Consider the following 60,948-nt stretch of genomic DNA (forward strand, 5'->3'; position numbering starts at 1 on the left):
CCCTATGTGCACACTGCGTCAATCATTCATCCTACTAAAATGATCACTTCACACTTAAATAAATAATCTTTTATTGTCACAAGTAGGCTTACAGTAACACTGCGAAAGTTACTGTGAAAAGCCCCTAGTCACCACATTGCAGCACCTGTTCGGGTACACAGAGGGAGAATTCAGAATTCTCAGCTGGTACAGGAATTGAACCCGCGTTGCTGGCCTTGTTCTGCATCACAAACCAGCTGACTAGCCCACTGAGCTAAAGCAGCACCTCTAAATGTTCCTGAAATTGAGAATAGAATCATTGAATGGTTACAGCACAGAGAAGGCCATTTGGCCTCTCGTGGTCAATTTCTTTCTTAATTTAGAGTAAATTATTTGTAGAATAAACTGGAATCTGGTTGAGAAAGGTATAACTGTTCCTGAATCAGAAAATACTGAATAATCGCAGCAGGTCTGACAGCATCTGTGGAGAGAGAAGGGAGCCAACGTTTCAAGTCTGGATGACTTTTTGTCAAAGCTGGAGTGAACTGGAAATAGGATTAGATTTATACTGTTGTGTGTGTGCGTGCGTGTGTGTGTGGTGGAGGGGTGGGCGTGGGGCGGTGAGGCTGGATTGGGGGCCGACGATAGGTGGAGATTGACAAAGTTGTCGTGAACAGAAGGACAAAAGCAATATAAATGGGGGTGGTTAAGGCTAAGATGGACACTGATAGTGGCACACAAAGAGATATTGTAGAAGGGTATCCCCTTCAACGTTTCTCCAGTTGTTGTGGAGTTGGATACTGTAAAGTGATATCCAATATAATAAATCTATAGGAAGGATGCAGGAAGGATTACACTCGCAAGGGTGCAGAGGAGATTCACCATTTCCCATCGGGGCGGAGAATTGGGGGAAGGCCTTCAGGTGACGTGCCAACGCGTTGGAACGGTGTGCGGAGCACGTGCGATGTTGCCATTTCGGAGGGGGCGTAGGATAAAAAATGGGCATCAAACGGGTACTGCCCCCAATTTGGGTATCGGAAGGGATTCTCCGCCTGATCGCCGATTACGATATTGCCGTCGGGTAATGGTGAATCCCACCCTAAAGCTTCTCTACCTTACAAGGTCCCAGTTGCTAAGCAAGCACTGCTGGTTTATTTGTTCTTCACTCTGTAGCCCTCTCTAAACCCAATAGACACACAGTTGGAACTTAACCAACCCATTGCATACAAATACCTTTTTCTAGCATTATCTAGATATAGGCTTTATCCTTCCAGGTATAGACACATTAAATTAAATACACTTAACACTGTACCTTATTGCTGCTGTTTACCAAGACAGATATAAATCCCATAAAACTACCATTGTTTTCCCAAGACGTGTTAAACAGGTCTGTCATAAACTTGTAAATAAGTTGACAAAGTATAAAGGGCAGGATTCGCCGTTCAACATGATTTGGCGGAGGATCGCACGTGAGCTGAAAATGGTGGACAGTGTCGGGCGGCCAATGGAATGCCCTGCTCCGGTGCCTCGACAGTGGTGTCACTGCATTCTGCTCCGCACGTACAGTAAACACCGTGGGCATATCATTAATGGGTCCGACCCGGTATTCTCCGGGGCTCCCGCAATGCTCTGCCTCCACCAGGAGGAATTGCCAATGGCAGCTTTCACTTGTTTTAAAGATTGGGAAACAGGTGCGGTGTCTGCTGAGGGAGAGAGGAGGTAGGACATGTTCCCAGTGACGTGACCTGTAGCTACCGGTCCTGTCGCTGTCATGGCTGGCTGGGGAGGGGGGGGGGGGGGGTCGGGGAATGACATGGGGATAGGCCATGGCGTCAGGGTGACTCCCAGGACCAGGTGGTGGAGGACACCACGTCCTGGCACGGACCGTCATTGCTGCAGTCTACAAGGCAGCCAACTTGCTGCGCACCTCACTGACCACCCACCGTGGCCCACGCTTGAGCAGAGTGACTGTTGGGACGCATCCACTCCACCCCCATCCCATCCCTCCACCATGCCTCCACCACACCAACAACCTCCACCCACCCACAACCAGACACCATCCACTGGTGGGGCACCACGCAGCCCACCCAAGGGGAACGTCCATGTTAGCCCTACAGAAGGGCTCCAGACAGGGGCTGCTGAGCGTACCACTGCATAGGTAGTGCCAGCCACTGGTACCACTGCCAGCAGGGACAGGTGCTGGGGCCAGAGTGCGAGGGGGAACGGCTGCGGGTGGAAAGGGGAGAGGATGGGGGGAGAAGAGAAATATACAGGGGCAGGGGCTGCGGTGCAGGCCGGGACCACCGTGTAGCCTGGTGGACCTGGTTGGGCACGGGGTTATGCAACATGCTAAAATGTCTGCCTTTCACTCCCTGCAGACAATGCACTTTAGAATTCAACCAGGAACGGTGGTCTTCACCCTAGCCGCCACAGCCCTGGGGGATGCACCGAGGTTGTACGAGCTGGAGCTGTTCTGGGAGGTCCCTGCAGCAGCAGAATCTGCCCCAGAGGCTAAGGAAGAGGTGGGAAGGAGGTGCCGCATTCAGCCTTGTGTGTACCGCCAGCGCCTGTTATTCGAGGACCTGCCGAACCAAGTGTCAAAGACTCCGGCTGAGTATATCTACCGGATCATGGCGCACCTGGAGCTGCGGGGGTATGGGGGAGGAGACATGCTCCCGGTGGGCGTCAAGGTGATATTTTCCCTGAACCTTTACGCCACAAGGTCCTTCCAGGGAGAGGGGGACTCAAGAACGGCCTGCCTCATTGCCAAGTGATCCTGCAAAATACAAGACAGGACACACGATTGGATTGTGGGTTTGGATGGTGTGGTGTGGGGGTGGTAGGGTGGTGTGGCGGGGGTAGTGGGGTGGTGGGCTGGGCTATCAGAAAGTGCGAAGTGTTAGGCACATGCGACACAGGGCGTGGACAGCAGGTGGCATTTGTGGTCAGGGCACCCAGCAATGGCGGGTGGTATGGGTGCTGTGGTGTAGGATGGGGTGCAGGGAGACTGCTGGCAGTTTAGGTTTGGTCGCCCTCTGGGGGGGGGGGGGGGGGGGGGGGATACGGCTGTGTGGGGCAGTGGTTGGTGCCAGTGGCTGAGTGCTGGCTACTCACCCTGGCCGCCTTGAAGAGATTGTGCATCTTTTTTAGGCACTGCTGGCTGGTCCTGGCAGTGGGGCCCACAGCGCTCATGACCTCTGCCACCTGTGCCCAGGTCCGGTGCAGAGCAACGGGTGGCAGCCTCCTTCACACCCCAGGGAACAGGATGACCCGCCTCTCCTCCACGGTGTCCAGCAGGTTTTCCAGCTCCCTATCTGTGAATCGGGGTGATGCTCTCCCTGCTGTCATCTTGTTGGCTGGGATGTGAGTGTGTGTGTGGGGAATGGAGTGCTAATATACAGCTGCAGCTTGTCAGCCTCTCGCGTGGCAATCCTGACCACTGAAAATTGGACACCGTTTGTCATTGGAATCACGAGAGTTCCACATGGCGCCAATGCTAGCCCCTTAACGGATCATGAATTGCTCCGGGATCGGGGCCACTTTAGTGGCCATAGAAGTCCACCGATTCAGTCCTGGCATCAATACTTAAGGCTGGATTCTCCGATTTTGAGGCTATGTCCGGAGCATGTGTTTAGTCTTATGACCAAAATGTTGGTGCCGTCCCCACTGATGCTCCACGCCGTGGGGGCTATGAGCCACGCAATGTAAAGCCCCCTGCTTTACCTGCAGATACGGATGGAGAATTGCCGGGTCCATGGCCACGCATGTGCACAGCGGCGACCTGCAGTGGTCGTGCCATATGTGGCGCTGGCTGCACGCCGACCCAGCCTGCCAGATAGTACCCCCCTGTAACCCCCCTCGCCATCCCCTGGCCAGACCCTCCCAGTCCCCACAACCCCCGCCGAAGCCCACCCATGCCAGCATAATGGACCACCCCCGACTGTGGCAGCGCTGGACACAGTCCGCAGCTGCTATGCGAGGTCCCTGAAAACTGTGAGCACACGCACCCCACGCCGTCGGGAAGTCGGCCCATCAGGGGCGGAGCATCGGGGGGGGGGGGGGGGGCCTCAGGTAACATCCTGAACCCGGCCCAAAGGCGTGTGGCGTACTCAGCAATGATGACATTTGAGGGGGCGGAGCATTTGAATAATGGCACCGCCCCCGATTTCGGCGTCAAAACGGATTCTCCGGCCAATCGCCGAAGGTGGCCAGGGTGAATAGGCAGCACTGTGCCTCTGGCACTAACCCATGTCCCATATATCCATAACCCATCCCCACTCCTAACCCCCCACCAGGAGGGTGGCTGAACCCCACCCTGCAACACATGCCAGCACCTATACCAGCCGCCATGACTGGGTGCCTTGCCACTAAAGCCACCAGCTACCCACCCCCTGGGTTGCATGCGTTGGACTCTCTAACTGTGCGTTTTCTGTTTCTGCGCCCCTCAGGAAAAGTCTGCCCATAACCGCCGGGAGCAGGTGAAGACTTGAGGGGGACCGCCGGACCTGTGAACTTTCATCTCGGCAAAGCAGCGGGTCCTGGACGTGGGCGACGGGCCCGAGGAAAGGGCAATCGCCAGGGTGGAGCTCGGCCTCGGAAGTGAGACCCCGCTGAGTTGCAGTTTCCCGTGACACGTCTGTCACCCTACCCCCATCCAACACCACCCTCACCCCTACACCACCCTCACTTCCGCGCCACCCTCACCTCCACCACCCTCACTCCACCCGCCTCCCGGCTTAGTCATACGTCTTGTCTTGCAGTGGCAGTGAGTGGCAAGGACACTGACACGGACGGGAGCCATTGTTATGGGCCAGGGTTTAGAGAACCCCACAGTGTATCATGGAGTTCACCTGACGCACAACTTTTAATAGATTGTAGTATGGGGAGCACAAGGCCCACTCTACAGGTATGGTAGAGCAGAAATGGAAAAGTATTTTTTAAAGCAAAACAATGTTTATTCTATAATCTCAAGTTAACCTTTTTAAAACATAGTGAACATTTTAGCAACCATTAATTCAAATACAACCCCCAAAGAAGACACCACTAAAGTAATCCTTCAAGCTTTCCTTTAACATCCATAAGACTTAAAACACCTTTTACCAGAAGCACACAAAGTTAAAGTCACTACTGTTATTAGTTTTAAATCACTAGGATCGATTTAGTCTTTAGATTACAGAGAGAGACTCTAACACACCTTCTGGCTGTGACTGCAGCCAACCAGCTCTGAAAACAAAACTAAAACACACCTGGCAGCAAACAGCCTAAAACGAAAGTAAAAAGCTGACAGACAGCCAAGCTCCACCCACTCTCTGACATCACTGCAGTAATAAACACCAGTTCTTAAAGGTACTCTCACATGACATCATGAACTCAAGACTCAGGAGCTCGAGTCCGGGGATGACACAGATTTCCCGTCACAGCGGTCTCCAACACCCTCCACCATCCCAGAGACACTCACCTTGGTTGGGCACTTCAGTGAAAAGGTTCCTGGGACACTATCTGATGCTCACCCACAAATGCACTGGTACATCAGGTGAAGGTAGGAACGCCAAGGGCGTGGACGGCCAGAGGGCGGGGCAACCCCATGGACTAGCTGCTATCCAGACAGGTTTCAGACCTTTAGAATGGCCAGTGCCATCAATCGTGGAGATGGAATCAGAGCGAAAGGGGACCCAGGTCGCAGGGCGGGAATCACAGCAAGCCGTCCCCACTCCTGATGTACCGTCTGGGGATCCACCAGATGCAGCATTAGGGCCCATCAGGCCAGAAAAGTACACACCAGTTAAGTTGGCCCGGGTGCAGAGCACAGTTTAGTGATAGGGGCTTGGGCACGTATCTGTGTTTTACCTCACCATCGGGAATTTTCCCCAGTGGAGGCGGAGAATCGTGGAGGCCCCGGAGAATACAGGTTCAGGCCCGCTAATGATATGCCAACAGCGTTTACCGTGCATGGGAGTGGAACACATTAACGGCACTGTCGAGGTGATGGAGAATTACGATTTGGCGTGAAACCAGTGCCCACCACAATTTTGGCATCAAAACCGATTCTCTGCCCAATCGTGCTTCCTGTTTCCAGCGTCGGCCGATGGAGGATCCTGACAAATCTCTTAACAGTCTGTTTTCTTGGCTCACTTTCTCAGACCCCAAATAAATGTGTTGAAGTTGCTGCCTTGATCTCAGGGGGTGATTACTGAGGGAGGGCTCCCAATCTAAGGTAATCTATATTTGGGGCCAGAGATATAATCCACTTTAATCCCTGGAACTATTCTTCAACATAATTTTTGCATCCTCTCTAATGTCTTCACATCCTTCCTAAAATGTGCTGCCTCAGAATTAGACGTAATACTTGAGGCTGAACCAGTGTTTTATAAAAGTTTGCCATAACATCCTTGCTGTTTGAATTCTACATCTCTATTTATAAAGCCACGGATCTCATATGCCTTATTAGCGTTCTCAATATGCCAATCAATGATTTATGCATATGTACCACCACGTTCCTCTGCTCCTGCACCACCTTTAGAAATTGTGTTTTTTATTTTACATTGCCTCTCCCCATTCTTTACCCTAAAATGTACCACTGCATACTTCTCAGAATTAAATTTCAATTGCCAGGTATATGCCAAATTGATCAGCCTGTATCCTCTTGAAGTTTATCTCCATCCTCCTTACAGTTCACAATACCGCCAAGCTCTGTAAAATCAGCAAATTTTAAAAATTGTGCCCTGCACACCAAGTGTAGGTCATTAATATAGATCAAGAAAAGCAACAGTCCTGCTGTGCACCCCAGTAGGCACCCTGCGACCGTCTGAAAAACCATTCACCAGCACTCTCCATGCTGCCACTGTCCCTTTGATTCCATGGGCTCTAACCTTGATGACAATGTTGTGCCTGTGGCACTTTATCAAAACACCTTTTGGAAGTCCATGTACACCACCCCCTTTTGCCTGGAACTGACATTTCTATTGTCCTCCACAGAGGCAGATGGGGTTCACATGCATTGATCTTTGAAGGTGGCAGGACATATTGAGATAATGGAGTCAGATTTATATTGTTGTGGGGGGCATGGAGCAGGGAGGCTGGATAGGGGGCCAGCAATAGGTGGCGATTGACAAAGATGTTGAGGACAGAAAGACAAAAGGAATGTAAATGGGGGTGATCAAGGCTAAGAAGGGTGCTGATAGTGGCACAATGATTTTTGTTCCGATGATGCCACTTTCTAAAACGGTGCCGAAACGTCATTTTTCCTTAATCGTAGTTTCCCTCCCACTGTTGTCAACAGGGCTCTCAACCGTGTGTGACCCATCTCCTCTCTCCCATAACCAGAGGAGGGTCCCCCTGTCCTCAATTTTCACCCCACCAGCCTTCGCATTCAAAGAATCATCCTGCACCAGTTCCTCCAAATCCGGCATGATTCCACTGCCACCATTCCACCTTCTGCACTGTACATTCTATGATTCTATGAAACATATCTTCCCCTCACTCCCCGTTAGCATTTCACAGGGGCCGTTCTCTCCGGGATACCCTGGTCCACTCCTCGATTACCCCAACACCCCACCCTCTTCCCATAGCACCTTCCCATGCAATCACAGAAGGTGTAACGCCTGCCCCTTTACCTCCTCTCTGCTTACCATCTCAGGCCCTAAACACTCTTCAAGTGAGGCAGCGCCTCATGTGCACCTCCTACAATCTGGTCTATTGCATTTGCTGCTCCCAATGCGGTCTACTCTACATTGAAGAGACTAAATGCAGACTGGGTGACCGCTTTGCAGAGCACTTCCGGTCCGTCTGTAAGCAGAACCCAGATCTTGCCTTTCACTTGCCATTTCAAATCACCGTCCTGCTCTCATGCCCACATGTCCGTCCTTTGCCTGCTGCAATGTCCCAGTGAAGCCCAGTGCAAACTCAAGGAACAGCACCTCATCTTCTGCTTAGGCACATACAACCTTCCGGACTTAACATAGAGTCCAACATCTGAGTTCAGGCTGTGAACTCTCTCCTCCACCTTCACCCAATTTTTATTTCAATAATTGTTTCAATTTCTTCCATTGATCTGTTTTTCCCTCCCCCACCCCACTTGGGCCACTGTTCCTAGTTGTCCGTTAACATACTGCTCACCTTTGTTCTGCCATTCACACATTCTAATCTCTTTGTGTGCCTCTATCAAGCATCCTTCTTAGCCTTAATCACCGCCATTTACATTCCTTGTTTCTGTCCTCAACATGTTTGTCAATCTTCAACTATCACTGGCCCCCGATCCAGACACACCGTTCCATGTCCCCAAACACTCTAAATCTGACCCTGTTTCCAGCTTTGACAGTCATCCAGAGTCAAAACCTTAGCTTCTTTCTCTCTCCACAGATGCTGTCAGACCTGCTGAGAGAGTGTCCAGTATTTTCTGTTTTTGTTTCAGATTCCAGCATCCGCCGTAATTTGCTTGTATTTTATTATATTGAGATAATAATTAGCAAAGCATATGGGGCAGTGAGCATTATAAATAGACTGAGTAGAAGAGATTATCCTGAACCTTTCTAAAGCTCTGGTTAGGCCACAACTAGTGCTGCATTCAGTTCTGGGCACCACATATTAGAAAGGACATGCGGCTCCTTGGGAGGCTACAAGTATCTTTGAGATGATGCATAGATTTGGGAGAACGGATCTAGGTTTGAAGGATATTTGCAACAAGGTTAGGTTGGTGAAGTTGGGATTGTTCTCCTTGAAGAGAAAAAAGATTGAAATAAGATTTATTAGATGTGTACAATATTATGACAGGTTTAAATAAGTAGCAAACAAAATCTGTTCCCATTAGCTGGTCTACAAGGATTTGGATACAGATTTAGTTTTTGGACAAGAGATGCAAAGATGTGAGGAAGAACATTGCTACATATAGAGTGGTAGTGACCTGGAACTGTGTCTATGAAGGTGATGGAAACAAAGTCTTTGTCATTTCCGAAGGAAATTGGGTGAGCATTTAAAAATGAACTTCCCATGCTACTGGGATAGAGTAAGAGAATGTAACTTCTTGGATTGTTCTTTAGAGAACCTGTATGATATCATTCTGCACTGTAGTCACTCTTGAATCTTATCAATCCATTTTGTTCTTTCCTTCACCACTCACTGCATGTACTTCCTTCACTGCCTACGAATTGTGAAGTTTCTATCTTCTTCCAGTCTGATGAAAGGTGGTTGATTGACCAGAAAGGTAATTACAGTACCTTTCTGTTCTCCAAGATGCTGCCTGATCTGCTGGTGCTTCCATTATTTTCTGCTTTTCAGATTTTCCCCAACATTTTGCCTTTCTAAATATGTAATAGTGGATGTGTTATTCTCCAGGACATGGGCTATTTCAAACAAATAGAATACAAGTTACTTGTGCACCCAGCTTACTTGAATTATAATTAAAGTAAAAACTGAATTATGACATTGGCAAACAGGCTACACAAACAATTTACTTATTACTTGCTTAATTTCTAGTTAATTCAGAATCTAAATCAATTTTGCAAATTGTCTGAGGCAATAAATAATTTTAATTTATTCAGCACCTTTTGAAAATATTGGATGCCTCAAGACACTTACCAATGATGTCACTATGATATCGGAAAAGGAGCAAATTTGCACAAACAGCAAATGCGATAAATGACCAGAACATCTATTTTGCTGATGTTGGTTGAAGGATAGCGGCTGACACCTGGGAGATAATGCACTTCAAAATAATGCCATGGGTTTTTCTACATCCACCCAAGGGCATTTGGGTCATCATATCCAAAAGACAGCACCTCCAACATCACAGCACTGCCTCAGCAAGGTGCAGGAGTTTCATTTGTGCTCAAGACCAGGAGTGGGATTTGAAAAGTGCACTGGTCACTATTGCTAGAAAGTCAAGTAAGTGCTCAAGGATGCAAGAATGTTACACATTATTCCTCTCTCCCCCCCCCCCCCCAATCTAACTTTCTTCTGGTCCTTGTAACATCACGTTGGCCTCCCTTACAAGCTTCTTGCTTCAAATTTAAAACCAATGGCATATCCTCACTCCTTTTTGCGGCTGCCAAAAATTTAATCCAGAAATTAAAGAGGCTGCTGGCAAATCATTTTTATTGGCATATTGAGTCCACACCAGCTTCCCATAAAGCAACCTGGTTAGTCCCATTCCCCTGCTCAACTTCCTAGTCCTGCAAGTTTATTTATTTCAAGTATCTATCCAGTCTCCTTTTGAAATCATCAATTAAAAGTCACATGGTAGCCCAGACCTTGAATATTGAAGAGAGATGCTCTCAAAGCCTCCCATCCCCCTCATTAGGGCAAACACAAGATTGCCAAACTCTAAAGGAAAAATAATTCACAATACATGAGAAATGGCGTGCCAATTAGCAGGCAAGTCAATGTACAACAATAGATGTGTGCATGATTGCAAAAATCTTAGCTGCTATTTGTAGTCAAATAATCTAAGCTATCTTGTTTTAGACCTTAGATGTAGGGGTAGAACATGAAAAGGAAGCAATGTTTATTTCTGAGATGTGGCAAGATTCACCCATTGAATAACTGCAACATCACAAAATACCAGACTCTTTATTTACCTAGAAATAAAAATTGGACCTGTTGCTTTATAATAATGCTCTCTGTATAGACTACCTATTTCAGATTCAGTCCTTCCAAATTTTAGCAAGGCGCAATATGATTAATTCCTGTGCATTTGCCTAGTATTGTAACAATGGGGGTGGGGTGGGAGAAGAGAAGACTTGTAGGTTCAAGATTTGTCTGAGAACAGGTACTCCCACCCTGCAACGGAAATCTGGGACTGGTTTAGCACAGGGCTAATCGCTGGCTTTGAAAGCAGACCAAGCAAGGCAGACCAGCAGCGCAGGTTCAATTCCCGTACCAGCCTCCCTGAACAGGTGCCGGAATGTGGTGACTAGGGGCTTTTCACAGTAACTTCATTTGAAGCCTACTTGTGACAATAAGCGGTTTTCATTTCAAGTCATCTGAAAGGAATATTTTACGCTGCAAAATTGGATTCTTATCTGTGTTGCATTGTATTAGTGCTGTACATAATGTTTTTTCACACTCTACTTGCTAAAGGGCCAATGTTAACTGAAGATCTTCAAAATGAAGTCTTTATCTAGTAACTTTGAATTGTGAAATTTGAAAACACAATACTTTGAATCTTCCAAGATTTCCCAATTGGATCTTTATCCTTTGAATAAAGGGATCCTTTGCACACAGAACAGCCAGAGTGCTGATTCACTTTCAGATTTTCACCTCTTCATTTTACCAACATCAATTCTACATCAAAACTGCTTAGTGTAGTGAAATAGCAAGAAGTCTTACAACACCAGGTTAAAGTCCAACAGGTTTGTTTAGAGTCACTAGCTTGCGGAGCACAGCTCCTTCATCAGGTGAGTGAAGAGGGTTCAACAAACTTAGACAAAGTGAATGATGCAAGATCATACACTGAATGAGAGTCGCATTCAAAGTAACAGGTCCAGACAGTGCGACTGGAGAGAGGGATAATCACGGGTTAAAGAGGTGTGAATTGTCGAGCCAGGACAGTTGATAGGATTTCACAAGCCGAGGCCAGATGGTGGGGGGTGAATGTAATGAGACATGAATCCAAGTTCCCTCTTGAGGCCGTACTCATGATTGCAGAACTTAGCCATCAGTTTCTGCTCGGCAATTCTGCGTTGTCACGCGTCCTGAAGGCCACCTTGGAGAACCCATACCCGAAGATTAGAGGCTAAATGCCCTTGACTGCTGACGTGTTCCCCAACTGGAAGGGAACACTCGCATTCAAAGTACGATCTTGCATCATTGATTTTATCAGTCCGACTTTGTGGAACCCTCCTTTTCACTCACCTGATGAGGGAGCTGCGCTCTGAAAACTAGCGACTCCAAGCAAACCTATTGGACTTTAACCTGGTTGTAAGACTTCTGACTGTGCCCACCCCAGTCCAACACCGCATCGCCACATCATGTAGAGAAATACTAACTGCAACCAGAGACAAAATGCAACAGAACTAAATTCAAGTATTTGCATACCCTCTTTCCAATCCTCTGCCAAGCCAAATGGAAAAGTCTCCAATGTTATAAATTAAAAAAGAAGCCCCACAAAACCATGCTCTCCGTCACAGAAATACATAGAAAATAAGAGGCGGCAGCCATTTGGCCCTTTGAGTCTGTTCCACCATTCATTATCATGGTTGATCAAGTTCAATACTTTGATCCTAATCCCCCCCACACATCAAATATCCCACGATTCCTTTAGCCACAAGAACTCTAATTCCTTCTAGAAATTACAATGTTCTCGCCTCAACTACTTTGTGGTAGAATTCCACAGATTCACAACTCTCTGGGTGAAGAAATTTCTCCTCACCTCAGTCATGAAAGGTTTAACCCTTATCCTCAAACTATGACCTCCCCCCACCATTTGGACCATTCCTTCTGAATCTACACCCACTAATCCTGTTAGAATTTTATAAGTTTCTACAAGATCCCCCCCCCTTCATTCTTCTAAACTCCAATGAATACAAGTGTAACCGACTGTCTCTCCTCATCTGACAGTGCCGACATTCCAGGAATCAGGCTGGTAAACCTTCAGTGCACTCCCTCCATAGCAAGAACATCTTTCCTCATAAGGACACCAAAACAGCACAATATTCCAGGTGTGGCCTCGCCAAGCCCCGACAATTGCAGTAAAACATCCCTATTCCTATCTCAAATTCCCTCGCTATTAACGCCAACATACCTTTTGCCTTCTTTACTGCCTGCTGTACTTGCGTGCTTACTTTCAGCGACTGATGCACGAGGACACCAAGGTCTCGCTGTGTATCCACCCCTCTCAATTTACACCTATTCAAATAATAATCTGCCTTCCTATTTTTTGCTCTTAAAGTGGATAACTTCACATTGATCCAGGTTGTACTGCATCGGCCATTTACACCTTCCGTTGCCTTGGGAAATCGGGCAGCATAATCAAAAGACCCCTGCCACCTGGCTTACTCACTCTTCCAACTTCTTCCATCGGGCAGGAGGTACAGAAGTCCGAGAACAAGCACAAACAGATTCAAAAACCACTTCTTCCCCGCTGTTACCAGACTTCTAAATGACTATGGACTGATCTGATTAATTCGACACTCCTGTATGCTTTACCCGATGCCAGTGTCTATGTATTTACATTTTTACCATGTGTTGCCCTATTATGTATTTTCTTTTCTCTTCATGCACTAAATGATCTGTTTGAGCTGCACGTAGAAAAATACCTCTGTACACGTGACAATAACCAAATCCAATCCAATCATATGTCCACTGAGCCCGTCCAAACCCCGCTGAAGCAGCTCTGCATCCTCAGTTCACCCTATCTACAATACCTTTCAAACGGAGGAAGGAGCTGCGCACCGAAAGCTAGTGATTCAAAACAAACCTGTTGTACTTTAACCTGGTATTGTAAGACTTCTTACCTTTCAAACTAGTCATCAACAAGTAAGAGGAGCTGGGGCAACAATTTTAGCTATCACATTATATATTAATGACTAATCATTTGAGACTAATCTCACCTGATGGAACTTGATTAATTACTTTCATGCAGTAATTCTCTTACAGAACTACAAAATAATATAGTGAAATGAAAATTTTTTCCTAGGACTTCAAAATGTGCAGTGTGTTCTGAGCTTAAATGCAGAAACTGGGAGAGCATTTAAAACATATCTAAAATTTGAGAATCAAGGCAAAAAGGGGCTGGTTTAGCTCACCGAGTTAAATCGCTGGCTTTGAAAGCAGACCAAGCAGGCCAGCAGCACGGTTCGATTCCCATACCAGCCTCCCCGGACAGGCGCCGGAATGTGGCGACTAGGGGCTTTTCACAGTAACTTCATTGAAGCCTACTTGTGACAATAAGCGATTTTCATTTTCAAATTCAAAACTTCAGTCATACTGCACGCTGAAGAGCAAATGCAAGAGAAAGGATGAACCCTACAAAAGGATCACATAATATACGTCTTTCCAGCTTAAAGCACATGAATTTGCTTCAAATCAAATTTCAAAGCATTACACTACACTAAACAATTGACAAGTTCAAACAAATGCATTACAAAGAAAAAGGGAAACCTTTATTAAGTTCAAACACCTACTTATTCTTCAGTTGTTACAGAAGACATCCCTTTACTTTAAAATACTAGCACATTGTAACACACTGAGAACTAAGGTTTCTGAAGTGATTGTGGGTTTTCTCCCTCCTCCTGCAAAATAATTAGAAACTTCATTTAACAAAGGTGTATATCAATACATTAAAGAAATTAATTACTTTAATTGGGATATACTGAACATATCGTCTCTCATCAAATCAACGCAGCACTTGTTACAATGCTCAGTACAAAAAAAAGCAGTCAAGTGAACAGGTGTAGAAATCTGGCCAAGATAATGCTGTATGATGATATTTACTCAATTTACTTCAGTTGATATATTGTTTTTGCAACCCAAGGTCCGCATGTAAGAGTAGTTTGAGTCTCCATTAAAAAGTATCACCATACAGTAAGATCTTTTAAAAAAAGTTCTCAAAACAGAATGGAGAAATTTTTAACAAGCATCTAACAAATGAAACAACCACCGCGAAAGATACATTTATCAAAGGTTTTTCCAACCCTTTCAAAACCATTCATGGCGACATTTAAAAGTTACAAAAAAATGGTCCTTATACATGACATTGGGCATACACCTTCAAAAGGAACTTGAACTTACAATGGGATCTTTCTAAAATACTACAGTTTAAAATTCAGTCTGAGACTATTCAAGGTGTTTGTGGTATTCATTCAGTGTGGTGTGGTGCTCTTCAAACAATGTTGTGGTGGATATACAAACTTCTCTCCAAAGCAGTGTGAATTCTGATATTTCAGGTGGTCGCTCCTTACTGCAGCTGGAGTCTAGCACCTAGTTTTAATGGATGACCTACAACAGAAAAAATATAATATTTACTTACTATGCAAGAATCTCCACAGTCACAAGTTCAGGCTGCATCATTTCACAATGCATTTTCAAGAGCAACGGCCTGAAGCACAGGGCAAGTTCATTCACAAAAATGAGAAGCAGGAGTAGACCATTACGGCAACACAGTGGTTAGCACAGTTGCTTCACAGCGCCAGGTTCGATTCCTGGCTTGGGTCACTGTGCGGAGTCTGCACGTTCTCCCCGTGCCTGCGTGGGTTTCCTCCCACAGTCCAAAGATGTGCAGGTTAGGTGGATTAGTCATGCTAAATTGCCCTTAGTGTCCAATAAGGTTAAGAGGGGTTATCCAAATCCCATTACACAACCATCAGCTTTATTTTCTATTCTTCCCACTGCGGGATTAATTTCATATTTTCCTATATTGTACTGCCATGTCACTCTAATCTGCCCCAGTCTATCCTTTGCAGCCGCAATGTTATACTCAAATGGACTTTTCCACCCAACTTTGTATAAACAGCAAACCTGGAGAGATCAGTCCCCTCAGCTAAGTCATCAATGCTGACTATAAATAGCTGAGACCAAAGCACTGATCCTTGCCACACCTCACGTACAGTCTACCAACTCAAATATAACCAGTTTAATTTTACTGCTTTCATAATTGGCAACTCATACAGAAAATATCAAAAGCGTTAACAAAAAGTTTTTTTGCCTCTGCAGCTTTGTTTAAGGCTATCTCGTTTTATGGATTACGTCTTTCTGTACATTTCCATACACATCCAAGAGAACGGTCTTCTCCTTCCACGCTCATATTTACCTCTATTTCATTTTAGTTTGTTTTTTAAAATCAGTTTACAGTCATATTTGTCTAGTCAGATTAGCTAACTCTCGGGGGCAGCACGGTGACATAGTGGTTAGCACAGCTGCCTCACCGTGCCAGGGACCCGTTCAATTCTGGCCTGGGGGGGGGGGGGGGGGGGGGGGGGGGGGAAGAGAGAGAGAGAAGAGAGGAGAGAGAAGAAGAGAAGAAGAGAAGAAGAGAGAGAGAGAGAGAGAGAGAGAGAGAGAGAGAGAGAGAGAGAGAGAGAGAGAGAGAGAGAGAGAGAGAGAGAGAGAGAGAGAGAGAGAGAGAAGAGACTGTGTGCAGTTTGCACATTCTTCCCATGTTTGCACGGGTTTCCTCCGGATGCTCTGGTTTCCTCCCACAGTCCAACGATGTACTGGTTTGGTGGTTTCGCTGACCTAAATTGCCCCTTATTATGCAGGTTAGATGGGATTGTGGGGATAGGTTGGGGGACGTGTGCCGAGGTAGGGTGCTCTTTCAGAGGGTTGGTGCAGATTCGATGGGCCGACTGGCCCCTTTCTGCGCTGTAGGAATTCTACATCATATCTGTATTTTCCTGCATCCTCAGCTTTGTTTAAAAAAAATAAGGATGCATTTTAATCTACGGATGCATCCTAAAATCCATTTGCTTCAGTTGTTCCTATATTTTTTCAAATGAGATCTTCTATAGAAAGAAAAATAGCTCTTGCCATTTGGCACACCAGAATTAAGAATCATGTCCAAACATTTTGGTATCTAAATTATTAGAAGAAGAAAAGTACAGCACAGGAACAGTCCCTTCGGCCCTCCAAGCCTGCGCCGACCATGCTACCCGTCTAAACTAAAATATTCTACACTTCCGGGGTCAGTATCCCTCTATTCCCATCCTATTCATGTATTTGTCAAGATGCCCCTTAAACATCACTATCGTCCCTACTTCCACCACCTCCTCCGGCAGCGAGTTCCAGTAACCCATTACCCTCTGTAAAAATCTTGACTCATACAGCTACTCTAAACCTTGGCCCTCGCATCTCAAAACCTATGCACCCTGGTAATTGACCCCTCCACCCTGGGAAAAAGACTGTTGGAGATTGGATGAAAGTTGGGAGATGGACGTCAGAACCCTGCAGAAATCCTGAAAAAATACAACTGCTGAAATTCTCCCAGGAAGTTTAAACTACCGATGGCCTGATTGCCATTGCCAGGGACCCACCGCGAATGTCTCTGACGCTGAGCTCAGTGTCAGAGACTTGGGCCAGGAGTACCTGGATACTTACCAAGGAAGTGTTATGCTGGCTAATATCTGGTCTAACTTTGAGATTAGCAGGGCAGCACAGTGGCACAGTGGGTTAGCACTGCGGCATCAAGGCACCGAGGTCCCAGGTTCGATCCCGGCTCTGGGTCTCTGTCAATGTGGAGTTTGCACATTCTCCCCGTGTTTGCATGGGTTTTGCCCCCACAACCCAAAAAAAAAGTATGCAAGCTAGGTGGATTGGCCACGCTAAATTGCCCCTTAATTGGAAAAAATGAATTGGGCACTCTAAATTTAAAAGAGAACTTCAAGATTAGCCAGCATAACTGAACTGGGCACTGTAATGGACTCCCCAAATCATCCCTCCCAACTGACTATGGACTCACTCACTGAAATACTTGAGACTTTAAACACTTGCCTGAAATATGGCAACTGCTGCTATGACAAAGGGGCATATCCTGTCTTTGTTCATATTTTCTTGTGCTTGACAGTCTTCCCTGTGGATGTCTGAGCTGACCCATTGATGCTTCAGCCAGGACCAGAAGTCCAGGTTGAAAAATCGCAAAAAGGGTTGGGTCACAGAAATCTTCATGGCTAACGCCAATGTGTGTATTGAAGCTTCCCGTAAGATCTGGGCCCATGTTAAATCTGATAGTTCTATAATATTTCTCCGCCAAAAATAAAAGATTTGCCATTTTCTGTTCCATGTCACGACGTGGCTCAAATTTAAAAAAAACAAGGAATTTCTGTAATCTTAGCAATACAGTCATGAGGCAGAAAACAGATTGTATAAACACGGGGGAAAGGTGACATTCTGCATAACAAGCCTGAAAGAACTCCATGTAGTAATAAGACATGTCATCTTTGCAGCTGTTGAAAAATTGCTGGTGTTAAGAGTAAAAATATATTTCTGAAATAGTTCAGACAGTTCTTGCACAAAGCTTTGTGGATTTTTATCCACAACATGGCAACATACCATCCTTCAAATGCAACAGTCATAACCCTGCAAAAATATGCTCAGAAAATGACATGATAAAATGTAACATTCTGAACTCATTTGGCAGAATGCTGAATATAAAATAATGGGATGGAAAATGCTAACCTGGAGCAGGCAGAAGGGCCCTGATTGGCCGATCACCCAAAAGTGGAGGTTTTTTCTGAGAAAGAGGTGCATGACCCAAAAGTGGTGGCCTGCCTGGTGTTGGAAGAAGGGGTTTAGGCTTGCTGGTGGGTTGTGCAACACTGCCTACATCATAGTAACCTTCAGTTCCAGTGGGCTGTTGAACGAGAGAAGCTGGAAAATAAAAAGTTCACACCAATATATGATTTACACGCAATTTAAATATTTTAACACAAAATTCCACTTACTGCTATTAATGTTGTTTAATTCAAATTGCTGTACTTTGCACATTAACTTGAAAATATCAGCAGAATAAACATGCAATTTTAAGCATTACACATCCAAGATTGGAATAGAAATTTTATGAAGTGAAGATCCCATAGTTATGAATGTTCTTTTAGGAAGAAGCTGGACACGTTATGAAAACTAATGGAAATGCCCCCTATACAATGCAACCAGCTCAAATTGAAATATAACCATACAAAACATTGCACTGGAATCCTGAAATATGCTCGCTTACCTTCATGTGGCCATTGATAAGCTTCAGTTCCCCCTTCCTGGAAGTTTTGCCAATTGCTGTTTGCCTCTATCAAAACACATTGATGTTAAGTTTGCAACAATCATCAAAACAAGCACATTTGAAAACATCAGCACAGAAATCAAGGCTCTAGATTGGTGATTCAAATCAAACTTCTGTACACTATAGCAGGGATGCCCAAACTGCATTCCCAATGCTACATATGGCTTGACATTTTGGTAGTTTAGACCTCAAAGCACACACAACAGAATCCCAATTGTGCTCATATTTCCCTGTTGTCTGGTTTCAATTTTGTGATTTTGGAAGTTGTGTGGGTGGACAAATCCTAAAATCAAAATACAAGATGCAATAGTCAAAGCACGTACATTTATTGGAAAATGGATTTAAACTTCATGAGTAGCTAAATGGAGTGCATGATCCTTTTAAGGAATTCAATGTCTGACATGCATTCATCAGAAAAGGAGTTACTTCTTCACCGGCAGCTGTACCACTGATCCATGCTTTGCAGAATTATCTTCTTGTGCAATGGTCATGAAGCCAGTGTTTTGCAGCAGGTAATGGGATTGAATTAGGGACTGAAGAGCAGAACCAATGTTTAGTGCCATGGAAAAAGAGCCTGCATAATGAACCCATTATTGCATTTGAGTCTCAGTGCAGAAGCAGGGCAAGAGATTGTTACTGGTAATGATCAGAAAAAACAATCTGCCAGCTCCCTTAGTGACATTGCACTGGTCAATTGTAATCTTTAAAAATTCAACCACCCCTCAATGTGTCCTACCCATATTATATTTTTGAACGTTAAATGAAAGTGTTCCTAGTCTTAGTGCTATTTTCCATAAATGGCACATATACAACAACCCTTGTTGCTCCTGTATTATGTATTTTAAATGCCATTTACAATATTTAATTGAAAATATGTTAGCAGTGGAATTACTTTCAATAGACAACGACTGAGGTAGAGTGGATTCCATTAATATGCACTCACTAGACAGACAAATACTAATTCTTAACTAACCTCCTTCAAGGTCCTCTTTTCTTTTGTTTAGGTAGTCAACCACTTTTTGAAGCTCCTCAGCATAAAGATGTTTTCCATCACCTAGCAGAAAGAGGAGATGCCGAACGCTGCTTGGCACAACATGACTTTCATCATAAGATTCACGATGAAGGTAATCATCTGCCAAATTAGCTGCTTTGTGCGCAATCTCAAGTCGTTCTTTTTCCAGATTTTCACCAAATATGCGTTGGTGTTCACGAGAAATCAGGTCCAAAGCATCTTCCAAAGGCATATTACGATGTTCTGCTCAAGATAGATAAACTTTATTTTTGATCTGATATGAAAGCTCTTCAGTGTGCCAAGTACACATTTTTTTTGTAACTTCGTAGCAAGTGTTTAGAAATAAATCAACACTGACATTTCGGTGGAAAAATAGTTGAGAGATGTGTGTGGACACAATGACGTTCTGAACATTTACACAAAAGCTAAGATTTTCATTTACATAGAGTGGTCAAGACATGGACTGCTATCCAAATTTAGCCTTCATACTCATCACAACAATCAGAGATTTTTAAAGTGTGCGCACCGGAAACCACACAACCCATGGGGTCAGAAACAAAGGGAGGGAGGAAACTTGGGGGATGTCTATGCAGGGACAGGGTTTAACCCTGTGTGTGTTGCATGCCGCATTAGAACAAAAGCATTTACTTAGATCAAGTCTCACATTTCTGTACAATCATACACAGCCCGCACACTAGCTATGTTGTATTTGATGTATCCCCAGCACAAAAAGGTTGGGTGCCTCAATTTCAAGTCTGGCACAGATGTTCGACGCAATTCAAGGTGATGAGCTAAAATTGTTAATATCTGAGAAACCTTATAAAACTAGTGAAACAATAATTAAAAATACAAGCTCTCTTATACCTACAAATTATTCTTAATGCTGACCATATAGCAGAATTTTTAAAAGTAGCTAATTGGAGAGAGTTAAAGTAATCTTATTAATCCAAACTTTGAAACATGTATAGCCCAAGGAAAGTTCAATGTTTTTAATTAGGGAAGAGGAAACAAAATTTTAAGGTCCCTCTATTAGCTGCCCAATGAACCTGAACCACCTGGATACCATGAGCACATTAATGACAGATCCTATGATTGAACAGAATAAGTACACTCATTGCTCAGGTTAAGAAAATGAAGAAGTCACTTCGGCCACAGAAACTAGATCCCAAAGACAGGTGAAAATAAACTTTCAATGCTAGCTTAATTGACAGTGATGAGCTGATTTAAACAAAAACAAAAACCTCTTTCATTGGAATGGAAACAATGTGAAGGTTTACAAAAACCAGTTCCTCGAGGAGACTAATAATCACAAACCCTGCAAGTTTGACCCAATGAAAAAAAACAATGTAACCTATTTTCTACTGACTTACGATATTGCGTGCTAAATGTGTTTTCTAGGAAAATGGTACTTTGGTCACATGTAATTGCACACATCTCAAATCTGCAAGGGATAAGGAATCTCAGATTCCTGCAGACATAAGACAGGTGATATTAACTTACTGCATTATGGTTAGACCACAGTTCATCTGTGAGCTCCAATTTTAGTCAGGTAATCAAGTACCAAACAAAGGAGCAGTAGGTAGAATAAAGGGAGGTGTTTAAATGGAGATATTGTTTAAATTAAGAAAGACTACAGAAAGCTGCAGCACAGTGGGATTGGGGGTCCTCATGCATAAATCACAAAAAGCTAACATGCAAGTTCAGCAGATCAGAGGGAAGGCAAATAGAATGCTGGCCTTTATTTAGAACATAGAAAAACTACAGCCAAAGATGTGTGGGTTAGGTGGATTGGCCATGCCAAATTGCCCGTAGTGTCCTAAAAAGTAAGGTAAGGGGGGGGTTGTTGGGTTATGGGTATAGGGTGGGTACGTGGGTTTGAGTAGGGTTATCATTGCTCGGCACAACATAGAGGGCCGAAGGGCCTGTTCTGTGCTGTACTGTTCTATGTTCTATGAACAGGCCCTTCAGGCCACGATGTTGTGCCGAACTTTTGTCCTAGATTAAGAACAAATGAATCTACACCCCATCATTCTACCGTAATCCATGTACCTATCCAATAGCCGCTTGAAGGTCCCTAATCTTTCAGACTCAACTACTTCCACAGGCAGTGCATCCCATGCCCCCACTTCTCTCTGGGGAAAGAACCTACCTCTGACATCCCCCTATATCTTCCACCATTCACCTTAAATTTATGTCCCCTTTCAAAGGGAATGAAATATAAAAATAGGAAGTCTTGCTAAAACTGTACACGGCACTAGTTGGATAGACCACACCTGCAATACTGTGAAAAGTTTTGGTCCCCCTCATTCAAAAATATACTGGCATTGGAGACAGTCCAAAGAAGGTTCACTCGGTTGATCCCTTTGGAAGTATTTTCTTATGAGGAGGTTGAATAGGTTGGACCTGTACTCAAATGAAAGGTGACCTTATTGAGACATATTGGATTTTCCACAGGCTTGACAGGCTACATGCCGAGGTTGATTTCCCTTGTGGTAGAGTCCAGGACCAGAGGGTATAACCTCAGAGTAAGGGGTCACCCATTTAAGACAGGGATGAAGAGGAAATTCTTCTCTTAGAGGGTAATAATGTGGAATTATTTACTGCAGAGGGCCGTTGAGGCTGGGTCATTAAGTCTATTCAAGACCAAGATAGACAGATCTTCAATCAGCAAGGAAATAAAGGGTTACAGGGATACGGCAGGCAAGTGGAGTTGAGGATTATCAGATCCGATCAGCCATGATCTCGTTGAATGGCGCATGATCTCACTGAATGACAGAGCAGACTCGATGGGCCAAATAGCCTGTTTCAGCTCTTACGTCTTATGGTCTAATAGTTTCACTGCAAGAAGCACCAGAGTAAAAAAAGTCATTTCACGGTGTTCAGACATTCTTCCTTAAAAAGCAGAAACCCACCAGCACATTGCTTGCCTATCAAATACTGCACATGATGCAAGAATCAGTCTCAAATAGCTTTTCCCAGTAAAAACAATTTTATCAAAACTACTTTGGAAAGAAATAACTCAATAGAGCCATATGAATATTATTGGTTGGGAATGTGATTTGGCTCAGGAACAATGGTCATTAAGTTGCATAAAGATATTCCATGGTAATGCAAGGACATCACTGAGACTCTATATGACATGAATTTTTCTGAGTATATTTACAAAAACTGAATATGTACCTTTGTGACCTGCATACAAAATAATCACCGTGCAAGAAGAGAGAGACTGATGTTCTCCACCAACAACGACACAAAATGCAGAACCTTCTTCTCGAACGTCTTTCAAAGCGGTATCAAGAGCCAACTCTAATTTAAGATACACGAGATCCACGAGAAGTCCCAGTTCTTGCACACGTCGCCCTACCAGTTTGGCATAATCCCTTAAAATTGATAGTGAATATTTTCCAGTTAGGTATTCAAACAATTTTGAAAACAGGACTTAAAAATTTCTTAATTTTACATAATGATTAATTTTTTTGGAAAAAATAATACCCAGTGTAGTGCATGACCCTAAAAGAACAGTGCATTTGCAGAAGAGGATTTTGTTTACATTTAAAATGGACAAAATTTGGTTTAAATTCTGAATGACCGTGGTCCCTTTCCCAAGTGCACAGACATCTCCCTGGTTAGACAGACATTGTGACAATGCAACATAGCACAAAATGAAGTTATCCCAGCATCAGCAACTCTTTCCCTGGCAATATTAACCCCATGAAACTAAAGATCACAAAATTGTAAGTTTTGAATATTTCAGCTCCCTTCCCCATACCAGTTTCAAATATAATGAAACCAACTGGAACATTTCCCATTTAACCACACAATCACCCACTCTCCCAAGTCCCAGTTTATAAAACCTGGTTTAGGATTACTGAAAACTGGCTATGGCTGCTTTCCCAGTCAATTGATTGACTCAGTTACTTCAGATGCAACCACTCCATTTTTTAAATCACAGCTGTCATAAACATACTCCACTTTATAAACCTAAATCTTGCTCCAAGATGTACAAGCTAATTTCGGAAATAGTTTAGAAATGACAATCGCAGAATGTTGCAATGAGATTTGTTGTTCCCTCATCGTATAACCTCCGTGAATCAAGTACACAGTAGCACAAGTGGCGTCACAGCGCCAGGGTCCCAGGTTCGATTCCCCGCTGGGTCACTGTGTGGAGTCTGCGCGTTCTCCCAGTGTCTGTGTGGGCTTCCACCAGGTGCTCCGGTTTCCTCCCACAGCCCAAAGACGCGCAGGTTACGTGGATTGGCCATACTAAATTGCCCTTAGTGTCCAGAAAGGTTAGGAGGGGTTACGGGGATATGGTGGAGGTGAGGGCTTAAGTGGGTCGGTGCATTCGATGGGCCGAATGGCCTCCTTCTGCACTATGTACACAAATATTAGCTTCAGCTAACCAATAAGACTTTTTTCTAAAGGCTACCTTTTTGATCTGTTGCAGCTAATGCACGCAGGGTAGACAGTCATGTGATTCAAAAATGACACCTCCCAGAATTAACTGAAATTCAAATTGATTTTCTTAAATGTATTCATCCAGCATGGTCAACATTACATGTTCAATTAGACGTTTTACAGACAGATTTAGTTTCTTGCCTCTACGTGCTGCTGCAAATATTTTCAGCCCATAATTCCATTATTGAAAAACTAATATGCAACAAAGAGTGCTAAAGCAATATGCCAAAGGAAATTTACCCCTGTTGCTTGCTTAGGGCTATAACTACACAGTCAGCATGTTTCTCTTTATTGTAGTCATCCTCTATCTCTCTATAGAACTGCTGATAAAGCTCATCACGGCGACCATCTTCTGGTCTGCAGCTGTCTTCTGTAAACAAGAATGAACAATTAAAATTAATCGATTTCCGAATACAACAGTTTAACTTTTGCTCCAAAGAAACGGCAGGCTTTTCATGACAACCAGACAATCCACAGTAGTTTTCAAACAAGTCTTATTTTTAAAGTTACTGCAGAAATGTGAAAAGTACTGGCTAATTTACACACAAGAAGCTCTCCAGGACATTGGGAATAGCTCTCCCATTGCTCTTGTCATTTAGCGCCACATCTAGGGCAGCACAGTGGGGCAGTGGTAGCACTGCAGTCTCTCGGCGTCGAGGTTGCAGGCTCGATCCCAGCTCTGGGTCACTCTCCGTGTGGAGTTTGCACATTCTCCCCGTGTTTGCGGGGTTTCACCCCCACAACCCAAAGACGTGCAAGGTAGGTGGATTGAACATGCTAAATTGCCCCTTAATTGGAAAAAATGAATTGGGTACTCTAAATTTAAAGAAAAAAAAATTTAATGTCACATCTGAAAGACATTGCCTCCGGCAGTGCAGCAGTCCCTCAGTACTGCAATAGTTTCAGTCTTGTTGTTGAGCTCAAGTCCTGGAATGGGACTGGAACCCACAAGCTTCTGACTCAGAGGAGAGACTGCTACTAATCGGAGTCCCATCTGACATGGTTTGGTACAAATTCTAATCAATACAATGACTCAAAAGTATGGCAACTTATCACATGGGTAATCTCATGAACGTGGTGAAGATTAGCAAACTTTTGTTGGTTAGCTGAGATTAATGTAACAGATAATGTAGTTAATGTTAAATGATTTTCCATGTGACAAATTTGGGACATACAGTAGTCCCCCATTATACCGCGCTCCGCAATACACGGTTCGCGATATACGGCGGGGGGCTTATGGACCCCAACTGTCAGCTTCCCTCTCCGGATCAAAAGTGAGCCAGCCGCTGAAATTGACACTGCCGGCTGCTCTCTCCCTCCAATCCAACTTTTAAGTTGTTAAAAATGCAGCAGTGCTTGTTTTAATTAGATCCACGATGGCGGTTTTAAATTTATTTTAAAATCTATGCATACGCTTCCCATTGTGAGTCTACGGGGGTCTGACCTCTCCCCCCGTAGACTCACAATGGGAAGCGCATGCATAGATTTTTAAAATAAATTTAAAACCCTCATCGTGGATATCCGCGGCTCGGATGCAACGCGGGTGGCTGTCTTGGACCCCAACACCCGCGTTATAAAGGGGGACTACTGTATTAAACTTCAAATAATGTCCCACAACTTCTCTCCTGTTTTTAATATTTTCATGCTTGAATGAGTGGTTTGAGAGTCTGCAGTTTATGAGCAGCTCCAAAACTATTGAAAAGTTCAAAGCAGTTGACAATCAATCTATCCATATATTAAAATATTACATATGTATATTCACACATTTGACTTCCTGTTGTCAGGTAGTTTTGTTGATAGTTTTAGTAACATTGCTGTCCGGTAATTACACATTCAGGCCACTTGGTGGCTTTCTGCCTCATCTAAACACCAATGCGCCTATATTATGTTCTGCTGGGGTTAAGTTTTTCTTTCAAGTTATTGGTTAATCATTGTGAACAATGGGCTGGCATGCACTACCACAATGACCAGTGGCCAAAGCAACTTGGCAACAGATGCCACCACTGAAAACAACATCTGGTAGATTCATGTACAGCACTGGACATAGAACCTCTTCACTTCAATCAGCAAAGGTGTCTCACATGAAGACATCCCATCTGAAATGGATTTGTTTACTGTGTGTTCATCTTTCAGAAATAAAAGGCTGGCTGGTACCTAATTGTAATTTATTTCATTTTCCTAACTTAATCGCTCAGTAACTGGGTCAATATGCTCATCGTTCCATCCACAAATTCAAATTGGGTTTTATTCCCTCCTGTTTTGAGCACTTCAACTCTTCCTGGCACTCATGAACACAACTGATGACAATCTATCTTGTGCATTTATCTGCCAGCCAAAATAAATCCTGAACTTTAATGTGCAGACAATTTTTAAAAAATAAAACTTTCCCTCAAACCCCACTGTTGTGGCCTAAAGTTGCAGACTTCAGTATGCACTGTTACCAAATATCTGAAGCAGCAGTACAAACCTGGAGCACATGGTTCTAATTATTGATAGGGTCACGTCATTGTTCTATCAAAGCAGTCTAATGTTATATGCTGTTTGAATGCTCTGTTCATCTGCCCAATAAAACTGAGAATTTTCTCCTCTCTACATGATATACTCCATAACTAAGTTACAGTACACTCACCCCACTGAAGTATTCCCTGATACACAACTCCAAAACACTGACCATTCACAAGACTCTCTCCCCAAATATGGCATTGCCCAACTGCTCATCTTATACTCCACTGAGCAGCAGATTCACAAACAGGCCATCAGCTCGTTCATCCCGCCAATCAGCAGATGTAAATGGCCGACATCCTGCTCCACATCAAATTTTTGCCCAACCAAACAGAACCCCTGCACATTCACGTCAATGTCTCAAAACCATGCTGCCAACTGAATATCATGGCCTTAACTTCACTTTCCTGCCTGTCCTCTCCACCCCAACCCAGAACTCCCTTGTAAATCAAACATCTGTGATGTCAGTAGTCTTGAATATATCTTTTTTTTTTACTCAAAAACATTTTATTGAAGCATTTCTAATTTTAACATTCTCAACAACCGAGCAGTCCGACACACACATCACAATAACAGGACCCGGTCGGTCCTTACATTTGCCACTTGCGGCTGATACAACAGCCAGACCCAGTCAACGAATCGCTGTCTGAACCCAAACCTTCCCAGGATATCCCACAGGTACTTCCACTCTACCCGATCAAAGGCCTTTTCTGCATCCATTTATCCTCGGGAACTCCCCACCCTCCTCAGCTGCCCCTGCGCCTCATTTGTGGACAGGAACCCAAATTCCATTTGCAGTCTCTGACGCTCCTACAGAAGCCCCTCATCTGGAGACTCCGCATACCTCCTGTCCACTTGTAAACGCTCGCCTACTAGCCTGTCCAACTCTGCTTGTTCAGTCTTCTCCTTATGAGCCCAAATCAAAATGAGTCCCCCCCTGATAACTGCCTTCGGTACCTCCCACACCACCCCTGCCGAGATCCCACCCGTATCATTGATCCTTATGGATCCCCGAATGGCCTCCCTCACCAGCTCACACGCCTCGTCCTCCGCTAGCAGCCCTACATCTAACCTCCATTGCAGCCGCTGGGCCTTTCATCACAATTACTGAATATTCAGTATCCGCCACCTGTAGCCATCTAAGATGGACACTGGGCTACAAAATGGAGAACTGCTAAGACTGCAGGGAAAAACAGTCATAGTGAGGACAAACAGCTTGCAGAAGACTGTTTTGCATTCTGCACGTACAGAAACCAGTTTCTAGCCAGGTGCAGAGTTTCAGCCAAAGGTGCAAATGGGAAACAGATCTGCATAGTAATGAGGTGATCCAGATCCAGACCCCGGACAATAGAAACATTTAAGTATCAATGGATACTTTTCCATAGACGCCCAGACAGAATGGCGCCAAAGCAACCAACACAAAGAGCTGTAGGGACCGCCCCACCCATCGAGGAACAACCCTAAGATTGGGGAGTTTGAAAGATATCGATTGGGAAAGACCCAATCGATACCTAGCAGGTGAAAGAACCCACCCCAAGGGGCACGGACTTCTAGGACCTACAAGAGTAGGTCCCGCACATGATTCGGTCTGTTGTTTTGCTCCGGCCCAGACCTGTTACATCGCATCCTGACTCCAGTTTCATCACCGGCCGTTGAGCCTCAGCCATCGAACTGTAAGTGCCAACACAACGATCGCTACGTGATCCAGACCTTGCTAGCCCTTGACAACTTTGCGAATCAGAAAGTTACAGACCAAGAACGGGACGAAGGCCTTGCTCCCTGACCTTGCCTGTTCCTGTCTAGATAAGTATTTAGTTGTTTAGTATTAGAAGTAAGTTAGTCTCTTTAGCATATGCATGTGTATTTATTATATTTGTTATAATAAACACCAATCGTTTGGACTTACTAATCGGTGTACTGATTTATTACTTTGAACCTGACCTTGATATACTTGTGACAGTGTCTCAATACAGCACCTGGCGACTCAGAGCATAATGACACATACAGAGCCATAGTAGTGTTAAGCACACGGCCTTTAAACGGAGGCGTGGTAATCACACTCCAGTAAAACGAGCAACACACCTCAACCAGCAGCATTTTGTCCAGCACAAAGAAATCTATCTGGGAGTAGAATGAAAACTCCTTACTCCTTGGCCTCCCAAATTTCCCTGGGTCCACCCGTCCCATGCGCTCCATAAACCCCCGTAGCTCTTTTGCCATAGCTGACACCTTTCCGATCTGGGACTCGACCGGGACAATCTCGGATCCAGGACTGTGTTAAAGTCTCCCCCCATAATCAGTCGATGAGAATCCAGGTCCGGAATCTTCCCTAGCACCTCCTAACTAACTCGACATCATCCCAGTTTGGGGCATAGATATTCACGAATACCATGGCCATTCCCTCCAGCTTTCCACTAACCATGAATCTACCCCCCCGGGTCACCTCTACCATCCCCACCTAGAGTGCCACCCTTTTAATTGACCAGGATTGCCACCCCCCTTGTTTTAGAGTCCAATCCCGAATGGAACACCTGCCCGACCGATCCCTTCCTCAACCTAACCCGCTCCCCCACCTTCAGGTGTGTATCCTGCGACATGGCCACGTCCGCCTTCAGTTGCCTCAAGTGTGCGAACACATGGGCCCTTTTCACCGGCCCATTTAGCCCGCAAACGTCCCATGTGACCAGCCTAGTCGGGAGGCTCCCCCCTCCCCTGCCGGTCAGCCATAACCTCTCCTAGGCCAGTCCTTGGCCCATGTCCTGCACCTCACCTGGCCTGCCCCCAGGCAGCTACCGCCATCAACTCTCCTCCTCCACCACCAACTTAAAAAAGTCCCCTCTCCATCAGCAATCTAACCCCTCCCCCCACATTGGTATTCAGGTCACCCTCCACTCTGCTTCCGTGAACGAGCCCTCCCACTCCCAGCAAGCCTGGCAGCCCCCACCCTGGCACCCAGCATCTTACTGGTTCCCCTCCCCCCTGCTCTTAGTGCAAACAATCAAAACAATGGCAGGAGGCAAAAACAAACAAGTAGTTCCTCCCAAGGTCAGAGTAAAAAGGCCCACTCCTCCACTAGCTGTTAACCGAATCTCAAACAGAACCGAAAGAAAAATGGAAATATATATACAGAACAGGCCTGTTCTGTGCTGTACTGTTCTATGTTCTATGTAACCTCCAAAGTCAGTCCGAACATCACAAGTCAGAAGTTAAAAGTTTTACAAAAAATGGCTCAGTTCCCCACAGTAAAGGTCTTCCTTCTCTCATCAGTTTATCATCTTTCATAAAGTCCACTGCGTCCGCCGCCAAGCCAAAGTAGTTCCCGACTCTCATAGGTCGCCCACAGGCGGGCCAGGTACATCAATCCAAACTTTATTCCCTTTTCATACAGGGCTGACTCCACCTTGTTAAAGCTCGCCCTCTTTGCGAGTTCTGCTCCCAAGTCCTGGTACACTCGGATCTCAGCATCCTCCCACGTACAATCGCCTCATCTGCCTGGTCCACCTCACAATGCGTTTCTTGTCCAGGAACCGATGCTATCGTACTACCATTGCCCTCGGGGGCTCACCCCCCTGGGGCTTATGCACAAGTGCCCCATGGGCACGGTCCACCTTCATCAGCTTGTCAAAACACACCTTCTCCAACATCTTGCCCACATACGCACCAGCATCCGATCCTTCTTTTCCCTCCAGCAGATCCACGATCCGGATGTTCTGCCTCCGAGAACGGTTCTCCAGGTCATCCACTTTCTCCAGCAGTCACTTCTACTGGTCTTGCAGTATCCCTACCACTGCTGCCATCGAGGTGGACTGCTCCACATGCTCCCCGCCAGCTCCTCCAGCCTCTGGATCGCCTGTCCCTGGGTCGTCAGTCTCACTTCCACCCCGATCGAGTCCACCACCCGGGCCGAGTCCTCCGCACACTCATTACGTTGTTGAGTGAACTTCTCATTTAGGAAGCTCACCAACTGGTCCGTCGACCACTGAGGGCCTTGATCCTGTGCATCTGCCATTTCCACACAATGTCTGGTCCTCACTCGCCACCAACTTCTGAATCCTCCTTTTCCAAATCCTCCTTTTCTGATCTTTTCTGGACCACAGCTCCATAAACTCGGGGTCCCCTCCTCTTCTCGCTTCGACACCTTTACTTTACAAAATTCCTGCAATAATCCAACGTAAAAAGCCACAGAAAGACTACCATGAGCGGGAGCTCACAAATGAGCGACCTTTCACTCCATGGCCGCCACCAGAAGAGCGTCTTGAATATATTCAATGACCAGCCTCCATTACTCTGTACGACACAACGATCCAGCTCTCTTAAATGGGACATCTCATAGAAACAGTGTCCCCTAGCTCTAGATTTCCACACAAAGGGAATAGCACTTCCATTACCTAGCATCTCTGCTCTCAACCTGAAACGGCCACTTTCTTCTCACACACCCCAACAAATTTTTGCTCCTTTGTCCAAAAGTCATCCTCAATGCAGATTTGTCATGTCCTACAAATCAGAATTTTATAAAGACATGCCTGAAGAGCAGATGGGGATGTCTGCGGGTATAATTTACAAGGACTCCCAAAAGGCACTTGATAATGTCCCTCAGAAGAAACTGTTAAAGTCAAAGCTGATGGAACTGAAGGCAATTACTGAACTATTTATGAAAATGGCTGAGCAGGAGACAAGATAAGGGTAATGAGCAGGTACAATTGGCAGGATATGACTCCATGAGTCCTGCAAGGCTGTGTTGTGGCCTCACTATTCGCTGTATTTATTAACAGCTTGGGTGAGAGAAAGCCACATATGCAAGTTTACAGATGGCACAAAGGTGGGCTGTATTGTAAGCACTAATGGTGGAAGCAAAAGATATAAGAGTAAAAGAGCAAATCAGTGGCAAACAAATTACTGTTTAGGCAAATGTGAATTCAGCCACTTTAGAAAGGTTAGATAGAACTGGGCAATTAATAATTAGGCAAAATAACCACAGCGTCCAAAAGAAATCTTATGATCCAGGTGCACAGAAAATTAAAATGTCATGAGGTGGTATATAAAATTATCCAAAAGCCAATAGAACCCTGGCCTTTACCTCTAGAGGAATAGGATTCGAGGAAGCATCATAGAAAGGTTGCATAGCACAGGCAACAGCCATTTGACCCAGTGTGTCTGCGCTGGCTCTCGGCAAGAGCAACTATCCCAATTTGTAGCCCTGCAATTTATTTTCTCTCGCTGGAGAGCGATCCTGGTAGAGTTTATGCAGCTACACAAAACCCTAAACCACACCTGGAATACTGCGAGCAGTTCTGGGCATCAGACCCAAGGATATTCTGGCTTCCAAGGGAGCACAGAATAAATTTACCAGACTCCAAGAGATAGATTCGAAGGAAAGTTTACATTTCTATGGGGTTACCTTGTTCAAGTTTAAGATATCATGGGGAACAAATAGGGCAAGTAGAAACTAGGTTTTCTAGATGAGAAGTCTAGGGAGCATAGACTAATAATTAGTCTTTAAGTGTATTATGAAATAATTCTGTCACAAATTATAAATGTTCAGAAGTTTCTTTCAAGTGGCAATTTATGCTAGGTCAATTGTTCATTTTAAATCTGGGCTTGATAAGGAATATGGGGCTGGAGAGTATATGGAGTTAAGATCATAAATGAGCAATGATCTGACTGAATGGTCGAAAAGCTGGAGAAGCTAAATGGTCAACACCTGTTCCTTTGTGGCAAAACCCACTCGAGAAAAAATTATCTTGCAGACAATTCCACCATGCATTATGACCTGATAATTCTAGATGTAGCCCCTGCATAAGTTATCATGGCTGTGACTCTTTAACAACCATTTCAAAGCATGGGACTGGGGACAGAAGACGAGAACAATCAAGGGCCATGGAAAAGGAGCACACACAGGGAGGGGAAGAAGTCCATAGTGAGGGGTGAGGAAAAGTTTGGGGAGGGGGGGTGGAGAAACAACTGGAGGGGGTGCAGAGAGGAGAAATATTCATGACTGCCCCCGCCTCCTCTTTGAGCTACCCCATTCAATTCTTCTGATCCTCCTTCTACCTCCAACGACCCTCATTTCACCATACAATTAGCTGGTAATAAATATGGTGCACAGAGCAAAATGCATCAAAATCTTTCCTTTGCATGTAACACCCATAATCATCTCCAATTAATTCTTACATCTATATTTATGATGGAAATTGCCAATACAAACTTGCCACCCGCCAATTTCCAAACTGATGCGCGCATTCCATTGAGCTAAACATGTCTAGAATCATCCACACAGTGGCAGATTACCCAAATGTTAAATGAGAACTATGTGCATCAGTGTACCCGGATCCAACTACCTTCCAACCTCGAGCCCTAATTTGTCTGACAGTTGCAACTGTTTCTGACTTTTGTGCATAAGATCAGAAAAATCATCAAGTTTTCAAAAATCTGTTATAGAGATCAATACTGAAGGCCCAAATAAAACACACGCCAGAACCAAACCTCAAATAAATGCCAAAATTAGGACAAATGCTCCTAAAATTACATGCACTCATTTGCAGTATTTTAGCTAACTGGCAAAATCCTTATGTGAATTTGCACAAGACTCAATTCTATTGTTGCTTATAAATAATCATTTGTCTGGAAGTAAAACTGGCTCAGCAAGCAGGTTTCAACAGCAGCAGTCATACAAGTTTTCTATAGTGATTTTTTGGTACACCACAAACAAGTAGATGCATAGCTATCAGTCATACCGCTCCAGGTATAGTTGTAATCCTCTGTATTGTAAGGCTCAGTATAACCACCATAATATTCCAACACTTCCTGAGTCCTGAAAAGGGAGAAAAAAGCCTGTTAAGCTTTAGATGCCTAATTTACATCTACTTACACAATTACCTTGCTTACTTTAATGTTGCTGAAAAAGGAGACATGGTATTGAAACATTGTCTTGCAAACCAGCAATACTCAAATTCTCTGATCAAACAACTAGTTATTTACTTTGCTTTCTTTCATTGAAAATGATAGTCAACCATTTACAAAACAAAAAAAGCGATTTAGGAAGAGCCCTCTGAAATATTAAGATAGTTCTCCACTGCAAGCTTCAAAACAACCACTTGTGAAAATCCATTTAATTCAGGATTATATACTCACCATTCAGATGAAGCCGAAAACTGAAGGTGATCAAAAATCTCTTTCCGGTGGGGTTTGGGGTAGAAACGTTATGCAGGATAAATACACAGACCTAGATTTTGTGGACAGTGTGAGCAACTTTTGCACCGTAACTTGCAGAAACTGGGAATTTATTCCAGTAGTGCAGTCAAAATAGGATCTGGAACTTGCATGTATAAGGCAAACAACTATGCAACTCCTTATCCAGGCTGAGGAAGTCTTCATGAGCACAGTGTAAACCAAGAATGACAAATTATGGTATTTAATCAATGCCAAACCGTAAATGAAATAAAGTGGGAAAGATGGGATTAATAGAAATTAGAGACACAAAAACTGATCAACTTGTTTTATGGTTTTCGTCCAAACAACTCCATCCAGGTGTCCATTCCATGTGTTAATCATGCTATGAACTATTTCCTAATTAGTCCTAAATTTGACTTCAATTAATTTGAATATGACCATGGCCCAAAATGTGTGATGGCCAGAATTGAGACACCCCAAAACACAAGTAAAAATCCCAAACCCTACATCATAAAAGTAAAGATTACGATCTTTAAACCGATGGCCCCAATGACAAATTATTCCTGAACCTACAGGTTACTGTGAAGTGGATTGGATTGTATGAGGACTTTTTGACTTGACCTGGTTTGAGTATTTTGACAGACGGAACGGGATCCAAAGCTCCCAAGTGAAATAAGTTTGGGCTGTTTTCTACAGATATTTATGGGTAAGTATGGCGTAAGCTAAACAGACCAGAAATCAATAAAAGGGTCAAATTAATTTGCCTCCTCAGCTCAGCAATTGGTGCAATGTCTCCTGGATGTTAGCTGGGGCAGAGAACAATTAATGTAAGGAATACTCAATGCTGACAGTAGTGTCAAAATAGAAAATGCTTCATGTTGACATTTAGAAATACAAAAATCATCCTTGAAAGAATTCTAATTAATGCAAGTACTGGTATCAGCAAAAATACATATTTATCAGTCACCTGTAAGAATCAACTCTTTCAGCTCCCAAAGGTGATCGGTCTCGCTCCAGATCTTGCCGGGTCGAGAGGATACTGTTAAAATCAGAAAAATAAAAGTTGGTCAACTTTTTCATTTGAAATAAATTTTTAAAAGATCAATACTACTACAAGGATCCTTTCTGTTTATTCCTTTATTGCCACTTTTATTTGTGCCATTATGTTTTTGATCCATGGATGCTTTATGGACCAGTTTCTTTAATATAACTTTTAATTCAAGCAGAAGGAAGCAGTGGCCCTTGCCTTTATTTCAAACAGAGGAATCCAGAAGGCTGTGATATTTCAGGATGGTGATTGCAGACTGGCCAACACCAGTGATAACCCTATTTGATTGATTTGGTTGGGGGCCGATGAATTGGCCCAAAAAGCTGTGCTCTGCCCAGTAACAGGTGGCTAATAACCCTGGTCCCACTGGAATGTTTTCAGAGTCACAAGGTTCCTTTTTGGTTTCACTTTTGACTCCGCAGCCTCGATAAGGAGGGTTCCAACCAAGTCCCTACAAACAGATGTAGGAGCAGAAGTGGTATCAGCAGCAGAAGTAACCAATTCAGTCCTTCGAGCCACCATTCAATCTGATCATGTCTAATCTCTTCCTGGTCTCAAAACCACCTCCTTTGTCTGTTCCTCATATACCTTTAAGCCATTTTTAAAATCAGAAATATATATATCTCCTTCTTGAAACCCTTTAATGATTCAAACATCACCACACTAGAGGGCAGCACATTCCACAATTTCACCACCCTCCGTGTAGTTCCTCCTCATGTCAGTTCTAAATCTATCGCCCCCAACCAATATCTGTGACCTCACGTTCTAGACTGCCCCACAAGTAGGAACATTTGGTCTACATTTACTTTATCAATCCCACTTTGTACTTACACCTCGATCAGATTCCCTCATCCTTCTAAACTCTAGCAAGTATACATGCAAACTGTTCAATCTCTCATACGTCAACCTTTTCATCCCCGTAATCAATCTGTTGAACCTCCTCTGAACTACATCCAATGCCACCACATCCGTCCTCAAATAAGGAGACCCAATCTGGACACAATACTCGTGGTCTCACCAACACTATTGCAACACTTCTCTATTTTTATAAACTCCAGTCCTTCTGCAATAAACACCAAAATTTCCTTTGTGGCACGGTAGCACAGTGGTTAGCACGGTTGCTTCACAGCACTAGTGTCCCAGGTTCGATTCCCGGCTTGGGTCACTATCTATGAGGAGTCTGCACTGTCTCCCCATGTCTGCGTGGGTTTCCTCCCACAGGCTGTGAAAGACTTAGGTAATTTGGACATTCTGAATTCCCCCAAACAAGTGCCGGAGTGTGTCGACGAGGGGATTTTCACAGCAACTTTATTGCAGTGTTAATGCAAGCCTACTTGCGACAATAAAGATAATTACTACATGCTGCATCTACACATCGACTTTCTGCGATTCATGAACAAAGACACCCAGATCCTGCTGCCCAGCTGCATTTTGAATTTGCTTTTCATTTAGCTAATTTCAGCAAAAAAATGGATAAACTCACATCCAATGTTGGTCCATTCTCCTAGCCTATCTATGTCTGTCTGTGAACTCTATTGCCTCTTCACTACCTATTTTACTATCATCTGCAAATGTTGCTATGTTACACTCTATCCCTGCTCGCAGATCATTTATATAGACTGTAAACAGTTGAGGTCCAAGTATTGACATCTACAGCACCCTGCTGATTACAGTTCGCCAGACAGAGAAGGACCCATTTATCCCACCCCTCTGCTTTCGGTCAGTCAGCCAAGCCTTAATCCAATCTAGTAGTCTACACCCAATCCCCTGTGATTTCCCCTGGAGTCTTTTATGTGGCACCTTGTCAATCGCCTTCTGGCAGTCTAGACACATCACATCCACAGGTTCCCTATTATCCTCCTGCTGGTTACACCCTTCAAGAACTCGAGCAAGAATGACTTACCCTTCATAAAACCATGCTGCCAATGGCGGTGGATTAAGCTTCGTCTTTCTAAATGTTCAGTCATCTCCTTAATGATGATTCCAGCTTCTTCCCCACCACAGACGTCAAGCTAACCGGTCTATAGTTTCCTACTTTTTGCCTCTCTACCGATTTGAATTGGGGAGTCACATTAGCACACTCCCAATCCACCAGGACCTTTCCAGAATACAGGGAATTTCTAAATATCATAACAAATGCATTCATCATTTCAACTTCCACCTCCTTTAATACCCTAGGGCGTAGGCCAACAGGTCCCAGAGACTTATCAGCATTTAATTCCATTAGTTTATTCAATGCTTCCCCCTAGTAATGGGTATTGCACCAAGTTCCTCTGCATTAACTTGTTTTTGAAAAACTTTCATTATCCTCTGCCGCGAAGACAGAGGTAAAATATTGGTTCAGTGTCTCCGCCATCTGTGTTCCCCAATATTACCTCACCAGCACCATCCTCCAAAAGAGCCATAATTTACCGTAGCTTTTCTCTTCCTTTGTATACTTAAACACTGATACCAAAAGCTTCTATAGGATTTCTGCTAATTTCCTTTCATAGTCCATCTTAGCTCTTGATTTTATTTTTAGTAGCCTTTTGTTGAACCTTAAAGTTCTCCCAATCCTCCAGCTTACCACGAGTTTTTGAAGTATGGCATATGCCCTACTTTTTGCCTTTATGTTCTCTCGGATTTCCTTTTTCTCCGTTACAGTTCCTCTTCCTTTCAGAAACATACTTTAATTTAGAGGTATTTAATATCTCCCTAAACATCTGACATTGTTCCTCAACTGCCCTACCCTCAATTATTAATGCCCAGTCTACTTGGGCCAACTCTTTCCTCAGGCCTGCATAATTACCTCTTCCTAAATCCAAAACTCTAGTATGGCACTCTTCTCACTAAATCAGAATTAGGTTTCTCCATCCGAGGATCCTTAACGACAAGACTATCACCAATTCTTTGTTATATACCTAAATCTAAAATAGCCTGCTCCCTGGTTGACTCCACAACATATTGCCCAATATCCAGCTAAACTCTTTTCAGAATGCCACTGTGAAAGCCAACACTCTCTCAAGCAAGTCTGGGTGTCATTCCTTTGAGACTGAAGAGACGAAGTCAAACAACGAGCTAAAAGCAAGATTTGATGTGAAATAAAGTGTTGATATAGATATGGGCCTGAATGCGAACTTCGAGCTGAAGGCCCAGTTAGATAAAAAAAAGTGTCTCTCCAGAAAGCCTGTTGCCTCCAACTGCTATAATAAATGAATGACTCTGCAAGGAAGACCACTGCCTGCTGTAAACCAAAGACTTTAATTTGCAAGCATGCTGCAAGGAAAGCGTGAGAAAGAACCACTATTGGAAGAAAAAACCTTTTGACCTTCATCCTTATTTCCACCCAACCCCACCTGCGTTTGGCTGCCTTGTGTGTGTGGGTAGAGGGTGGGACAGTTAAAGGAGGTAGCAGGTTAGCTCGTCATTATCCAGTTGCATTTACTGCCTATTTCAGAATTATTCTTGTTACAAATAAACTAATTACATTTCTATTTACAAACCAAGTGACTGTAATTATAGAGCAGCCAAATGCCAAAGGTTTCGGGAATTTTTATAATAATTACTGGTTCATTCACTGTCGCAACATTATTTGGAGACTTGGGTCTGGAATCTTGGGTGCGATAGATGGCACATTTGAGTTACAATGCAAATTAAAAAGAGACATCAGGTTTGTCTTAATATAACATGGTTGACTCTGGAAGCTGCTCAGTTTTCCTGGGTTGGAAGACTTATCTTGGGTTTATTTCAAAGAGCTTTGAAAAGACAAACTCGACGAATTAGAATAGAGATACCAGCTGGAGCGAAGGTGGAGATAATTGAAGCGATTGCTCAACATTTAAATTTGAAAGTGAAAGAAATGCAAGCAACAGCCTGGCTCGGGGCAACACCCAGTAGAATTTGCAAAAGTCCAGTTACAAATGGAACAATTAGAAATGTGGCAAAAATAAATGTAGCTGAGGCATAAGGAAAAAAAGAGAGTAGGAAATGGAGATGTAGTTGAGGAAGTTGGAACTAGCGCGTGTTCCGGATGAAGTCACCAGAAATTAGTGGGAAGCTGCTAGAAAGTAGAGGGGAGCTTAATCCAAGAATGGAGCCCAGTGGTCTGTGGAAGGAAACCAGAGCACCCAGAGGAAACCCACACAGGCACGGGGAGAAAGTGCAAACTCCATACAGTCACCCAAGGTGGGAATTGAACCTGGGATCCTGGAGCTGTGCGGCAGCAGTGCTAACCACTGCACCACCGTGCTAGCCCATGAAGTGTGATTTTGTCAGGTCCAGGAATTGTTGGAGTGATTAAGGAATTCCCAGTGGGCGATGTAGCTTACTTTTGGGAAATAATGTGACAGGAGTGAACGTTGTAGCTTCACCCATGATTAGAGTCTGAGGGACGTACTGCAGATAGCACGAGATGCCAATTGTAGGGCATGTGGGAGTTAGGAAAATTCATGGGGCAGTAAATAACTCAAAGAATGAAGAAATGTTGAAAGACATTTATCACATATCATCAAGTGACAGTGGTAGTGAACCAGAGTCTGAGAATTTATGGACTGGAGGAGAGATCAAATTTAATTGTAATGTGTGTTGAAGAGTCAGGCGAGTTTTAAATTTGATCTCTGATCGGATTGTGAAGTAATGATCAAGAGCTGTTACCTAACAGACCTGTTACTACCCACACTTGAACAAATAGCAAGTAAGTCTTCCAAAGCCAACAACGGCAAAAGCAAATCAAAGTGACTTGGATTTTTCTAAAAGTTCTTGCAGTAAACCCATTGCCATTAATTTCAGATGCAAAGGTTTCCAAGAGCATGCCTGCTTAGAGGCAAATATACATGATAAGCATGGCATCTGTTACATGGACGAGGGCAGCAAGGGCTGTGAAGTGATACCCAGGTTAACCCACATCCTTTTAAAAGGTCCACAGTGCCTCAAGGTAATGTAAGCCAATAGCAAAAGATGAATGAATCAGTAAACAATTCTTTTTTTAAATTGAGGGGAAGGTGGCTGGAAAACCATGTAGCGGTTCTGCCACCGCATCTGTTCACAACAACCAGAAAGTTCATGGCGCCAATAACGTATAATCCTCCGATTCTGAAAATAAAAAAGGAACAGCTGAAATCTTTAAGTACAAATTGTTTCAGTCCGCATTACCAAATAGAGATAAGGGCTGTGATTACAAAAATGCTGACAAGGTTGTAAAAGTTGTCACACAAAGAATGGTGCATATAAAGTCAACCAACTCTGAAAGGATAGAGATCTCAGCAGTGTTTGTTGCCCAAAGTAGCCATGTGAAGGACAAGAGAGAATGTAAAGCTGGGAGGAGGGGGGGGGGGGAAGAGAAAAATCAAAGAATGCTTCTTGATTAACCATGAAGTAAATGTTTCCCTCAGCATTGACCATGCTGGTCGGTTGACTGTAGAAGATCCTCTCAATTTGGTTAGAAGTTAATTGGATTGAAAGATTGCAATACATGAGAGACAGGAGACAAATATGATAAAAGACACTGGAAGAGTATGAAATTCATTGTAAAGAAACACTAGGGGGCACTCTGTTAGCTACTCCTGGTGTGTAAGCAAGAAATTCTGAAGCACTAAAGCCACATCCATTTCAACTAATACCAGAGACTGGTTCAGTTAGAGACTGAAACACAATGCAGGCTGGACATGCTGCAGAAACAAGCAAAGTGCTGCGATCTGCTGAACGCCAAATAGAGTTTGGGAGGTTGGCGATGCCGTTGGGAGGACAAACCGGTGCTGGCTGCTCCAGACCAGAATCGACTTGTTTAGAGAGACGTTTAAGACCTGGAATGCAAGATTATTTTGCTGGAGTTTATTACTACAATAGTTCAATGTTAAAATTGTACACGTTCCTGGGGATTGATATGCGTTTGTGATTTATGTCTTGCATACCCCAAAATGAAATGTGTGTGCCCTGAAGTTTCATTCTTTGGCTGGGGGGAGCATTCCTGCTTTATTCCCTTTACATTTTCAAACCATGGACCTATCTCTTTAAGGCAGCCTGCATCTTTTCTTTAATTCAAGCAGAAGGAAGCAGTGGTCCTTGCTTTAAATTCAAACAGAAGGTGTTGTTTTAGGCTTGCGATTGCAGACTGGTCAACATTAGTGATAACATTTGGCTGGTGGCCAATGAATTGGTCCAAAAGGCCGTGCACTGTCCAGTAACAGGTGGTGATTGAATTTGATCCCACTGGAATGTTTTCAGAGTCATGAGGTCCCAGTTTGGGTTCACATTTGATTCTGCAGCCTGGATGGAGGTTCCAACTCTCTCCAAAAAGATCCAAAGGCCTCTGCGAGGGCTGATTCTCTCTCTCTCTAGCAAGTCTGGGTGCCTTTCTCTATAGACAGAAGAGGTTTGAAGTGAAACCATGTGCTGAAAGCAAGGTTTGATGTGAAATGTCTACACCGAAAGATAAAAGGCCTGAATGTGAACCTTGAGCTGAAAGCCCAGTTGGATAAGGAAAGCATCTCTTCAGAAAGCCTGATGTTTGTAAGTGCTGGAATGAATGAATGACTCTACAAGGAATGCCATTAACTGCTGTAAACCAGAGACTTGAGCGTGCTGCAAGGAAAGTGTGCTAAAAACCGCCATTGGAAGACTCATCTTTTGACCGTTATCCTTATTATTTTAGGGCAGCAACGACGAATCACACTACAGAAGGAGATAAATCACTTGGTTGCATTGTGTACCGAAAACAACCTCTCTCTAAATGTCGGAAAGACCAAGGAACTGATCATTGACTTCAGGAAGCACAGCACGACACACACTCCCGTCTGCATCAAGGGCTCCGAAACGGAGATGGTCGATAGCTTTAATTCCTGGGGGTCAGCATCATCAACAGTCTGTTCTGGTCCACTCACGTTGATGCAACAGTCAAGAAAGCTCAACAACATCTCCATTTCCTACGGAAGCTAAAGAAATTTGGCATGTCTGCATTGACTCTCTCAATCTTCTACAGATGCGCGATAGAGAGCATCCTATCCAGCTACATCACAGCCTGGTATGGCAACTGCTCGGTCCAAGATCGCAAGAAACTGCAGAGTGTGGTGAATTCAGCCCAATGCATCACTCAAGCTTGCCACCCCCACATTGATTCTGTATACACCTCCCGCTGCCTCAGGAAGGCAGATAGCATCATCAGAGACCCCTCCCACCCAGGCATTGCCTTCTTCCAGGCAGAAGGTACAGAAGTCTGAAGACCAGCACATCCAGACATAGGAACAGCTTCTTCTCTACAGCTACAAGATTCCTCAATGACTCCCCCTTGGACCGATCTGTTCCCTGTAAGAACACTATTCACGATGCTCTATGTTGCTCTTACTCATGCATTTGCTTGGTTTGGCCCCTTGTTCAGCACTGTAACCAATCACTGTTTGTCGATGTACTGTTTGTCAATGTTCTCTGTTGATTCTTCTTTTTGTCTACTATGTAGTGCCTTTTGACACTTTTACAGTCCTGGCCCAGATATGTCTCAGGAAATTCCAATGAATTTGTGCCTTGACAGGAGACACTTGATGGAAGTAAAACAAAATACCTCTAAAAGGGTTTGATACAACTACATTTTTAAATATCAATTACAATCACACTCAAATCTGAATGCAGAGGTAGATAGCATTTTTATATCACTAAAATGGGAAAGCAGAGGGTAAGAATTACTGTCCACAATGTAGTTAGAGTGGATAAAGCATATGGTGGCCTTGATTTGCAGTACTGTATTAATGATGGAAAATTAAATTCTCATCATTGAGGAATCAAGAAGCCATTTTGACCTTTACACAAGTTTTTAGAGAAACATATGCAACTCACTTCATCCATTGTCAGTGCCACATCACAATAACATGGAACCCTGCTCCTTCTCCACCACCCCAAAGTCCAGAGTGAAATTTTGATCCACTCTCCAGACCAACACAACATTACTACAAATGTAATTAGGCCATCTGGTTGTTAACCCAGGATAAACTTATCATACCTTGGTATGGATTCTCTTGGAACATTGTATTCTGCTGTTGCAAATGAACTGAAGGGAGAGAGAAGAAATAGACAAGATAAGCCAATCGCCAGGCCTTTGTTATAAAGTGTTTTCTGCAAATTATCCAAGAACCTCATTCTTTCCACTATTAGAGAGCTTTTTTCAGAAACAAAGACACAGGACAAGGTACAAGTCAAAAGTTGAAAAGAAAATGTGAATCAATTTTTCCGGACGTATGAAAATTCAATTACATCTGTTTGTGCCTACTAAATAGATTAGCGGTTTTTGAATCCTGAATTTGGTGTACCAATTTTCACGATAAAGGCATATTTTTTCAGAATCAGCTAGCAATACTGTAATTATTGACCACTAGATTAGGTTAGGGCTGTCAAACAAAAAACTCATTAAACTTTAGACATTCAGAAATATTTGAATGAAGTAATAGTCAAAAATTTAAACCTAGACATCTTCATAGACTTTTCTGGGATATCAGGCATTTAAAAAAAGTTTTCCTTACCTTCCATCTGGGCTGGGTCTGTGTGATGGACCTCCCCTGGGCTTTATCCAAGACATCTTTACCTGAAATAAAAAGAAAAATGGGGTAAGAAAATATTGCAATGCTTCAAAGTAGTAAATGGCTCTATTGACACGTGCTCCATTTGGAATTCATCCAATAACCTTAATTCCTTTTGACATATTTTTTGACATAGTTTAATCATAAAGGAACTGTGTAATACCAAAATGAAGTCAGGCAAAGAGCAGAATGCTAAATTGCACAATAAACATTAGATATATTAAAAAATCTATCATTCAAAAAAATTGGTATTATCAGTTGTGGTAAATACTCCTGCTTTCACTACAGCGGCAGTAGGGCATTACATCAATTCTGGAGCTTAAAACAAAATTGCTAGATTTGCAAAATCTTCCCAATCTAACATACTTTTCTGATATTGAGTATCTCATTGAATCTACTGAGCCAAAACTAATACACCAGCAAACAGGGTTTTCCAACTGTGAAATGATATCCATTTATAAATCTAAACAGGATCATAGAATCATCGAATTTACAGTGCAGAAGGAGGCCATTCATCCCATCAAGTCTGAACCGGCCATTGGAAAGAGCACCCCACTCAAGCCCACACCTCCACCCTATCCCCGTAACCCCCACCCAACCTTTTTGGACACGGAGGGCAATTTATCACGGCCAATCCACCTAACCCTCACATCTTTGGATTGTGGGAGGAAACCGGAGCACCCGGAGGAAACACATGCAGACATGGGGAGAATGTGCAGAGTCCGCACAGACAGTGACCCAAGCCGGAATCGAACCTGGGGCCCTGGAGTTGTGAAGCAACTGTATTAACCACTGTGCTACCGTGTTGCCCTTACATCCAGATCACTGAGCAAATATCCTTAGTGTCCACAAACTTTCTGACAATGTAACACTGAATAAATTTGGGTGTCTTGGTACACTGTCCATTTTCACATTTTTCAAATATAGCTTGTGCTATACACATGCAATTGTTGATATTGTACAGAGGCCACCAATAATTTATTGTTCTTGACAATTTAAATTAAATTAACTTCTGGACTGTATTGTTGTACAATTCATGCCTAGACATCAAATAACTGGAAATTTCCAATATTTGGTGGGATGGGGGAATTGCTATGCTGAATTCCTATTGTGTAGTAAAACTGAAATGTACAATTTCAGTCATTAGCAGTATCATGGAATCATATTTTGATTAAATCCCTGAAACAGGAACATTGCATTCACACAGTAACCAATACACCAAAATTGTTTTGCCTACTTGCTTCTTCGCATTTGTAGTTAAGATACTTCTCTTGCTAACCCCTCAAATTTCCTAAATGACAAGGCAACTTTTGCCAATATTTAGGATTCATATATCAAGAGAATCCAGGAAATTCACAAAAATGCAAGTTCGCTTTTTGCATGGAAGACTTCATCCCTCAATTTCTAGCTGCATCGGCACACCAAGGTGGTAGAGAAAAAAGTGAAACCCAAAGAAGCTGGCAGCCTACTATAACCCAAATGTGTTACAACAGTCCTGTCGTTTTAAAACGGTAGACCACAGCAAGAATTATGTATCATCTATCAATGGTGTTCTAGATCAAAAGCAATCTCTATTTCATTATCAGAACACTTCAATTGCTGTTAATTTTATATTTCATCTTATTGCTCACATTTTTCCTTTTGGCTTGTGCGCTTTTATTGTGAGTTGTACCGAGCACCCTCTTATAAGTCGATAAGGCATTCGACAATCTGATTTTCCATTGATGTATCCAATACTCCAATTCTCTTTTATCTACTATTTTCCCAAACCTCAATTAAAACTCTTCAAATTCTAACTTCACACAGTCTTTTGTCTCCAAACGATTCAGTCTTCAGTTCTGATTAAGCATTCACCCTTGCAACACCATGACCTGTCTTCTCTTCAGAGAAATGTGAATTACAACAGAGCTTTGGTAAACAATTATTTGAATGTGAAATATAGTTTGAAACTAGGTGAATGCATTCCCATTTAAAAGCTTAATTTCTGTATGTATATAGTGGAATTGTCAGTCTGTTTCCTTGAAAGCACTGATACAGATGGACACTGGTTATTCTCCTTCCAAATGACTTTTTTTTTAACATACCTAGGCAGCAAGGATTAAAAAAAACAGCCCAGTGGTCCCTGACTCTCCTTGCTCAAGAAATACCAAGACCAAATGTAACTGCTCTACAGCCAACTACACCACCCAAGAATTCAATTTGTTTGTACTGCAAATTCTATTGCGATCAACTAAGAGACTGAAGGTACCCAAAGTCGTCATTTATCTTCAATAATGATATACTTATCTCTTGACAACAAAGTTGGAATGGTGCCCAAATCAGGTGCAAGGTTACATGGATTTTAATTAATCAGTACAACTTTAAGATTGTCAAATATATCTCAGCCAAAACAATGCACATTCATAGGATTAGAACTATAATCAACACAACTCACCTTCCAAATGAATAATTATAAAGAAGGGGACTTCTCAATTTACACTGCTGATTCTTCAAGCTTTAACAGTAGGAACCAAAAACAGAGATTAAAGTGGTGACAGAAAGAGTGTTAAACATATATGCTAATCTACTCTTTCACTTAACAGATTTGACTGACGTGAGAATCTCTAGCATTTTGGGAGTGTTTTTATTTCGGATTATCAACATTTGCAAATTTAGTGTTTGTGAAATGCACCATCTGAATCGCTTTCTGTACGTTTTGTTTTTTTAAAAAAAAGGGGAACGAAGGGAAATCGTTGACATTGTGCGCGCGAGTGCATCAAGTTAAAAATAACCCCTCCGACACAAGGCGAGTATCACGGCGCTGACTTCGGCGGCGAGCTAAAAAACATAAACAAAATGAAGAGATTCGGTCAACCGGGCGCCTTCACAACATGGCCACCGAGTCTGGGCTGAGTAAAAGTTTGGGATGTCACCCTGGGTCAGGGGAGACCGAAATAAATCGGACCCGGGGCCCGAAGTGAAGCCGCCGGCAGGCCGAAACGAGGGAGGAGGAGGCGGCGGCGGCGGTCGGGCCCAGACTGAGTGAGCGGCCACGGAGCTTCCGCCTGGGACAGGAGCGGCGGCCGAGCTCGGGCCTGCCTGGGCCTCGCCACCATCCCAATTAAACAAAGGAACATTTCCAGCCACAAAATAAAGACCTGAGGCAGAGGACGGCGACGCAAAACTAAAATAAAATGGAGGATCAGCGGCCCATGTGACGGCGATCCTGCGGAGGGGGAGTGGGGGGGGTAGGGAGAAACCTTCCCCCTCAGATTAAAATGAAACCACGATTCACCTCCTCCTGCTCTCGCTCTCCTCAGTCGCCAACCTGAACCGGAGACGGAAACACACACGGGGAGCTTCACATGACCCCCTCCTCCCCGCCCCTTCGAATCATCCCCACCAATCGGGGCGCTCCTTACATGGCCGCCGTCAACACCCAATCAACCGTGGCCTTTGGAGAGGGTGGGCGGGGGAGAGAGCAGAGGGTCACGGGGTTACTGTGTGCGGGGTGGGGGGAGGGGGAGAGGCTAGTGGTTGTGATGATGAATTCCCTGGAACAAGCTGAAGGTAATTGGGGGATTGGGGGGGGGGGGTGGGTTGGTTATAGCGGGAGGAGGGTATTCCACAGCCGGTTATACTCCACAGCAGCCTGGCAGATGGAGAATGTGCTTGTTTTGTGTTGCAGATCTCAAGGCTTTCGAGAGGAGGCTGACCGAGTACATTTCCTGCTTGCAGCCGGCGACGGGACGGTGGCGAAGTGAGTATCCGGGGTGTGTGGCCGCTCTCAGTGAGAGGGAGGGGGCGGAATTAGCGGTGGAGCTAGTTGTTTACAGTTGCACTTCCAGATGTGTTAGTGGCGGGTAGGTACCCCCATAGTATCAATTCGGCTGTTAAAATATTAAAGGAAGACATTGTGGATGCTGCAAATCTGAAGTAAAAACAAAAAATGATACAAATCTGAAATAAAAACGATGCCAATCTGAAATAGGAACCAAAAAATTATGTATATCTGAAATAAGAACCAAAAAAATTATGTAAATCTGAAACAAAACCCAAAAAATGATGCAAATCTGAAATAAAAACACAAAATGATGCAAATCTGAAATAAAAACACAAAATCATGCAAATCTAAAATAAAAAAGCACAAAATAATATGATGCAAATCTGACAACTGATGCAAAACTAGGCGGCAGGTAGCACAGTGGGAGCACTGTTGCTTCACAGCTCAAGGATCCCAGGTTTGATTCCTGGCTTGGGTCACTGTCTGTGCGGAGTCTGCACGTTCTCCCTGTGTCTGCGTGGGTTTCCTCCGGGTGCTCCGGTTTCCTCTCTCAAGTCCCGAAAGACATGCTGTTAGGTAATTTGGACATTCTGAATTCTCCCTCTATACCCAAACAGGTGCCGGAATGTGTGACATGGGGCTTTTCACAGTAACTTCATTGCAGTGTTAATGTGCTACTTGCGACAGTAAAGATTATTATTAAAAGCAAAATATGGTGCAAATCTGAAATAACACAAAATGATGCAAATCAGGGTGGAACGGTTGCGCAGTGATTAGCGCTGCTGCCTACGGTGCTGACGACCCGGGTTCGATCCCGGCCCTGGGTTACTGTCAGTGTGGAGTTTGCACCTTCTCCCTGTGTCTGCATGGCTTTCACCCCCACAATCGAAAGATGTGCAGGTTAGGTAGATTGGCCCCACTAAATTGTCCCTTAATTGGGGGGGAAATAAAATTGGGTACTCTAAATCTATTTAAAAAGTAATGCAAATCTGAAATAACACAAAAAAAATGCAAATCTGAAATAAAAACGCAAGAAGATGCAAATCTGAAATAACAACACAAAATGATGGGGACAGCATGGTGACACAGTGGTTAGCACTGCTGCCTCATGGCGCCAAGGACCCGGGTTTGATCCCGGCCGCCGGTCACTGTCCGTGTGGAGTTTTCACATTCTCCACATGTCTGCGTGTGTCTCGCCCCCACAATTCAAAAAGATGTGCAGGGTAGGTGAATTGGCCATGCCCCTTGATTTGGGGGGGGGGGGGGGGGGGGGGGGAGACTTGGGTACTCTAAACAAAAAAGAGACATAAAATGATGCAAATCTGAAATAATGACAAAAATTATGCAATTGTGAAGTAAAAACACAAAATTATGCTAATCTGGAATAAAGACCAGAAAATGATGCAAATCGGAAATAAAACACAAAATGATGCTAATCGGAAACAAAGACAAATAATGATGCAAATCTGAAATAAAGACACAAAATGGTGCAAATCTGAAATAAAGACACAAAATGATGCAAATTGGAAATCAAAACACAAAATGATACAAATCTGGAATAAAGACACAAAGTGATATAAATCTGAAATAAAGACACAAAATGGTGCAAATCTGAAATAAAGACACAAAATGATGCAAATCGGAAATCAAAACACAAAATGATACAAATCTGGAATAAAGACCAGAAAATGATGCAAATCTGGAATAAAAAACAGAAAATGATGCAAATCTGGAATAAAAACACAAACTGATGGTCTAACCGGAAATGTTAACTGTGTTTCTATTTTTATAGATCCTACCATATCTGCAGATTATTTCCAGCCTTTCTGTTTTTTATCTTCTTAAATGTGCTATAGAATCCAAATGATCCCTACAGTGCAGAAGGAATCCATTCGGCCCATCAAGTCTGCACTAACCTTCCGAAAGAGCATCCCACCTAGGCCTACTCCTGTGCCCTATCCCTGTAACCCTTAACCCCATCAAACCTGCACATTTTGGGACACTAAGGAGCAATTTAGCCTGGCCAATCCACCTAACCTGGACAGCTTTGGACTATGACCTGCACAGCTTTGGACTATGGGAGGAAACTGGAGCAACCATAAGAAACCCACATAGACACAGCAAAAACGTGCAAACTCCACACAGGCAGTAGATTGCTTTATATCTGGGGAAATGTGATCAATTGAAAAAGCCGCTGTCGTCACATTGATGCAGTACAGCACCTTGCTTTTCTTCATGTATAGCAATTGATATAATATACTATTAAGGTAGCAACTGCAGGAGAAAACAAAATCACTAGGATTTGGCGACCCTGGCTTTGGGCATCAATATTGTACAGTACACTGTCTACACAGTCAAGTATTTAAAAAGTCAGTCACGAATCATAGAATTTACAGTGCAGAAGGACGCCATTCAGCCCATCAAGCCTGTACCAGCCTTTGGAAAGAGCACCCTACTCAAGTCCCACGCCTCAACCCTATCCCCGTAACCCAACCTGACCTTTTTGGACACTAAGGGCAATTTAGAATGGTCAATCCACCTAACCTGCACATCTTTGGACTGTGGGAGGAAACCAGAGCACCCGGAGGAAACCCATGCAGACACGGGGAGAACTCCACACAGACAGTCACCCAAACCGGGAATCGAACCTGGGACCCTGGAGCTGTGAAACAACTGTGCAAACCACTATGCTACCGTGCCGCCCCGAATGACTAAGAATGTTATTTGGGCCTGGTCTCTAGCAACTTTATATTTCTTTTTTTTTTAAATGCAGAGTACCCAATTCATTTTTTTCCAATTAAGGGGCAACTTAGCATGGCCCGTCCACCTACCCTGCACATCTTTGGGCTGTGGGGGCGAAACCCACCCAAACACGGGGAGAACGTGCAAACTCCAGACGGACAGTGACCCAGAGCCGGGATCAAACCCGGGATCTCGGCGCCGTGAGGCCGCAGTGCTAACCCACTGTGCCACCGTGCTGCCCTAACTTTACATGTCTAAACTAACTTGCTTAATCATTGCAGCAAGCAGAGTAATCAGAGATTGGCATAACAAAGTTGCCCAAAGATAATTGAAAGTTTTTTAAAAAGAACAACAACTATATTGCAATAGAAGGGAAGACAAAGTCTGCCTCCAGTCGCCCTGTGATCTGCAATTTAAAAATATGATGGTGGCAGGAAATGATCTAGAATATCTTGGGTTATGTGGTAATTCAGTAGATTAGACCATAAAGTATAGGAATATAATTAGGCCATTCAGCCCATTAACTCTTGGGTTCCTCTTTCCTCTTAAACAAATTAAGGATTATTGTAATTGCTTAGCTGTGCAATGTCTGGAAGGATGTCTAATTTCAGTATGTAAGATACAAGCTAATGTTTAATTGAGTGTGCATAATCAATGTAAGCCATATCGATCAGGAAGGTCCAAGGTTCAATCCCTGGAGCGCCAGTGTCCCTCATTATGGATGGGATAAATCAGCTAGGATTTCTGCTCCTTAATAACATTTGCAAAATCATAATGTTGTGCAGCATGGTGGCACAGTGGTTAGCACTGCTGCCTCACAGTGCCAGGGACCCAGGTTCAATTGTGGCCTTGGGTCACTGTGTGGAGTTTGTATGTACTTCCCATGTCTGCATGGGTTCCTCTGGTTTCCACCGACAGTCCAAAAATGTGCATGTTGGGAGGTTTGGCCATGATAAATTGCCCCTTAGTGTCTAGGGATGTGCAGATTAGGTTATGGGGATAGGGGGAGTGGGCAAGGGTAGAGTGCTCATTTGAAGGATCGGTGCAGACTTGATGGGCTGTCTGGCCTCCTTTTGCACAGTCGGGATTCTATGATTCTATGAAATTCACATAAGGCAGGATTAGATATTCCTGTAATTACCCACAGTCCTGAATGGCTTTAAAGGTCTATTTTTGATCAATAAGCCTTTTGAGGTTGATGACTGAATCATGGCCACTGGGGCAAAATAACAAAGTTCAGCAATGCCATAGGACAAAACCCCAGGAAGGTCAGGATTTCAGAAAGATTTTAGAAAAGGAATTGTTTGAAACAATCCATAAAATCTTATCAATCACCTCCTAAATCTGTGAAATGCCATTCTTTGAAAAACCCAGCCAGGTTTGTAATATCAGGGAGGATTGGTTAAGTCACCCATTGTACTAGATACACACAAACTGTAGTCAGATATCACAAACCGTAGAATCACTTCAGATAGATTTCTGACTTCTCACTAGCTCCTTTACAGTTCTGTGACTTGAAATGAACAATACCCAGTTCTGTTCCCAGTTCCTCTTTTTCCTTTAACTTCAGGCTCTCTCGAAACGTCTCGTAATTTCTCTAGTTTCCTTATGTAGCTGTTCTTTCAACATCTGGCACTGGCATTTTAAACCATTACTCCATTGTATGGCCTTTCTTCTAGCAAAGCTGAGAGAGACAATCCCTCTAGCTGCCTGACACCAATTGCTGTAGCTTCCAGCTAAAACTAAAGAACAAAGGGAAGCTCTTTTCCTGAAAAGGGCTTCTAGCTGCAAAGCAACTATTTTTCACGCTGTAGTTCTTCTATCACAGTTGGAACCTAACCAACCCCCCCCCCCCCCCCCCCCCCCCCCCCCCCACACACACACACACACACACACATACAAATATCATCTGTCCAGCATGAATCTAACTGTAGGTCCCTTCCAGGCACAGAAACATTAAATTAAACTATATCTTCTCATGTTTATCAAAATAAATATAAATCCTTTAAAACTACCTTTGGTAGCCAAACACAATGAAGAGAAATAGACAAAGCTAACTTCCAATTCAAAATACAATTTCTTAAAGTAACTATGATAAGTACATTTAGAAATTTACTTTCCTTGGAATTTAAATCTCTGCTATGTTACTGAACCACATCCATGAAACGAAAATTGGTAACTGGAGTTCAACTTCTTGTTTGCAGTGATTCTCATAGTTGTTTCGGTATGTACTGCCACAGGTGCCTGGAATTGGTTGATAGATCCTGAAACACAAAAGGTAATTTGAAGCTTTTATACTTGTACTTATTTAAAATTGTCAAAATGTTATGTTTCAAACAAATAAATTATGCTTTTGCTGTTTAGTGGTGGCTGTGGAGATACACTTTCAAAACATTCAGTAGAACTGTTTTCTGTTTAATAACAGCTTGATCAGTTATTCTTTCGCATTCCTCCAAGTTTCAGAAACGGGCTTTATTTGAAAAAATTTATTTTTCAAAAATATGCACCATCAGCATCTCCAAAAGTAAGGGATTATAATTCACTTAGTTTTCTGGCACTTTGTAAGCCAGGAACTGGTTTTAAGAAACACTACGTGATGGTATTAACCTTTTGTAAGTCTTGTGCAAAATGATTGCCTTGTTTTGTTTCAAGTGCCCCAAACCATGCAGATTGTGTTCACTTGGCCTGCGTTTAGATGTTGCCTCTAATTTCTTTTTTATTGTTGATCTAAATCTTCCAACTTTTGAATTATGAATTCATGATCGGGTTACTGGAAAATAACAGTCAGCCTTTGATGTTTAATTTGAAATTATAACCTGGTCTTCCAGAATAAAGGAAATGGCCAAATCTTCAGATTTTCTGTTTGGAATCTGATTTTTTTGATTTGTTAATTGGCTGAATGACTGTGGCATCTTATTTCAGTGATGTATTAAACAATTCAGGCTGCCTTTATGTCAATCTTTTCCCTTTGCTTCTTTTGGTTAAAACATGTGTAAAGAGAAATTATTCCCAAATTTTTTTGCTCGTTCTATGCTCCATGTGAAAGCAATAAAAGTTCTGGGAGATTCTACAGCTTTGTTGGGCATAAAAAGGAGTTTTTAAAAATCAGTAAGCTAAATTAACATGTAATAGCTGCCTATAAAGTTTTGTAACTTAAAACATCTGTCAGGTTTCTGCTAATGACCTGGCCCAGAAATATTTTATCCCCTCCTGCCCAATTTTTGAAAAGGTTATTTTAATTAGTGTTCGTAAAATTTAAATTTGTATTTCTAATATAAGGGATTCGTAAGACAAGTTAAGGTCAGAATGTAGCAAATTTTTTAATGAATTTAATGTGTAGGCGTGTTTCTGTAAACTGCGTGTGGTATGTTGCTGACTTGTCGTCAATTACCTTGGGGAGTCTGTAGTTCCCGTTGCATTCTCCATGGCCATGACGCAGTCAATCAGACTTGACTTGCCAACTAATCAGCACCCTTTTCTCCTGTGGTGTACATTGTTGTGATTGTTTGATATTTGGCATTCTTGCATTTGTTCTGATGAAGTGCAAGACGAAAGCATCAACAACCTGTTTCTTACTTCAGCAATACTTTTTCATCTTTTTAGGTATCGTTTTTCACATCGCTGTGGAATCATCCATTCTTCACCATCAGCTGTATAACTCTTATTGGTTTATTCTTTGCCGGAATACATAAAAGAGTGGTTGCACCATCAATGTATCCTTTTTTGGTATAAGTTATAGGTTTCCTTTTCCCATGATCGATATGTTTTTCCATGTGTTGTTTTACGCTCAGAGTGAGTGTCCCAATTCAGTAACTCCAGCAGCAAGCTTGTTGTATGTTTAAAAATAAAGTTATTTATTATGACAGATCTGCTCCAAAATTAGCACCGTGTTTCACTCGCACATTTCACACACACAAAGATTAGATTCAGATGAAGGTACAATACTGTTGCAGCTTATAATTATCTCTGTCTCTTCGGTGGCAGGCCAATACTTTAGATGTAGTTGATCAATTTACGTGTCGTATTTCCATGAGATTGATTCTCAGGTGAACTTTAACTAGAACAGGTTGAGGAATTCTTTTCTCTGGTAGGAACTCCCACTTTCAGGGTATTGCTATTGATTGCCATGGCTACTTGGGTGACTTGCAGCTAGTTCAGTGGTCTTTGGTGGAACTCTGTCTGCATGCAGCTCGCTGGTTTACAAGTAGACAACAAAATTGTTCCCTCATCATGTAACTTCCACAAGTTCAAAGTCCTTTTTCCAAACAAAGGGTGGTGTGTATATTGATTCCAATCGTCTGGTGTTGTTGCTTGTCATTTTGAGATACACCCAGCCTACTTTGGATCGGCAAAAACTATCATTATACAATAGAAAGGTTGACAGGATGTATTCACTTCTGTCTAATCCACATAGAGCTTTGAAGTCTCCATTTATCCAGAATGAAACTTGAGTCTGGTCAGCTGGAATTCAAAAGTTCCTTTGTGTTGATCCATCCTTAAACAAAGGATTGTGTGAATACCCTGGTTGGTTTTGAATGTCCATTTAGGGGCAGCACGGTAGCATTGTGGATAGCACAATTGCTTCATAGCTCCAGGGTCCCAGGTTCGATTCCGGCTTGGGTCACCCACTCTTTTGGGTCTGCACATCCTCCCCGTGTGTGCGTGTGTTTCCTCTGGGTGCTCCGGTTTCCTCCCACAGTCCAAAGATGTGCAAGCTAGGTGGATTGGCCATGCTAAATTGCCCTTAGTGTCCAAAATTGCCCTTAGTGTTGGGTGGGGTTACTGGGTTATGGGGATAGGGTGGAGGTGTTGACCTTGGGTAGGGTGCTCTTTCCAAGAGCTGGTGCAGACTCGATGGGCCGAATGGCCTCCTTCTGCACTGTAAATTCTATGAAAAAAAATATTAAATTAACTATTCCCTTGAGATTTAGATGCTGACGGTCACATGATTTGCAGCAGCCATTTGAATGCTCTGTCCAGTTTGTTAAAGTACTGACTTGAAATTCAAAATCAAATTGCCGTCAATGTGATTTGCAGAATTAAATCATTGTTGCGATGCCTATTCAAATGCTGTGTGTTTTAAAATTAATTTAGTTACCTTCTGCTGTGATGGGTCTTGTCTTCACTTAGTGCACTGATGCTTTTGAATGTTTAGTCGATTATTTACTATTAAACTGAAAATTGCATATTTAATAAGTACTGAACAGCCAACCTTCTTTAATTTTGTAATAGTTCTGCAGTACAGTTTCCTTTACTACAGACTGCTGAATGATTTGTCATTTTTATAGAGTTAATGAATCTATAATTTCTTATGCAGTCTCTCCCAAAAAATCAAGCCAATAGAACGTAACTCCAGTTTTAATTGATGAATAATTTGATTTTCCATAACCTACTGTTTGTAGTATAGCTGCAAGATGTCGAACTGTTTTAGCAGAGTACAATATGTCTTGTGATGATGTAAGTATTTATTTCCATAGCCAGAGTGCCTAGAAAATGTACATATAAATTGCAAGGGTTTTAAGTTGAAGCCCTCGCTGATTTGAGTCGAATTATCATTTATATTTTTAGTATGGAGCACAAATGTTTTGAATTGTCTTATATTTTCTGCTTTTTTTCAAAAGCCCTTTTCTATGACTTACAGGCATTGTATGTATTTTCTTTGTGTAAATTTTTCTATTTTAAAAAAAGTTTTAAACTTTCGCCAGGGTGCATGAGTAGTCAACAAATTAAGGGGACAAGGAGGTGAGAAATAGTGCATAGTTTAACCAAGTTTAAGAGTGAGAGTTGCTTCTGATTTGGAAATGTCTACTATTTTTACGTGTCTTGAGTTTGGTTAACATCCTTTGCTACAAAGCAAAAGTGTTTTTAAAAAAAATACATTTCAAGTACCCCATTATTTTTGTCCAATCAAGGGGCAATTTAGCATGGCCAATCCACCTAACCTGCACATCTTTGGGTTGTGGGGGTGAAACCCACGCAGGCACGGGGAGAATGTGCAAACTCCACACAGACGGTGACCCAGGGTCGGAATCGAACCTGGGTCCTCAGCGCCATAGGCAGCAGTGCTAACCACTGTGCCACCGTGCTGGCCCCAAAACAACATATTTAAGGACTTCGGTCATTTTGTGAACCATTCTTCTGAGCAGAAGTCGTTAATGTAGAAAGAGTTATAATTCCCCTCTGACTTTGATTTTATTAGCAACTACAATTACTTAGATTTGCTGAATTCTATCAGTTTAACTGCTATGGTGAGCTTCAGCAGTGCATTTGTTATCAAAAATAGCTGTAATTGACTCCAGGCTAGCCATAAGCAGCGCTGGAACTGTTATCTTTCAAATTAGTCAAAGCCACAGATCTAATTGCTGTCGGGGAATAGTTTAATTCAGAGCTTGATATTTTGCATCGTCCAGTACATAAAACAATATGATTTTTTTTTGTCAATTGTAGAGGAAGAGATCTCTTCACTTGTGTTTTCCAAATATCTTGTTCCTACACTCTTTTCCAATTTTCAGTGTGCTAAAATAGGAAAGCAGCAATATCACAATTATTGTTCGTCATTGGGTTACTACAATTTAGGGGCTGGTTTAGCACAGGGCTAAATCGCTGGCTTTGAAAGCAGACCCAGGCAGGTCTGCAGCATGGTTCAATTCCCATACCGGCCTCCCCGAACAGGCGCCGGAATGTGGCGACTAGGGGCTTTTCACAGTAACTTCATTTGAAGCCTACTTGTGACAATAAGCGATTTTCATTTCATTTGTTACTGGACGAGAAATAAAATGCACCGAGTTCTTTGACACTTCCCACCACGAGGGGTTAGGGAGCGGCCTCCTCTATTTTAGCTGCCCCCAAAAGTTTTCCACCATCCTCCGCCTGCTCCACAATGACATGCAAGACCTGATCCTGACCAATGGACCCACCACAGATTCACGTTCGGACTGGGGTCAAGCAAGGCTGTCTCATCGCACCTACGTTCATCTCGATCTTCCTTGCTACAATGGTCTATCTCACCCTCAGCATCCTCCTCGCTGGAGTGGAGTTGAAAGATAACAGTTCTACAAGAAAAAACTACAGAAAAAAATGGGAATCTGTTAAACCTCTGCCACCTGTAGGCCAAGGATCAAAGGTTATCTCATCCTCTGTCATTGTGTAGATGAGGTCACACCTCACCAAGCTATTGTCAGCACCTTTACTGAGGCGTATGATAGCGTGGGCCTTACACTAAACATCTGTAAGACATAGGTCCTCTACCATCCAGCCCTGCCATATAGCACTGCACCCTCCCCCAACGAGGTTATCAACCCACATTGATACCGTGGCAACATGGACCACTCTCCATACCTTGGGAGCATACTGTCAACAAGGGCAGACATTGATGACTAGGTTCAGTGTGCCAGCATAGCCTTAATTGATCTGAGATGGAGGGTGTTTGAAGATCAGGATGTCAGACCTTGGCACCAAGCTCATGGTCTACAGAGCAGCAGTCATAGCCATCCTGCTATATGGCTCAGAGATGTGGACTATGTACAGCAGGCACCTCAAAAGCATGGCGAAATACCACCAGTGCTCCCTCTACATGATCCTGCAAATCCATTGGCAGGATAGGCACACCAATGTCAGTACTCTCACTCAGGCCAACATCCCCAGCATCGAAGCATTGACTAGGCTTGAACAACTCCACTGGATGGGCCACATTGTCCACCAGCCTGCAACGAGACACCTGAAATGAGCACTCTACTCGTAGCTTTGACACTGTAAACGAGGCCAGGAGAGCAGAGGAGACGCTTCAAAGACACACTCGAAGACGCCCTGAAAAAGTGCAACATCCTCACCAATACCTGGGAATCTCTGATCCAAGATCGCCCGAAGTGGAGAAAAAGCATCCGGAAGGAGCTGAACCCCTCGTGTTTAATCGCCGGGAGCAAGCTGAAGCCAATCATCGTCAATGAAAGGAACATGTGGCAACGCAGGCACCCCACTCAACCGTTCCTCCAACCACTGTGTGCCCCACCTGGGTCACTGACTGTACGTTGTGCCTTGGCCTCCTCCGTCACCTGAACTCATTTTTAGTGTGGAAGCAAATTATCCTCAACCCCCAAGGGACTGCCTGAGAAGAAGAACAATTCTTACTGGATGAAAAATAAAATTTACCTTTAATTTCTTTAAAAAAAAAATAATTTAAAGTACTCAATTTTTTTCTTCCCAATTAAGGGGCATTGTAGCATGGCCAATCCACCTACCTGCACACCTTTGGGTTGTGGGGGTGAGACCATGCAAACACAGGGAGAATGTGCAAACTCCACACAGACATTGACTCAGGCCGGGATCGAACCTGTGTCCTCAGCACCGTGAGGCAGCAGTACTAACCACTACGCCACTGTGCCGTCCCTTAAATTAATTTTTCAGTTCCAAAATTTATACTTTTCTTTAAATCTCCCTGTTGCAGAAATTCAGTGAAAACTGAATCTAGTCCAGCAGTTACTAATGTGGTTCACTTGACCCACTTCGTCTTTTGGTTAGGAGTCAAGACCAACTACTAATTGTCACCTGTCACTATCAGAAGATTGCATCTGTGGTCCCTAGCTCTTAACAATATTTCAAGAAGGAAAGGAATTTACTTCTTCACACATTTATTGTTATCTATATTTGTAGTAATGCTTTTTAAATTGATTTCCCATTGTTTAGGTTACTGATGCAACTAACATCCAGGAAAGTGTCAACCAACATTTAACAATGCCAATTTTTGGATACATTTACATTACGACTAACAGTAGGGAAAAGCAGTTTCATAATGATACTACAATTATAATGTAAATGACACCTCATTCTGGAATCAGGGCCAACCCTAATCTGACAGAATGAGAGAATCATTGAAAAGTGAGTTAAGCAGAAGTAGTGTTGAATGGAGGAAGAGAGAGAGCAGAACACAGATGTGGAAAGGGGAGTGGATTTTTAGTGGATTTAATACTATGCTCAACTCCTCAGCTTCATAAGCATAAGACTTTGGGAGTTGTTGGACTTCATGCAAGAATGTTGAGAACCAATTAATGCAACAGTTTTGTTTAAATTTATTGACAAGAATAAATGGGGCTTGAGGTCAGTAGGTATTCTCTGATGTCCCTCTTTGAGTGTTGCATCTATGGTTTTGGTCCTTTTTAGCTTTCATTTATTTGTAGGATCATGTTACACTGACTCTTAACTGAACAGCTAATTAAAACAGATTCGTTAAAATTATTGTAAGTATTTTATGCAGTATATCTTCTGTGTTTTATATTTATAAATGTTTGGAAAATACTTTCTGTAACTTTAATTTTAAAAAAAATCTGTTTCATCTTTCTAGACTGGAAAACTAATATTAAAGCCCAGGCCCCATGTCCAATGACAAATCTACTCGCCAGTTCTGTGACTCTTTGGAAAAAGTGGAAGCAACTTCAAATGCAACACTGCACAAATCCACTGATGCAATTTTCCTTTTGTTGTCAACATCCACTATTTTTGGCTAGCTAAAGCTCCCTAAAGCAGAAAAAAATCTTCAGCAACAGAAGTGCATTTTATGAAAAATCTAATGTTGTGTTGCAGCCAATGAGTTAGAGATTTTGGATAACGTGGTAGAAAATACAGTAGTGAACTTGTATTTAAATCTTACCAGGTCACTTTAATTTATTAGAAAGTTCTAGGTTCTTATATTTTAACTTCTGGGTTGGACCGCTCATTTTATTATTAATAAGCTTTTGTAACTATTTTGTGACTCAAAAAGTACAACATCAAGGATTTAAAAACTATGATTGATTTTCATTGTGAATTGGGCTGAACCAGATCAAGAACTGATCCAACAAGATTGCTAAACCATTGTTTCATGCCTTTATTCTTCCAATCCATTACTTTTCCTTCATACAGATGCTTTTTTACATATAAGTTATGAGAATGTTCTGTTGCTGAGTTATTTTTTTTTACTGTTCACCAATACGATTTATGAGGCATCTGTACCCTTATTCCATTGAGACTGGAGATGAATTAGAAATGGATTACCAGTGTTTTGGGTGAGAACTTGAATCCTTCAATCTGCCAAATTGTGTTGTGAATGAATCTATTCATAGAAAGAGATCATTTGTTTCATTTGTATTGCAAACGATTGCATATAACGATTCTAATTTTACTTCTCAATTATGCAGCCTTGTATAACCATGTGGAAATGAACTTTTCAATTTTGCAGTTGTTTATGTTCCCTTGCATGGCAATTCTAGAACCTATTGCAGTTCTACTTTTGCCTCTTTGTATTTTAATGACTTGAATGATTTAAACTTTTAAATTTTAAAAGCATCATGACTTTGTAAATGTTTTTCAGGCACTTGAATTTTGTAGGCCTGTGTACATAGCAATAAACAATTTATATGGAAAAGATCGAGAAGACTTGTCGTACAATACCTCAGTAACTATTTCCAGACTTCCATTTGCTCTTGTGACATCTTGCCCTGACTGCACTTCAAAAAAGACCTCCCTCCCTCAAGACCGACCTCCCTCCCTCCAGACCTCCCTTCACTTCAGACCTCCCTCCCTTCACTTCAGGCCTCCCTTCCTTCACTTCAGGCTTCCTCCCTTCCGACCTCCCTCCCTTTCCACTATTAGTAGCTGAACCTCCTGCGACCCAGCCCCATCTGACGGATTCCCCAACAATAATTTCTGTTAACACTTCCATCTTTAAATATTCTCTCAAATATCCCACGTCTTTTCTTCCAGTGAGATTCTAGTTTGCAATTAACATAAAAGAATCAACACTATAATTTTAAAGGCCATGTGGCATAAATTTAGAGAAGAAAAACATTGCTTCAATCCACAGTGTGTTCAGAATAAAATTTAAGCAAATTGGAAGTTCCCAGTCCTGTGCTGCAAAGCACGATCAGTAGATTACCTGCTTCCTGTTAACGGTAAGAGAGACCAAAATTTAGAATTTACTGGAAGCGAGTGGAGATGAGTGAGCAGAGTATTGGGTGATTAGGGTTTGATGAGAGTGAGGACAAGGGCAGTAGAGCTTTGGAT

General features: G+C 43.0%; 2 protein-coding genes across 4 annotated transcripts; one reads left to right on the top strand and one right to left on the bottom strand.

Annotated features, from left to right (window-relative positions):
- Positions 1–14,049: 14,049 nt before the first annotated feature.
- Positions 14,050–46,777, bottom strand: LOC119971307 (nuclear receptor coactivator 5-like). Of its 2 annotated transcripts, none has more exons than XM_038806676.1 (12): positions 46,684–46,777; positions 45,844–45,903; positions 43,353–43,414; positions 42,836–42,883; positions 34,789–34,860; positions 33,386–33,462; positions 24,390–24,519; positions 22,872–23,071; positions 19,653–19,934; positions 18,620–18,685; positions 18,082–18,273; positions 14,050–14,910 (listed from the first exon to the last, which is right to left on the bottom strand). In XM_038806676.1, exons 3-12 carry the CDS (start codon positions 43,406–43,408, stop codon positions 14,870–14,872), a joined length of 1,164 nt encoding a protein of 387 aa, XP_038662604.1. In that variant the 5' UTR covers positions 43,409–43,414; positions 45,844–45,903; positions 46,684–46,777; the 3' UTR covers positions 14,050–14,869. The 2 variants fall into 2 exon arrangements, with proteins under 2 accessions (XP_038662604.1, XP_038662605.1); XM_038806677.1 differs by lacking the exon at positions 46,684–46,777 and adding an exon at positions 46,547–46,667.
- Positions 46,778–46,863: 86 nt separating this feature from the next.
- cnep1r1 (CTD nuclear envelope phosphatase 1 regulatory subunit 1) lies at positions 46,864–60,313 on the top strand. Of its 2 annotated transcripts, none has more exons than XM_038806678.1 (6): positions 46,864–46,958; positions 47,077–47,148; positions 52,119–52,192; positions 53,518–53,627; positions 55,317–55,371; positions 59,252–60,313. In XM_038806678.1, exons 1-6 carry the CDS (start codon positions 46,931–46,933, stop codon positions 59,291–59,293), a joined length of 381 nt encoding a protein of 126 aa, XP_038662606.1. In that variant the 5' UTR covers positions 46,864–46,930; the 3' UTR covers positions 59,294–60,313. The 2 variants fall into 2 exon arrangements, with proteins under 2 accessions (XP_038662606.1, XP_038662607.1); XM_038806679.1 differs by having other exon boundaries at positions 55,322–55,371.
- The last annotated feature ends 635 nt before the right edge of the window (positions 60,314–60,948 follow it).

The sequence above is a fragment of the Scyliorhinus canicula genome, chromosome 9 (genome assembly GCF_902713615.1).
Source record: "Scyliorhinus canicula chromosome 9, sScyCan1.1, whole genome shotgun sequence".
Classification (NCBI taxonomy): Eukaryota; Metazoa; Chordata; class Chondrichthyes; order Carcharhiniformes; family Scyliorhinidae; genus Scyliorhinus; species Scyliorhinus canicula.

What these genes read in the sequence shown, in the direction of transcription:
- LOC119971307 (XM_038806676.1), bottom strand. Translation starts at nt 43,408, where the DNA reads ATGTCTTGGATAAAGCCCAGGGGAGGTCCATCACACAGACCCAGCCCA. An exon ending in GAAAGAGTTGATTCTTACAG is followed by an intron (nt 33,463 to 34,788) that starts GTGACTGATAAA and finishes CTCCCTTTTCAG; the next exon opens with GACTCAGGAAGTGTTGGAAT. An exon ending in GCCCTAAGCAAGCAACAGGG is followed by an intron (nt 23,072 to 24,389) that starts GTAAATTTCCTT and finishes ATCAATTTTAAG; the next exon opens with GGATTATGCCAAACTGGTAG.
- cnep1r1 (XM_038806678.1), top strand. Translation starts at nt 46,931, where the DNA reads ATGATGAATTCCCTGGAACAAGCTGAAG. An exon ending in TAGATCCTGAAACACAAAAG is followed by an intron (nt 52,193 to 53,517) that starts GTAATTTGAAGC and finishes TCATCTTTTTAG; the next exon opens with GTATCGTTTTTCACATCGCT. An exon ending in ACAATATGTCTTGTGATGAT is followed by an intron (nt 55,372 to 59,251) that starts GTAAGTATTTAT and finishes TCATCTTTCTAG; the next exon opens with ACTGGAAAACTAATATTAAA.